A 70,654-nucleotide genomic window follows, 5' to 3' on the forward strand; every position below is an offset into this window, starting at 1 on the left:
TTTTCCTCACCATTTTTAGAGCAACACACTTCTTTCTGCAGTACAATGGACTGCAGCCTAGTTGAACCCAGTTGACTCGGGCGAAGGCAGGGGACACCTGGACAGGTCGCCAGTCTGTCGCAGGGCTACATATACAGACAGACAATCACACTCACATTCACACCTACGGGCAACTTACAGTAACCAATTAACCTCAGCATATTTTTGGACTGTGGGAGGAAGCCGGAGTGCCTGGAGAAAACCCACGCATTCACAGGGAGAGCATGCAAACTCCATGCAGAAAGATCCCAGGCTCAGGCCGGGATTTGAACCGTGTATCTTCTTGCAGCAAGGTGAAAGTACTAATCACTACTCCACTGTGCAGAAAATTTGTATATTTGTATATATTTGTATTTTCACAATAAAATAAATAAAAAAATAAAAATTGTTTTGCTGTAGTTTAAAGTTGTTTTTTGTTTTTGTCTCAGTTTTGTTGCAGTTTTTTGATGCTGTTTTCAGTTTTTCAATTTATTTTTTCACTTGGATAGGCAGTAACTCTACAGATATTCATAGTGAAAGTAAGTCCCATAAGTTATTGTACAATCTGGTGGAGGTCAGGTGGTTGCAACGTGTTGCAGTAAGATGTAACCAGACGTATTGCACTAAATGTCACCATATCAGAGTGTTACAGTACAATGGGAGGAACCATCAGCTGCTTACCTTCTGTACCCATATTTGGTCCGTCGGAGTGACGCTGTCTGCGGCAGCCAGTCAGCGCTTGTTCGCGTCGCTGAGTCACGGAAGTGAGTCACACTGACGGTAACGTTACGTCTCTGTTGCAGCAGAACAAGGAAGCAACATGTGCTGACCATAATAACTTCAACACAGCAGCCAGGCAGCAACCACGACACCAGCCGAAGACACGCACCAACCGCCGTGATACCGACAACACAGGACACCGATAGAGCCGTGAGTGTATTTCTCTGTTTTCTACCCCAGACTTCCTCGATCAGACACATTTTGTTGTTTAAATGCGCCTTTTCCGCCACACTTTCACACTTGATTTCACACGTCGCTCCGTTTATTTTAGCTTTTTTTTGTTTACTACCATTTAAAATCGAAAATTCTTTAACAAATATCCCACAAATTCTACTTGTTTTGCTCGAAAACGCCGTTTCTTTCACTAAAATCACATCCTGGTTTCTACCAACTTTCTAACTTTCCACCGGGGGGGTTTCCGCGCTGACAGAAAACCCCAGATGCGTACATTTCCCGCATGCAGCATGAGGTTTCCTTTGTCACAATACAAAGAAACGGGCAGGAAAGTTTAGAAACAATACGCTGTCCTGTGCTTTTTCACTTTTCTTGTAGTTGTTTTTCTGGTTGTGATCCGTTGGCAGCTGCGCACCAACACGTGGACCCTCCTTAAGTCACCTTTGTGGCGTCGCCTTTGTTTGGCGCAGACGCAAAAAATCAGATTAGTTTTGACTGCAGCTGCAACAATCGCTCGAATAATCGATTAGTTTTTAACTACTAAATCAATAACCAGCTCTTTGGGTAATTATTAATCTGTTTAAGTCAATTTTAGAGGCGAAAAAGGCAGAAACTCTTAATTTCTAATGTCTAAAAATGATTTTATTGTTTCTTTGCTCCACCATGTCAGTAAAATGAATATTTTTGGGTTGTGGACACTTTGGAACAGCTTTATCGTAGTTTTCTGATGTTTTATAGGCTTATCAACTAACTGATTAATCGAGAAAATATTTTGAAAAAATAGCTAGTGGGGATCAGAAGTGACTATCAACGCAACCAAACAACAGATGGTTCAGAAATCTTCACCTGAATCTGGCTGCCTATCACAATTTCAGACCTCAGTTCAATCTGTTTGGAGCTGCAACGATTAATCGATTAGGTGTCAACTATTACATTATCACGCAACAATCTGGAGTTTTTCAGAGGATAAAAAGTCAAAATTCTCTGATTCCAGCATCCTAAAGGTGAATATTATCTGGTTTCTTTCCTCATTTGACGGTACACTGAGTATCTTTGGGTTATGGACAAAACAAGACATTTCAAAGCATCATCTTGGGTTTTTGGAAACACTGATTGACATTTTTCACCATTATTTTGACCAAACAAGTGGACCGATCACAAAATAATCAAATGATCAACAATGACAATAATCACTGCAGACAAATCCAAAACATTTGCAAACTCTCGATCAAGCTGTTTTGCCAATTTGAAAGCTTTGTCTAATTTTTTTGCAGAAAAAAAATCAATACTGTCGGATTCCAGCTTTTTAAAGATGAACACTTTCTGGTTTCTTTCCTCCTGTATGACAGTAAACTGAAGATCTTTGGGTTGTAAAGAGAACAAAGAGCATTAAAATAATCAATGGTTGCAACTAAGTTAATGTCGACAAAATTAAAGCTTTTGCAAACTCCTGATCAAGCAGTTTTGCCCATTTTAGAGCTACAACGAGTCATTGATTACTTGTAAATTGTTAAAATACTCTATTTAATCACTTAATTTGTACATTTTAAAGAAAAAATAGGTACAGAAACTCCCCAATTCCATCTGTTTAAGGGTGAAAACTTCCTGTTTTCTTTCTTCCTCTTTGACCGTAAAACTGCAAATCTTTTGGTTGTGGACAAAATGAGATTTTTGATGGCATCAGAGTGATCATTAGTTGCAACCTGAAGTGAATATTGACAAAGTTAAACATTTACAAACTCCCGATCAAGTTGTTTTGCCTTATTTTTTAGAGCTGTAATGATCATTTGTCAGCTGGTAAATCAGTAGTTCAGTCCATTGTTCTGTCATTTGTTTAAAAAGGGGAAAAAAAACCCACCAAAATTCATTGATTCCAGCTTCTTAAAGGTGGAAATTTTCTGGTTTCTTTCTTCCTCTATGACAGTAAACTGCAAATCTTTTAGTTGTGGACAAAATGAGACTTTTGAGGGCATCAAAATAATGATTTGTTGCAGTGTATAGCGAATAGTGACACAATTAAAACATTTTCAACCTCCTCATCAAGCAGTTTTAGAGCTACCGTGATTAACCAATTAGTTGTCAACTGTTAAATTTAGCATTAAATCAATTAGTCTGTCATTTTTTTTTAAAAGGGAAAAAAACTTAAAAATTTCCTGATTCCAGCTTCTTAAAGGTGAAACTTTCTGGTTTCTTTCTGTGTAAAAATAAATAGAAAATCTTACAGTTGAGGACAAAACAAGACACTTGAGCACATCAAACTAATCATTAGTTCCAATCTGAAAGTGAATATTGACAAACTAGACCACAAGTCTGCACCTGTAACTGTCTGCGATTTTGCAAAACCCCTCTGCAAGCTGGTTGGGTTAGTTTGAGAAACATGAAGTAATTCATGGTGTCCTAATCTCACAGCGAGAACATCAACAAGCTGGTGAAAAAAAAAAAAACGCACACAAAAGAAGGAATCCAGCCAGCGCAGCGTCGACAGAGAGAGTCCCAGTTAATATGTTTGAGTTTAACACTGACGCTGCGGAACAAACAGTCGGGACAGGTCTGAGTCTGCAAATAGGTCAAGTTGTTTTGTTTGCATATGAAATCACAACAGTATCAGCAGAGCCGGCGATAATGGCAGCAGGTCAGCGTTCGGCAAACGCAGACGCACAACAAACACAGCAGGGGAGCTTTTTGAGGGAGCTAATGATTGGATCAAAGGAGCTACGCGTACAGGTGAAGTAATCAGAACAAACAAACTGCAACAGTGATGTGTTTATCGTTTAGCGCCTCCAGTATCTGGATGTCACTCATCCTGGCAGAAGCCATTCTACCGACTCAGCAGGATTGCGCTTGAAAGTTGCATGTTGTTACCCAACCGCAAGGACAAAAACTGTAACAAGATAAGGAAAACAAATGTTCAGTGGGATGCGATTAATGCCAAAGAACAGCAGCATCTTTGTGGCCGTGTGTTTTTCCCCAATCGTCCAGCAGAGTCTTTAAATCGTTTAGTTAATGCTGTTCACCAGGAAAAGTCCAAAAAGGAACAGTCAAACACAAATGGAAGGGAATTTGTAAGCATGAATAACAAACAAATCAGTGGATTCAGCTTCTTGTTCATGAATATTTGTCATATCTATTAGTCCTTGTAATAGTACGCCAAGTATCTTTGGGGATTTTAGTGGAAATAAATAAATTTATGACCCCTATTTTTCACTATTTTCTAACAATTTCTAGCCTGATAATTCATCGGTAAATGATAAAATAAAAGGAATGGTGCTGCTAGTCAATAATAAAGAGAAATTGAAAATCTGCAACTATCTGTAACCTAACCTATCTGTAATATTTGGAGCTGTTCCTTTACGTTGCGACACATTCAGCTACTTCATTGCATTTTGTTTTCCTCTTGTCACACACTGTTATAAAGGTCAAGAGGTATGAAAGGGTGCTATTCAGTGGCAGCTTTATTGTCTCTAAATCTCAGAAGGTATCTACCTAAAGCCCTGAGTCTGTTTTCAATGCTGCTCAACCTCCTGTGGCCTTGTCAGCACAGCATTGGGAGGCGTTCAAGGTCCTCTCAGCCATTCTTCGCAGAAATCTTCACACTAGAACACCTACCGGAAAAACCCGTGTTCATGCACATGGCTGTTAAAGAGACAGTCTGCGCCGTATAGATTTAAGCGGGGAATAGGTGTAGGCGACAGGTGACGTGAGGAAACAACAAGCTGAGCAATATGTGCAATTTGACCCTGTTTACCTCGCAGACTAATAACTGACTGGAATGTCAAAGCTGCAGTTTGAACATCTAAACATACGGCACGCGGATGCTCTCATGTAATGGCAAAACATTTTCCTTAGGGGATTTAAAGCTGCTCCAACTCTCACTTGTTCATCATTACTCGAACACTGCGGCTACAGCTGCAAGGACAAATACTAATTTTCCCCTGACAACACATTACAGACTGAGGCAGCGTGTGGCGTATTTCAAGCCACAATAACAAAACGAGCGTCTGTGCCTCCGAGTTCAAGGCGCTACTTTCTTGTCAGGATGTCAGCACGCTCAGCGGTTCAGCTGCAGAGTTGGAACTGCCTTGGCCTCTGTGGAACACACTCTTCTCGCAGGGTCAGGTTGACATTGGCGCTCAACCCAAACAGACTTGCTATCAGAAGATAAACAGCACAGCGAGCTCGGCGGATTTGCATGTGAAACTACCCAACATGGAAGCGCTAGTTTGCATCTTGTTTGCCTGTGTATGAACTGTACCCTTTTGTCAACACGGAGCCACGTCAACATCTGAACTTGGCCCGGCTTAACGCCGAAGGTAATAAAAATAGAAGACTCGGGGGCAGCTGCATAGGGAAGTGTTATCGCTCCAGCTGAAGTTCCTACTCCCCCACAACTCTGTGGAGGGAAGTCACAGCTTGTTACTAAGAAAACAAACGCCAAGATAAATGTGCTGGCCACTCCAAGTGATTTCTCAATTTCTGTTTCTGCAGACATCATGAAAAGAGAGGTGAAGGCCGGGGTCAACTTCCTCAAACGGCTGGTTGTGGCCCGTGGAAAACTCGACGAAGCCAAAGCAGAACTGTTTGCAGAGAAGCTGCAGAAGCTTTTGTGTGACAAATATGAAGACCACTGGTACCCTGACAGTCCCAGCAAAGGACAGGCCTACAGGTAATCATCTTCCACAAACACAACAGCGGTTCTATTCATCACGTTGTCGCCAAACAGAACTTCTAACGCTTGATCTTTCGCAGGTGCATTCGGATAAATAACGGAATACTCTGCGATGAAGCTCTCCTGAAGGCATGCGAGGACAGCGAGCTCACGCCCAGCGATCTAGGACTTCCGCCTGAGCTCACGCTGTGGATCGACCCTCTGGAGGTGTGTGCGAGGTGAGTCACTGGCTCCGAGGCAAAGAATGACACAGACAGACACGTTTCAGCAGCAAGCGGGCATTTCTCAGTCTAGCCAAGAATTACGAGTGAGTCGTCATCATGATTCATCCTGTGGAAGCTGTGGGGAGTCAAATAGGGGTTAACCCTCTGAGTTCCAAGCAGTTTGTGGGCGTGTTTTGATCCTATCGCATTTTCACTCACTGTGGGCTCATTTTTCACTGCAATGTAAAGTCTTACACCTCTATGGAAGCAGACAGAACTCCAAAATGTCCTTTATACAGTGTGACACACTCATAATGCCATGAATCATTAAAAAACAAAAGTTGATTTTTAGTTGTTTTTTTTTACAATTGTTGAAGCCTGCAATGAACATGTACAACACTTTTTCCAAGTGCCCACAAGTTTTGCAAACGATGGAGGAAAAAAAAGTGGCTCCACCTACTACAGATAATTTACTGCTTGCATTTGTTTATGTCTCCTATCTGCTCTGCAGTTCCACCCAGTTCAGTCAAAAACGCTCAGAATTTTTGTCATGTTACTGTTGGTCACTGTTAAGTCGCTAAGAAGATGCCATCGCAGGCACTGATGTGGGAGAGGAATGTGTTTCCAAGTCCTCAGTTATGTCACAGAGTGTAGAATTTTTTTGTTTATGGCAGAATCTGGTTTCTGCAAAAGGTTAATTTTAAACAAATATTTAAATGTAGAAAAACTTGGTTTTGATAAATTGTTGAATTCCCCCAACAAAACCAAACGTTGCATCTGATTAGTTCAAGGACAGTCTGAAAAGTTCTTGTCTTTCCGGTTTCTTACTGTGAGAAATAGTGTGTTTTGGGGGATTTTTCAAACAAAATAATCAAACATGACTCATGGAAAAAATAATCTGCTCCTTCTTCACAGATCTGGAGAGAACAGCAGGCCCTTCGTAATAAGCTGTTTCAATGAAAAAGAGGACAAGGAGGATGATGAAGGCGTTAAGGGAGACCAGGACGACACCTCGGAGGATTCGATAAACCTGGACACTTCAGACTACCACTCTGCTACCTCTTCAGATTGTGGTTCCACCGCATCCAGCGACACGGAGGAGGAGGTGAAAGATGGAGAGATGGAGGGAGAGCAGGAAAAAGAGGAGGAGGCTGTGAAGAAGAAAGAAGCTGAAGGCGAACCCTACACAATATTGATGGTGCCCAGGATTCGGAAGCGAGAAGGACCAAATAAAGTCAAATACGTCAGAAATATGGTAATTTTCCCGTCATATTTTTTATTTTTTTTAGCTCCATCTGATGCTACTTCACAGAATCCTACTTGGCAGCATCAGCCAAATCCAAATATAGATAGTTGACTGGCAGAGAGCTTAATTGTGCAATTTCAAGCTGTGCTGCTGCCAGAATGACGTGTTCTTTATCACCATAAATATTAAGTTTGAGTCAGTCCTATGTACACAGCCCAGCAGCCATGAATAGTCACTGGATAATTTATATAAAGGTTTTTCCTTGACTATAAAATACACATCAGGCGACAGCAAAAATAACTCCCTCCTAAAACAACACACTATTCTTAGGAAATTAGAGCTTTTTTATAAAATACTACAATAGTAGTGGCACCTTTTTTACGATTTAGGAGCTTGAAGTAGGACACAGAGGCATTGTTGCTTTTTTTTTTAAACATGTAGAAATCTTTTCTTCACAGCCCTAAAAAGTAGTTTTTCTATTTTACTTATCAGTTATTCTGCTCCCAACTCATTCCCATGTGATAATGTTTCATCAGAAAGGAAAGTACCATTTGTTCCTCCCTTGTGGACAGCGTGTGCTTGAACAGATCTTTACCTTCCCGGCTAATCTCTCATCCCCTCTCCAATCTCTCTCCGTTCAGCACCCGGCCGGCCTGCAGTACTTCTACCACTCTACGCCGGTTTGGCCTCCGTACAAGAAGGCTGCTCCGGTGTTCCTCACCACGGTGTGCGCCCCTCCAGCGCCGCCTCCTCCGCCCCAGCAGGTTTTCGGCTACTACATCTTGCCGCAGCCGTCTCCGCAGTTCATCGTGCCTCAAGCCGCCCTGCAGCCTTGGGGGGCCGTGAAGGGTTAAACCGTCCACGAGCCGCAAAGACGGAGCGTCACGCTCCCTCGACTGAGCCATGTGATGTCAGGTCTCTCAGTTCAGCTGAACTTGGGCCAAGAAAAGAACATTTTTAACCGTTAGTTTCAAAGTTATTCCCTGCACAGCCTGTAATAATTCCTTTCTTTGTCATTTCTTGCTCTTAGCAAAGAGATAGCACTGGACTTGAGTGAAAACTATTTATCTGTCACGTATGCACTGCATTTTTTTTGTTTTTTAAAAAGAAACTTCATAAATGACTTCAGTCACTGGGTGCTTGGACTAACTCAGGAACTCTCAGCAATATATTTAAGCCAAATAATTACCTTTCTATGTTCTTCTCTTTCCAGTTCTCACTGTGCGTACGTCACAGTTAATCACTGTACAATGTGATTCAGGGTTTTAATCTGTTGTAGGTAGACTGACAATATCTGTATATTAAGAAGACTATTTTTTACTAAACTGCTTGTAAATAGAGAATTTAGATACTATAGACTGATGCACACTTTCTAACCTTACTATTTTTGTTGTAATTTATTTGGCCACCAGTGGATGGCGCTCAAGTCACATCAAATACATGAAGTTGTACTTTTTTATCAACTATGGATGCTGTATCTTGCAAATCTCAGAACACAAACCTGTTTTTAGAAAAGCTTGCTCGTCTGTGAAGCGTATAGCCGTGCTTCTTCTTTCAGGGAAAATATGCTGGCTTTAAGCTGTTTGTTTTAAATTACATTCCTTGCTATGAGAATCTGCTACACCCTGGAAACAACCGCATGTTTTACTCTCTGTTATGCAATTATTTGATATTTATTTATGCCACTTTGTAGCTTGTGTGTGTTCACTGTCTTGCTGTCACTTTTTATGCATTCTCCTCATTACAGCCAATTAAACCAGCTCCTACCTGAAATTAGAACTTGTGCTCATTTGTTTGCTCAGAAATTGCGTTCACTGCCGTGTTGGATGGGTTTTCTGAAAGCACCTGTTGGCCAGAGTACTTTACTTGGACTCATCCTGTCAGGGAGCTGGAAGGGACAGTTATTACCGTCAACAGAGATCAGCAGGATGCTGCAGTGGAAGTACCCGTGTTTGCGTCATTTTGCCCAAGGTCATGACGCTGTTCCTCCTTCAACGGGCCCAGTAGAGTAGAGAGGGCGAGGGGGAGATTCTGGTTCTCACTTTTTGTTTGGCTTGTGGAGGTTTTTTTTTTTTTTTTGAAAGGAAGCCTTCATCTTAGCACCTCAGACCGTCAAAATAAGCTGAATGCTGGGTAAAATTGAGAAAATGGCAAATCAGTTAACCACTATGCACCAACAAATAATGACAACCAAAAGGCTAGAAGCATAAAAATCTGTAAGAAATATACAAAGATGGTGACAACTATGCAGCAACAAGTCAGATGAGGTCACTGTAACTAACGTGAAGTTAGCACTATAGCATACCAAAACCAAGATTTGCACGTTAACTTTCCGTATTTTTGGCAACTTTCTGGCTTCTTTCCCGATAAATTAAGCATTTTTTTCGTTTTAGAACTTCCAGTTTACATGTTTCTCAACCAATATTCACCTTATCTGATGACCCTTATCCTGATAAAATGACTACAAAACGGCAAAACGTCATTTCAGCGAACCTGCAGCCTTCCTGTGTGTTTGTACAAGGAGGCGTTTTGATTCCTTGAGTGGGCATCACGCACATGACGAGCACACGGACACTGAAGCGCACAAAGACTTCATTTGTGGCACACTGACGCACACTCTCGCAGTAATAAGCCATGCAAATGAGCGCGCAGGAGCCCGGCGCAGTGTGCAAATGGCATCAGTGCGCGTAACCACGCCGCGCCGGTCGGTTGGAGTGTTTTGGTGAAGCCGCTACTTCGATGAGCAACGGACGAGAGACGGGCTCGGTACACGATTCTCCCGTCGGACTATGCCTTCCCCAGCTCGGGAGGAAAGCAACGGGGAGAGAGGACAGGCGAAGGACGGAGCAGCGGAGAGAGGCGACGACGCAGGCGGACGGCTCGTGTGCGCTCTGGAGATGGAGATGACAAACCGCAGCCCGCACGGCGACTCCAAAGTGGATTATGTCAATAACTGCGATGGCTTGGTCGGTCGGAACTGCGGGGACTCTGCTCAAGTGTCCGTGCCGCTGTCACTTCACGGGAAGCGGACAACTCACATGGAGGGAGACGACCTGTACAGACTGCGGGACAGAAAGTTGTTATTAGAGGACAGAAAGCGTCTGTGCGCATTGGCGCTGGGCACCGCTCTGCTCGGGATACTGCTCATGATAATCCACGCCGAAATGTGTCCCTTTGTTTATAAACCGGTAGGTTGAAGAAATTCACCAACACTGATGTCTTGGCCAGTGGAAAGTTGATCCAATTAGAATGTAGTGTGTACGAATTGGCAACAGAACGAAAAATTTAAACATTTTGAAATGATTTTTTTTTTGTTGACACTTCAGCTGTATCCTTTCATCATAATCCCCACCACACTTTTCATTATATATACTGAGAAGTGTACATTATACATCTCAGTGAATTTTCAGTTCAGTTTCACAAATCCACTCCAAAGTTGAGCTGATGTGACTAATAGTTGTTTTTGTCTTTTTGAGCATATTGCAAAGCTTCTAAATTACAGCATCTTTATTTGTTTCATTTGCTCTGCACTCTGAACAGCAGCCAAATCATCCACAATAACATTAAAGTCACTATTGTGTTCTCAGCTGGTCAAGGTTTTTTAGTGCTAGCCCTTGAACTCATCATCAAATAATCAACAAAGTAATAACCTTGCTGTCAGCATCATGCAGGAACTAAAGGCTGTTAACACTTGATCCGCTGCTCCCTGTGCAGCTGTTCTCAAAATACTTTTCCACTCTAACATAATCCATATTAACCTATGCTGTATTTTATCCATAGCATATTTCAGTAACACAAACGGGCCATAATTGGTACAGAAAAACACCCTTACACAACTGGCTATATCTGTTGTCATAACAACTTTCTTGATTAGCAGGCAACGCAAACCCCATGCAGCACGACGGCAGAAATCTGCACCTGGGCTTTGAACCTCCCTGACCTGCTGATTAGTTAGTCCATTTCCAGACACACGCTTTGGTAGCACAGCCTCATGACATTAACATGCAGATCTCAGTGGATAACAATGCCAGGCCACACAATCAACAAATTATTAACTCCCCCTGACTTCCTACAGCACACGCCATTTCCACATGTGGAAAAACGCTCTCATGCATGCCGCAAAACATCAGACCACCTCCATGCTGTGAAGCCAGTGATTGATTACAGTGTCAAAGAGACCCACATTTCACACACACACACAGAGCTAAACTATACACTCCTTTGACAAACTTATGGAAATATCGCCTGATCCTCGCAAATATGCCTGATGCGTTCAGAAGGGCCGGACCTGGGGAAATGTGCTTGTGAAATGAACGGCATTGGCACAAATAGGACTTTGCGGTTCCAGTTTACAAATAGGAACCAAGAACAGGTGTTGTCAGACCATTCCTAACAACAGGCATCAGCTCTGGTGCTGTGGAAATGCTGATGCACTGGAAAAGTGTTCTATGCGGCAGTTAAAGCATATTATTTTGGAGTGGCTGCACCGCTGATTTAACCATCGCTTATGTAACTATTGCCAGCATTCATCTTTATACTTAATGCAACTCATAAGCTGCCACATGTGAACTGACACTACAGTAAAGTAGTTTTTTTTTATTGGCAGAGGCATCATTAAGTATGCTGCAGCATAGTTTGGAGCTGCCCCATCAAAGTTAACACCAGTCTACAAAGTTATATTTAAGCATACCTTTTCATGGTTATGCACGAAAACAGGGCTATTTATGGAACATTTTTCCACATTTCACCTCTTCCCCTGCAGCGAGATTGTTAACAGTACTTGGGGCTATCTTTCCACATCATTTAGTGTGTAATTATAGTGTTTGCGTGGCCAGTCTCGAAGGTTCTGTGCGTCTTGACTTTGGCTGAGCTAGTGGCAGGAGTGTGCTCTTTGACCTGGATGCAGCCTCATGGCATCTTTTCTGCAGCTTCCCTGGAATCAGTTCAAAACGGCAGCTACACACCGAGACTGAACAGCCAAGCATGATGTATAGTTGGTGGATCATTGTAAGGAGCTCTATTCAGATACGTGATTGCAAGACTCGAACAAAGGAAAGCAAAAAAATAAAACTAGGCAATTTCAGTTGACTCAGATCTATTTTTATGCAACAATGTAGTCATATATTGCTGTAAAAACATTTTTAAAAATCGCCTACAAACAACATTAGGCTTCCTTGATGCTGAAAAAAATGGTAAAATTACACAATAGACACATTTTTTAACTGATAAACACCTCAACCACTTTCAGAATTCCCAGAAATGTTACAGATAAATCGGTCAAATTCTTGCCCCAAGGAGGAAAGATGTTCTGCTCAGATTGCTACTGCAGTTTTAGAGCATCCTTCCATTCTATATATGAAACAGTAACTCTTGCCAGCCATTGCTTTGCATGTAATTTCAAACTTGGTAAAAAGGCATTCCCCCAACCACATTTTCCATCACACCTTCTCACCATTTGCTCGCCTTGACTGTTGTTTTCTATTTGTCAGATTGTTTCCTTTGACCTTAAAAACCTGCTGTCTTGATAGTTTCATCTTTGTCCTCTTTAATTTCAGGATTGAATGGAAATCGACCGCAAGCTTCGTATATTTTGTTTTTTATTCATTATTTTTGCATTCTGACTCTGCAAATTGTTTGCTTTTCGTCTTTACACTTTTCATTCTCCGTCTGATTTGACATGTTTTGCTGTTTTAAAGTGCCATCTGTCCAGGGATGTGGATGGAAATCCTAATGCGTAACGAACAGCAGTTTCCTTGTGTACAAGTTATGATTCATTAACTTTTCTTTCTTGTGAATTGCTGCAGTAAATCTACAGCTACAAAATGGGAAAAATGTTCTGCTTGGACTCCAGGACCTGCAATTAACCAAGAATGGTTCCAAAAACAAAACAGATTAATGCTTTTGCTTATTTCTGTATTTTACAGTTTGAAAACGGTAACATTAAAAAAATAATAATCACAGTAAATCAATATTATCATCCAGCCGTACAAGAATAGTAAAAAGCATTAATAAGAAGCTCTCCCAAGTGCTGCGGCCCACATTTTTTGTGATCTGGGTCATAATTTGACATTTATTTGACAGCATGATGCAATGTAGAAGCAACACGCCCACACACTGAAACCTGCTGCATATGGCTTGCATGCCAAAACACACAATGCTATTTTTGTTGAATCTGTTCCTATCATCACATACGACCCACCTATGACCCCAAAGTTTCACAAAACTAGCGCAAGAGCCGTTGACGTTGCAGGAAGTCGAGCTGCGACTGTACAGTGTGGCTCACATCCAGCTAATATGATATGATTTCTCTGACGCTCATCCCCAAGCAGCTCAGGAATCCTCAAGATGAGCTGGTTTGTGGTTGTGAAAACCAACCAAGAAATCTCTAATGTCACCTGATGTTACTGTAATATTCTTCCAAATTTGCACTGCAGGTGTCAGTAACGCCTAGTAGTGATTGCGTGGTGCCTTGTTGCAGTTTGGGGTTCATTTTAACTCACTCTGCAGATGTTTAACCATCTGTAATGTCTCCATAGATTAGCCTGCGCCTAGTATTTTCTATTCCTTTTCACATAATCTACGTGAAAGCTGATGAAAACACACTGCTTAACAAACCAAATTAGAAAACCAAAGTCAGATGCACGTATTAGTGTTTTGGAAAGTATTTATTTATTACAGAATAAAACAAACCAGACCACCATCTCTCGCATTGGATTCAGCGTTTCATATTTGAATTCGTCCGCTATCCCCTGGGTGGCCTGTTCTGGTGACAGTGGCTCAGTGTCTGTCCAAGACTATGAGAAACAATCCGTGTTACAGTTAACCCAAATTAGGTTCACCAGGCTTGAAATGACTGTTCCCAACAGGAAAATGTTACAAAAACTATTTAAGAAACCCAGCGTAGAATCATGCTGTTGAACTGTGTTTTGGTGTGTGGTGAAATGTTGAGCTTGTTGTGGGGTCTTCTAATTAGTCCTGGATAAAACACAGACGTGATGTGGATGCTACGGGAGAAACTGTGGAAAACAATGTACCTTGCCAACGGACGTCACACCACACCACCTACACGCTCGAGTTTCCTCAAGTTTGAAAGTTTGTAATTATCTTTTTAACTGTAAACCACATTAAACTGCACTTCCCGTTAAACACTTCCATTGACGTTGCATCCCTTGCACTGAGATGCCCGAATAAAGGATATAGGTGCCTCTTTAACCTGCTGAGACCAAGGTGGTGCTGCAGAGGCCTATAATTAGATCCTGGTTCAGTTTGTGAAACCAGTTTCTATGATGGAGATACACCGTCATGGTGCGTACATCTGTGCTTCAAGCTGTCCGTTCCCTAGAGTGGAAAGTATTTAATTACAAGCACGCTTGGTGCTTGGTTCTGTAGCTGAGTGGTTTTTTATGTGCTTTTTCAGAGTTCATTATAGAATCAGTCATTTCTTTTTCATTAAGCCTAATTGTTGTAAAATTTTAATGAAGCTACTCTTGGAAAGGCAAGATTTACAGATTAGCCTGCAGTTATGCTCTCCTATCACACTCAGAAGAACAATCCATTTAAATTTCTCTACTTCGTCTTTAATGGAAAAGAAAAAATAGACAAAAGCTTCATCTAATACAAAAATGGATAGTGAAATTAGAGAAGGACTAATTGGCTATGATTGCAGAAAACACACCCAATGACACAAGTACATTTTCCTTTGATATATTGCATACAATTTATTGATCTTTTTATCAACTGATGAGTGAAAATGTTCAAACTATCATTATCTCTATTAACTAATCAATTTTATTGCATATTTTATAGGCTATATTTAATAACATATGTTTTAATGTAAGTAATTTCATTGTTTCACATACGTAAATATTCCTCGTTAACCATTAAAAGGTGAAAAATACACAAGATCTAATAAACATCTCAGAAAATTTAGGCTACAAAATTTTTTTTTTTAATGGAGCATTACTGTGTTTTAGGGCTGCTGGAATATGAGTGGTCAGTCATATGAAAGTGTGAGAAGAACTTAATCCTTACATTGGGAAGTCAAAAATTATGAAAATTTGTATTATAAGGAATTCTTGATCCAAACTGTTCATTCACAATTTTCTGTTGATTGACTATTTGAATGGTTATCACATTTTTACTTCTCTACAAAGTAAATTTGATGCAAATTTGTCAACTTTAGTCTGAAATAAAGGCTCAAGTCGGCTCAGGTTCCACACTGGCTGCATGGTGCAGATTAAAAAGTTGTTGTCACCGAGTGAACGCAAACCTAATGCTCAGTTTGCCGTTTTTTGGTTGGGAAGCTGGTGAGGGATCAAGTCCTCCTATTTTTGGGTTCGTCCACATGGCAGTCATTCCAGCCAAAAAGAAAAAAGAACAAAAACCATAATGTTGAATTTGTCATTGTGGTAGAACTGTTATCTATGCATTTGGGTCAAATACCAATAAAATATGCAAGTACACAATGTGTTTACAGCAAATGGTACTATTCTAGTCCACCTTGACCTAAATGTCTGCCAGCTGAACTTCAAAGACAATCATATCTCTCCTTTTATACAATAATAACCACTTCCACTGTATTCTGCTACATTTTCCATCCATGTCAGCACCGCAGCAGACACAAGAGACCTTTCAGCTCAGGAACTTTTTCATAAAACCTTGACATTCATGGAAACAAATCACATTTCATCTGCTACAATAACCCTGATTTATCTCTCTTGGTTCTTATTTTCTTCCCAGGGCTCAAATGCCGCCTTAGTCATCAACTCTTCCATCAGCCTGTCCACTGGGTGTCTCCTGATCCTCATTATAGCTTTCCATTATAAAGACGTCAGGGTGAGTTTGCCTTTTCCCCTTTGGTGGATGCTCTGTGTGTCCGAGAGAAAGGGCGCGTGTCTGTACGATTGGACATGGTTGATCCGTATGCTGCAATTTGTGCATCGCCAGTAACATTTGATCCAAATTGGCGTGGTCAGAATCGTATTTTGCTAAAGATACTTGAGGGCACTTGTTTCAAAAGGAGCTCTCGGTCGGCTGACGGTAGCCTCAACACTGATTATCTGTGTTATATTTGCTGTATGCGTAAAAAAAAACCCTGGAGCAGAACCTCAGCCCACACAGGCATGCACACTATTGCAGCTGTGATGTTTTTCCAGTCCACATGGCCCGCTGCCGTTGTGTGTGAATTCAATATGCATGAGGGGATTTGGCTGAAATTGAACAGGGTAAACAGTCTTTGGTTTGCCCTCACACACTGACAGCATGCGTGCTCGATCACGTGCAGTACGAACAAGTGCAGAAAGCATCTGCACATCAGGAATAAATACTGAACAGCTGCTCGGGACTCTTTTAGGTTTGTTTTCTCACTTACTGAGTATTTAGTTTGACTGCAAGTCATGTGCATCTGATAGAAGATAGTTCCACTCCAAGTGTGTGGAAGAGATAAGGAATAGCAGTTTCAGGGTGGAGACTAAAACAGAAGGTCCGGTGCAGCTTTTATGCTTTAGCGCGAAAGACGACAGACCAAATCATCCAAGAACGTCAGGATGTTTTGTTCAGTAGCGCAAGAAAAAAGTGTCAATAAAAGTCTCGTGAACAAACTGTTGCATAACAACACTGTATATCGAGTAGATACCGACTTGTTGCTTCCTTTTAAGTCAACATACAAGTTTATCTCACAGTTTTCTGTTTGATATCTGTGGTTTACATCTTTAGAGGCCTTTACATATGTACACCTTTTTTCAGTCAAACATTTTTTAAGGCAAATGGTTTAATGTGAATCACAAAATGGCATTCCACTACAACTAAATTGCATTCTCAGGTTTGCAGTGACATATTTCCTGGTGGATTTAGTTTGTGATGTATCACAAGTACAACAATGCAATTTATCTTTCGCCTATCATTTCTTTACTGTTGCTCCTGTTCAGTCAAAAAATTAGATCTTACAGCACTCATAATGCTGGTACCTCAGAAAACAGAGAAGCATCAAACATGCCTTTTATTCCAAATCTTTTCTTTCATTGCATAAATCAGCAGCTTTTAAAAAGTACATACAGTTGCTTGCAATGAAATAATATTGCACATTAAGCAGAGACTGTCATGCTCATACACACCCAGTCAGCAGTAAAAAAAATAAATAAAAAATCACCTGTTCAGTTCTCAGGTGATATCGTTCAAAAGTTTGGGGTCACTTAGAAATGTCCTTATTTTAAAAGGAAAGCTTTTTTGCCAATGAAGATAACATTTAATTACTCAGAAATACAGTCTAGACATTGTTAATGTGGTGAATGACTATTCTAGCTGGAAATGGCTGATTTTTAATGGAATATCTACATAGGAGTACAGAGGCCTGTTTCTAGCAACCATCACTCCTGTGTTCTAATGCTACATTGTGTTAGCTAATTGTATTGAAAGGCTAATTGATGATTAGAAAACCCTTATGCAATTATGTTTGCACGTTAATAAAAAGTGTGAGTTTATATGGAAGACATGAAATTGTCTGAGTGACCCTAAACTTTTGAATGGTAGTGTGTGTCACGTAGAAAGGCAAGCTGGCTTGCATGCTGCAAAATGAGACCAGATGTAGTCGGCCATTCTGGTTTTCTTTTGGCATACTGCAAGTATTGGCACACATGTATGACCGTATGGGTATTGGAACGCACTCATGTTGTGAAAGGGTCATATTTTAACCCAACTATGCTATTTTTCTGAACCGAACCAAGTAATTTTGGTGCAGAAACCTCACCAAACTGTGAGTGAAAACAAAAGTCTAAGAATAAATAATTCCACATGGGACACAAACCCCAGTCTCCAGGGTGAAAATCACAGTGCCACCTCTCAGGGAGAAAATACATTTCTTTCAAAACTTAAGAAGAACGCAGTTTAGTTGTGTTGGAACGGAACTTTTGGAAGACATAGTTTGCCTCTGCAATGACCAGATTTTAACTGTACTGAACATTTATTGAAGATTTTGGATGGATGTGTTGGACATCGCTCTACACCACCATCATCAGAGTACCAAATGAAGGAATACCTTTTGGAAGAGTGGTGTTCAGTCCGTAATGTAGTGTTTCAGAGACTTGGAGAATCAGTGCCAGGTGCACTGAGGCTGTTCTGGCAGCATTTGGTGACCCAACACCTTACTGAAGCCCTTTATGTTGTTTCTTTTCTTTAATTTGTCACCAGTCTGTGCATATACAAACTTAAGCATAACATAGAAGGGGATTCTATAGAGGTACTTCAAAAAGTTCTCAGCCTGACAACAAAGTGTATAATTTGCATTTTAGGGCAAAACTCAAATTTTTGAAGTGATCAAAAGGAAAACGAGAGGAAAGGAGCTGGCTGGTATCGCTCCAGAACAGTGCACCAGTTTACACTGGAAAGATGGCAGTAGCAGCCAAATGTGGCTTTGAGCTGTGGCTCCATGAACCCTAATCACCCGCCCTACACCGTCTGTCGTCTATCTGTTTCCCACGCTGAAATGCAACTTTTTTCTAAGAGTGATGATGAAGTTTTTCATGCTGTTCAAGAGTATCTTGAGGTAGATGTGACCCTCTTCCACAAATGTATAGCGAAAAATAATGCAAAAGCAATCTTTCTCCGGTGTTGTTTTCTGGTGAGGGTGAGAACCTCTTGATGTATCCTCGTAAATGCATTTAAACTATGTAGAACACAGGATTTTATATTTGGAACAACAAAACTGAAAGATGTTGAGAGTGTATTGTGTGCAAGTTTCAGTTTTCAGAGTGGAAATGCGAGGATGAAGTTAAGATGTGACTGTATCTTCATTTAATCTTCTCTCACTGTCTTCCTCCATCTTTCAGCTGTTTGTCATTGACAACCACAACCAGGTGGACTGGAGAATTGCCATGACCAGCCACAGGGTCCTTGTGATCACCCTGGAGCTGCTGGTCTGCACCATCCATCCCGTTGGATCGTACTGGGAGGAAGGCCCCCGCAGCAACTCCTCTTCTTCAGCTCAGCTCTGCGTTTCCAGCCACCACGGCGAGGCCCTGCTGGGGATGGAGCTGCTGTTCTCAGTGCTGATGTTCCTGCGGCTGTACTTGGTGCACAGAGCCATCCTGCTGCACAGCAAAATGCTGCTGAGCGCCTCCTACAGGAGCATAGGCTCCCTCAACAATATCAACTTCACCTTTCGCTTCGTTCTCAAGGTACTGATGAACCAGCACCCGGCACGCACACTGCTGGTCTTCATCCTGTTCTTCTGGCTCACTGCGTCCTGGATGCTTACTCTGTGTGAAAGGTAGGGAAGACGACTGCATGCATGTGTGTCATCAAAACAGACTGACTGATCCTAATATTGTATTTCATCATTAGGGACCAACCACTAGAAGAAACAAGTGGTTGCACCAACCTTTAAAATTGATTGTTCATATCTGTTGTAGCCACACATTCTGTTTGGGGGTTATGTCCTCCCCAATATTGAGAAAACAACAATCCATCCTCCGTAATATACGGCCAAAAATAAATTAGAAATGCCTTCCTTTACTGAACCCTGTCAACAAATCTGTCTGTCCTTAATTTCTAATTATTTCTTAATTTATTTCCATTCCACAGTTGATTCCTTGCCTCAAATATTTAGAGCAAAGCCCCTTTCTGGTCCTCACCAGTAATGCAAGAGAGCAGAACTTAATGTGGAGCACCAGAGGGAGGAGAGAATCTGCTGTTAAACATTAGTTTCTGCATAGAAACTGTTCCAGAATGAGAACTGTAGAGAGCACAAGTGCAAAGCAATCAGAGCTCAGCAACATCACAAATCAGCCTTCATGAATATCGAAATTAAGTTGAAGCCACAGAGATGATCGTAAAGATGCCTTAATGTGTCTTATTCTGAGAATCAAAGTCAGAGACTAAACTTGCCGTTGAACACGTGATCAATTTATTTTCCTTTGGCATTCAGCCAGAAAATTCCACTCCCCAATCCCTGCAATTCTTAGAGCGACCAAACAAATTCAAAAAGCGTTTACTTTTCTGGATGGAACACCTAACTAGAACAAAACTGAATTCTACTCCTACAACTGAGCTAATAAGCTCCTGCAATGTGTTTTGCTTCTTTTACTTCATATTATATTACTTGTTTCTATTACGCTTCTCTTCACCCATGGTATGTCATGTGGATGCACCTGAACACATCACCTGATGTTTCCTGGGGTCATTGTGCTTCTGTTTTTCAACAACATCATACATTGTTACCTAAGCGACTCAGTCATCCCCAAGAATCTGTTAAAAGATATACGGATATATATGTCAAATATAGCTACTAATGTGACTCGGACTGAACTAAACGTGATGTTTTTCCGATGTCACTGATTGCAGTTCTGGATTTTTCAGAAGTACTCCTCCCAAAGTTCTGTTTTGTTTTTTTCCCCACAGCTGGCTGTGCATCTGATTCTTTTCTTCCAATTCTAATGTGCAACCAGAAGGCAGTTAGCTTAGCATAAACTCTGGAGTTTGTGGGCGAATCTTTATCTTTAAACAACAGGATTTATACTAAGCTCAGCAAAGTCTGCATCTACTTACTGTTGCTTCATTCTTAGGATAGCTACAGGAGAGAGGTATTGATGTTCTCATCTGCATTTCTGCAAAAGGATAGCTATATGTTGTCTCAAATATTGAACTTTTTTTTTCTTAAACATACAGAATGAGCGTATATTTTTGCAGAACATTAGAACGAATTGAATGCATGTGTAAAATCTCACCAACCCAGAATAAACATAGTAGAGAGCCATCATTACTTGAGGGACCAAGCCCTGTTCAGCAAATAGTAACCGATTACAAAATGTAGAAAAGTAGCTGAAATAAGGCTTGTTATTTACTTTTCACAGTAACTACCAAAGCAATTAGTCTTCCCATTTCAATTCTTCAGTGTTCTTTATGAATGCGATCATTAACTGCTGTTAGTTATCATGGATTGAGCAAATATGTGACCGCCCAATGTCACATTCACCATTTTTCAATAAATCCAAGTCAAAACAATCATATCTCATAATACTAGGATTTGAAAATAAGTAAAATGTTCAAGTGTTCCACCCTATCACCTGTACAAATGTCCACTTACTTCTTACATGTAGACTAGACCAGTGGCAGAGCCAGACAATTTTTATAGAGGTGACTAGTCTGAAGCCATTACTCACACCGGAGAGGCACAATCTGTTAATTTTTTTTCCAGCTGTAGGCCAAATAGTCATTTTACAATTTAAACTGCATAAAATAAGCACTAGTAAGCACATGTAAGACACAGTTCAAAAGTGTTTTTGTTATCTTTCCTGGTTTTGGCTGCAGGTTCTGGTTAGTTGAGCAGTGTGTCTCACTTTTTTCCAGAGCTATTGAAAGCAGTTTTCAAACCTATAGTTTTTATAAATTTATACAAGAGCATACACTAAATCCACAGCTACAAATTCATCACAAATTCTGTGTTTTCATACAAAAAGATACATTTTTATATTGTTTATATACTTTTCAGTGGCACCAATACAAACTCTTTGGATGGCTAAAAAAGTCAGTGCCGACCTTTTTCTGGTTGGTCAGAAAGACTCGTTTGCGTGTCAGTTCAGTTTCTTGTCATTCGGACATATTAAAAACATGAGGGAATGAAATTTGTACCGAGGTCCAGCAGCGTACAGAAAAAAATAACATTTTGCAGTAATTATATAAGATAGTTATGATAGATAAATTTTTAACTAAAAAAACTAAAATTTTAGAATAAATGGAACACAAAGTAAAAACAAGAAAAGCTCTCAGAGAGCGCAGTACTTGGTCAAAGCTGCCCAGTTGTTGTATGGTCTCTGACGGATGAAATCTTTAAAAAAAAGTTGTAGTAGGATCGCAGTCATGTGATCTCCAGCAGGCAGCTGACTTAATGTTCACTAGTTACAGTGACACTGTGCCGCTATCTACAGAAATCTTTAACAAATCTGTGGATCTATACTGTAAGCCGCATCACTGCCAAAATCTAATCATTTGGTCCTTGTGTCTTTTCTGACCTTCCCTGAAAATTTCATCCAAATCAACTGGTCTGTTTTTGAGTAATGTTTCTAACAGACAAACACACAAACCAACACCAATCATCGCATAACTCTGTCACGCTGATAATATATGTTCTTAAGGGAAAAATCAGTACAGTAATCAGATGCAACTCCAGTTTTAAGAGCATGTACGTAGCCATCTAATGTGCCTCACAACTGGTTGCATGTGGGACAGGCAGATGTTAATCTGTGACAGCCACAGCCACCCTCGGCCACCTTTTGGTTCTGCCCCTGACAAAATCACCAATGTGCATCCACTTGCTTTAAAGAGCTTACATTCTACTTTTTGGGCTTCTCCTTTTCCTTCATTGTGTTAATAGCTACATTTTTGTGCATGTAAAAGCTTTGCAAAATTATAAAGCCCAAAATTTACGTAAGTCATTCTCTCCCATAGAAAACAATGCTTCCAATATATCTGAAATACCTTGTTTGAAGTCCAGACTTTTTTCCATAACTTATCTACATCACCGTTTGCATAGCACCTAACTAGCAACTAGTTTGGCCTCAAACACAGAATTGACAGTCTGCTGTTACTTCCTCACTAGACCCTCTTCTGTCAGGGACACATCCCTATACTCAAAGATCTGGGGTTTACAGTATGTAACCAGCTTCATCAGTCCAGCTGACCAATCACAACAGAATAAGTTTTTTCAAAAGGGGGCTGCAGGAGACAGAAGCTAAAACTGACTCTTTTTAAAAAATCAGTGCAGGGAAGACTGGGTTAGGCAGTTCCAGAGTTGGCCTTGACCTCCCTGAGGCGCCAAGCAAAATTCTGCAAAGGGGCCCTCCTACCTGAACTGTGAGGAGTCACAGCTGACACTCCAGTACTCCCACTTCAGTCCTGCCTTCTCTAAAACAGTTTGCTCAAGCTGTCCATATGAGAATGCATCAACCTATAATGTCAATCTGTTGTTTTTCCATTTTGTCCAGAGACGTAAATACATCTCGACCGTAAGAGTAGACAATCATCGTCTTGTTTAAAAGTCACACTCATCTAGACTGGTCCCTGCAGAAGTTGCAGCTGAAAAGTTCAGTTTTGTGCACATGTAAGTGAACTCTCTTTTCAGAGTTGCTGCTTATAAGCCATGTTGTATTTCACTCTTACTTATCAGGCACAAAGTCACGGAATACAGCCATGAAAGTGGTTGCAAACAAGGAAGACACAGCCAGGCCAAGATCTGCACTTTCTAGTTTGATCAGACTAAAGACAGATGCTCTGCAAACTAGTGCATCGACTTAATATCATCAAACTTGGAGAAGAGAGAAAACAAGTTTTCCTGGTTGTTGCTCCTGACGTGTGCTCTCGCCGTGTTATAATAGAATATATTGCCATTTGCACAGGTACACTGGAATTCTTGTATGTGACTCCGAGTCAAAATAATAATAATTTAGCAACAATTAAAAAGAAGCAAGAACCATGAAATAAATCTAACTAAAATTTAAATAAATGACTCCGAGAGCTACGCAACAACGCACACAGGGAAGCACCATCTTGGTTATTTTTTTTCTTCATCACCCTCTGAGTAAAGTTGACACCTGCTTTGACACAATGGGAAAGGCAGACTTTTTGCATAATTTGTAGGGCTAAAGGGCTGCCCAGCCACCTACTTTACTGAAGGGAAATGTAGCAAACCCTTCAAATAGGCCTGGATACTGTCAGCAGGATGTAATATCAATTGATTTTATTTGTAGAAAAGCTTTCTTTAAAAAGGTGATTTATGGGAAAATAATGAAACATTGCACAGCGGGAGAGAAAGGCAAAAGTTTATGGAACATTTTGCTCTTTTTCTTAGAATAGCCGAAAAAGTTTTTAAAACGGTTATTCATAGCACTCAGACACAAACACAAGCTACAACTCTGTCTGCTATCGTGATCCAAATGTCTACTCACTGTTACACTCATGTTCACTGGTAGTTTAAAATTCCTGCTCAAACTTTGATGGTCAATTTCACTTTCCTATTCAAAATGCATTTCCAGTGACTGATTTCATAATTCTCATCTTCTGTTTTGCGACTCGGAGCCAACTAAATGTCAACCTGATCCTCTGCAGTCTGTTTGGCTGTTTGAACAGCGTGAGGTCATTTGTTCATTTGAACCTTAATGGGAGGTTTTTCCCTTCGGTTTTCCGTCTCCGTTCTGTATGTTTTGATTTGTCAAAAGTAATAAAAGAACGTATGACTGATAGCTGATAAGACCACCAAACCTTTTAAGTGTTACAACAGTCACTTTCTATACGAGTTGATTGACACATCCAGACTGACAGATAGAGACAATTGTGCGGTTTCTGCCAAGTGTACATTGGACTTGTGTTTTACAAGTTTACACAAGTATCTACTTCCTGACTTCCTGAGTGCTGTAAAGTAGCAGCAGTGATAAGATAGTTTGATTAGCAGACCACACCTGTATCAGCCTGACTGTAGACATTGTGTCTTTATGTGGTGGAGTTACAGGCAGATTCGCAGACATACTGATAAAGTTACACTTCAGGTTCGCACTTTAGTGTGCAGGCGCCTACAGTTTCTTATAACTGTCAAAGAAAACAATATATACCAGTAAAAAAGTTCCTGGGCAGAAATGTATCTTCCATTATAGAGAATTCAGTATTATTTTTACAGTGGTATACAGCTTTAACTATTTTTTTAATGTTTTAAGTCTTGATGAGTAACAATGCAAGTGAAAAGTTAAACAGGCGTTTTGATCAAAATCCATAAACCAAACACTGACAAAACACATGGATCCCTTAAATTATTTTCAAGAAAACCCTCTGATCTCTGCACTGTTTGGCCGTTTGTTCCTCGTCTCATGTTTTTCACTCACTCTGGATTAGTTTGCCACTGTGATATTGAGTTCTGCACCTCTATGGAAACAACAAAACCATGCAGTATGACACAGTTATGTCACTTAAAAATTCATTTAGCGAATATTTTATTTTTTTGTTAAAATTGAGGGGAAAAAACTGCATCAACTTGTATAAAATTTTTCTAAATGCCCAGAGATGTTACCAAACTGAAAAAAAAACATGGAGGCTGAACATGCTAGAAATATTTTACTGCTGACAATTTTGTGTTTGCTTTCATATGTGCCTCCCATCTGCTCTGAGTAAACACCGCCTGCAGTTCAGCTGTGATGTCCCTGAATATTTGTCACAACTGTTGGTCACAACCAGATCCCTAATGGATTCACACTTGTGCAGAGGAGCGCATCATTTTTAATTTTTCATAAACTTTGGCTAGTACAAGCAGTGTATTTTTCACATTTTTTGGATTACGTGTCAGATAAGGTGATTTTAATCCAATATCATGATTTGAAGCTTTTTCCTTCAATAAATAATAAGTTCAAGGTTAATCAGAAAGTTGAAAATTGCTTTTGTTTCCACAATTTCTGGCTCTGATAAATAACGTAGTTTGGGCAATTTGATGTTAAAATCATCAGTGGCCTTTGGAGTTCAGAGGGAAAGGATGTATTGGATATTCATATTGCAGTTAAGAGTCAACCTGTAGTGGAAGTGTACCCCCAATATTCAAATTAGTCAAACTGAGTTGGGCACCAGATGGAGTAAAGGTTAAACTTCACCTGTCACTTTAAAAGATATTTTCAGGACTAGTTAAAGGAATAGCCTGACTAAATGAACTCTCTCAGTACAAAAAAATAAAAAATACAAAACCACACACAAATAGAAGAGGATCAAAGTCATCAAGTTCATCGGATTAAATACCACTTTAGTCAAAAATCAAACAGAAATCTCACATAGACAAAAGTCCATTCATTCTACAGAACCCCAACTAAAATAATTCTATTTCTGTATCCTGATAAGGACAGTCAAAGACCTTCAATTAATGAAGATAAACTTCCAAAAAATATCAATTCAACAAGGAATCATTTCAGTTCATTTTAGTGCATCTCAGTTCATTCAGCTTGTTTCAGTGTGTTTTAGTTCAGCTTTTGAGGTGGGCGGGACGCACACCAATCATCCACAGCATTGTGACCACTGACAGGTGAAGGGAATAACTTTATCTTGGTACAATGCAACATTGAGGAAACCTTGAGTCCTCACATTCGTGTGGATGTTTAGCATGTACCACCCACCTAAACACTGCAGGCCAAGCAAACAGTACCCCCTCAGAGTGTTGGTGAGGAGCTAGGAAGCTAATGAAGGTAGAGGAGGCTAGTCCAAGGCATAATGTAGCCTGAGCTGAGGCAAGAGGAAAGGGGAGAAGCCTGGAGATTTAGTAAGAAATAAAAGAGACTTATCTCTACTGTGGTCCAGTCAAGACTCAGACATCCATCCAGAAGAGGTGGAATGAGGAGCATCCAGTTTGTTAGGGACCAAATATTGCACATCCAGCTGGTCCTGGCTCAACAGCTGCTCCATTTACTTTAATACATGCAAACTGAAGCAAAGATAATCAGAAGATGGATTTGTCTTTCTGAAATATCCTTTATCCCAGCTCTCACTTCACTCCCCATTGTTCTTCAGGCCTCATTTGTTTGCCACACTCAGCTCACAGGTGCTTTAACACCTCACTTCCTGTCTACACTTCCTGCTGGGAGGAAAAAATGGACTCTTCCGTCTGTTTCAATTTTCTTTTCTGCTACAAATGATTGATTTTGAATATGTAGCATCTTTTGCATTACAAGGATTTGACAAACTGATTTCTGATCAAATAAATTCTTTTTAAAAATGCGTTAACTTACTTTAAAGATGTAATATATGCATCATTTTAAAAACAAAAGCTGGTACTGTGGAAGTCTTCTTTCCATTTAAGTGAAGTTTAGTGTGGGAGTTTCCTTTTTTCCCCAGAATGTTCCACTTTAAAGAAGGATAATATTCCCATAACAAAAAATTCAAAAAATTAATTATTTTTTATAGACAATAACGTTTGAACATTAACGTCCTTAAAACATTTTCCAAATATTATATCTAGATTGTTGCTCATTTGTTGTCATTTAGCTTTGTGCAAATATTAAATAAAAAGAGCATTCTATGATCTGCAGAATGCTACAGGCGAAATGTTTTACATTTGTTAGTGCATTATATTGCAGGAACGTTTTATGCGAAACATTCTGTCATCTCAGGTCTCAGCAACATCGTAAAATTTTTAATTTTTGAATGTTGTATTGCACTGGTTTATTATTATCGTTTTGTGGCCTTGATAACATCCTCAAAACATCCACTGAATGTTGCAACTGAAACTTTTTTGTGAACATTTAAATGTATAGGAGCATTATTTAAAGTATAAACATCTTTAAAATATGAAAATGTGATTCAGACTTATTTTTTTTACAACTTTTAGCAAATATTAGCCAATGTTATGGGAACGTTCCCTGCTAGCTGGGATCCATACGAATGCATTTAAAGTGATTTCTTCCTTTTTTCTCCCCCTGCAGGCAGACCCAGGCTTCCACCGGCCACATGGAAACAGCTCTGTGGCTCATAGCGATCACCTTCCTCACTGTGGGCTACGGCGATGTGGCACCGAAGACCAGCTGTGGCAAGGCAGTGTGTCTCTTCACGGGAGTCATGGTAGCCGATTTCCTTATTGAAAAATGTCATGCAAGCTGTAGATTGTTTAGAATGCAATTGAAGATTAGACAAAATTATTGTTAATAGAGGAATCGAAAAAAAGTTTCTCTCTCACCTTTGTATTGGTTTGGGGTTCATTATGAAACACAAAGGTTTTAGAAGATATGTGCAAATTTATTCATCCACTGGATGTTTTGGCCTCTTACCAGAAACTTATTCAGCCAGCACAGGCGTGGTGATTTCAAGACATGTAATTCTCAGATTGATAAGCACGGGGAGGCGGAGATGTGTCATCTTTGTTTCACTTCTGTATTTGTTCCTGATGAAACCCCCTCATACACAAAAACAAGATGTTCTACTGCTGTTCCTTTCATGTTGTCCTGCTGTGGTCAAAATTTCCTCCTTTCCTTAACTTTTATTCCTGTTCTTCTCTGTTTTGTCCTGTCCTATTCCTTCTCAGCGGGCTATGCTCCACGATTCATGTCCTGGTTTCTTACCTCATTGCTCCATTGTGCCGCATTTCAGCCCATTCTCCATATATTTTCTCCTGATTTCTCTTCCACACTGCTCCATAGCATCCTCTCTGGTTTGCTTCACTCCCTTCTGTTCCATTGCAGCAACTCTTCCCCCATTTTCCCATTCATTTTTCCAATTTCATTTCATTTCAGGTTAGTTCAGTTTGGTTCAATTCTCTCCTTTACTTTCTGTAGCCCCAGCCTGTTCTGCGCTGTTCCACCAGTTGTTTTGGATACACTGAACTCTTCAAAAATGCCTTAATTCTCTGTGATTTAGATCCCAGCTGTAAGTTAATGTAAGGTCTTTATTAAGTGTGTTATTTAGATATTGAGAAATTTGTCATTTCTAGTTAAGCTGATTCTATCAATGAAAAAATCGAAGTGACCCAAAATACACCCTGTCTTACAGTTTTTATGGAATGCAAACATTCTCTTGAGGTTAAGATTGAATAAGGGTGGAGATGAAGGTCGGGGATAGAGTTGAGAGTTAAAGGGATGGGGAAACTACAACTGAGATAAGACACAAGTTACAGCAAACAGTAAGTCACTGACAGCAAGGAAGGACTGTTTGTCTGAAAAGGTGATAAATCTTCCTGCTTTACATTCCAGTACGAGCAGATAAGAGTCCCCACCGTGGCTCTGGATGTGGGCACAAGTCCGGTTTAGACACCTCTGTGACAGAATGGAAAACAGTCTTCCCGATCTTTCCCTCTCCCTTTCTCCATCTCCCTTGTTTTTATAAGTTCCCCCCTTATAAGGGAAAACTTTCCACCATATCCATTTTTAGGTGGTTTATTGCCTTTGGCACCACTCCAAACAGGAGGGTGTGCCAACCTGTGCCCATGGTTTGGAAAAAAAATAAATTTCCCCCACTCCCATCATCAGGGCAGCTCTGGGATCCAGCGACTGGGGTGATGCTCACACCTGTAATATGGCCGAGAGCCTCCACGGTCAGAAACTTTCGGCTTCACTCCAGCTGTAACTCAATTTGCAGCTGCTCTCGGGGGTTGACAACACTGTTTGCGTCCCATCACTGTGTGTGGACGGATCCGAGGAAAGAGTTTGTACCTCCCTGGTTTCGCAGACGATGTAATGATAGATATTTTGTGGCTGCTGGAGGGAGTGAAGGATAAATATATCTTTCAAAACTCTGGCTTATGCTCACGCTTGGTCTTTCTCTCTCCCCTTCTTTCTCCCTCTCTCTAATGCAAGCTGAAGAAAGGAAAGCAGGTAAAAAAAAACCCAAAAAACTTCGTCATTATCTGTGGTGGACGTGAGCTCGGTGCAGTGTTTTGTCTTTTTTGTGTGTGACTTTGTGGATGAGGTTTGCTCTGTGGCCTGTTTGGATATTTACCATCAGTCTGTAGTTCCCTGTCCAGCAATAGCACAAAGCTATTCTCAGAGGAACCCCACACTATTATAGAGCCATAGAGGCCTGTTTAACCACTGAACTTTTTGTGTAAATATAACTTTGATTTATTAGACTAAACCATTTAAGGTATGAAGATCAACACTGAGTTTTCTGAATAAATTCTTTCCTTTGAGGGCAATAACGGAGCAAGAGAAACAAACCCCACTGTTAAGGATTTAAATCCGTTTTTCTTTCACCGTCCTGGATCAGTCTTACATAATCACTGACAATCTGTGGAGAAGACAGGCAAGTGGTGGTGCGTACAGTGCATGAGAAACCATGCTAACAGCTGTGTTGGGTTTCAGGGTGTAGCCTGCACCGCCATGCTGGTCGCAATCGTAACAGAGAAGCTGGCGCTGAACAAAGGAGAGAAACACGTGCACTACTTCATGCTGGACATCCAGATCTCCAAAAGGGTAAGAGCATGCATTATTTTCCCAGCACACATACATAAAAATGTTGATTTAATAAGAAACTAATTGTAAATATGAGAAAAATGTAGTTGTGCATTTTTCTTTGCATCCATTTGACAATTGTCTTTATTGGAAATATATATATATATATATATATATATATATATATATATATATATATATTTTTTTTTTTTATTTTATTTTATTTTTTTTTCACATGCTATTTTGCATTCCTGGTACTTCAAAGATGACACTAAATTCTGCCTCCTTCATATTACTGCTGTTTCACGTGTGGTCATTATTATTTCCTACCGTCCAGCCAGCTGTTCGTTTCTGTTAATTATATTCCCGGTATGAAAACCAGCTTGCAGACATTTGAAGCTTGTTTAAGTTAGATAATTCTTGAAAATGAAGACCGTGCCCGTGTTTATTGTTGTCAAAGTCGCTGGAACATTGCGAGGTAATTCAGATGTAAGTGCAGAGTGATTTGAAAAGTCTGTGCTTCATTGCCACGCAGCAATAATACAACAAACTAACAGCACTTTGGTATGCGCTGGAAAAATGCTTGGTAGTTATGTAAAATATGATGTTTGTACTGAAGGGACCAAAACATGTGAAATTCCCAGTCGGTTAATAAGAAACCAGATTAAAGAAGAATTCAAGAATTTTCTGCAGAGTAGCTGATGAAAATAGTCTTTACTAATAATCAACTAATTTTAATTATTAACACATTTCCAGCTCAATATAGGTCAAATTATTGATTTTTCACTTTAAAAATCATCTTAACTGTAGAATCAGAGGCCTGTAGGAAGCTGGATTTTAGTTAGGGAGGTAACTTTAGGTTCAACTTTGGATTCTTAGGAATACATCGGTGGTTTAGTGCTTACTGGAGTACACAACAACTGTACCTTGTGCTGCACCTAACCTGTTCCAAAACAGACTATTTTCAAAACAACAGATGTACACGTATAAAAGCGCTGCCTACTGACCAGTCAGCTCTCTTGGAAAATGCCGTCACCATTCCAGGAAGATTCCCTGGAGCTCAGTGCGTAGGATCGTGAGAGAGTCTCGTCTTTCCTAATGAGCATAGATATGAAAGATATAGATTATCAGTGGAGGGAGCAGGACTCTTTTAAAGCAATTTTTCTACTTTCTGGGCTTATATATAATGATATAATCCTGACATAGTAACCGATTCAAGCATTTAGGCCTTCTTGACCTTATCTTTGCAAAAACTCTGCTTACCGGTTTGTATTCTGCTTTTATATTTGTTGTTTACTTTCTCCCAGTAGCATTTTAATGTTGCCAGGGCTGCAGCTGAAAGAATCAGGCTACAACTGCCTTATAAGAATACATCTGAAACATATTCATTTCATTGAACACACAATTGTAATTATAGTCACATTTATTCGTGCCAATGAAGAAGCAATTAATAAGTGTAGTAGCTCGCCCAGGCTTTCATTCCTGCTTTAGCTGCAGCAGCTGTGCATCTGTCAGCCTGTTTTGCATTTTGACAATCTTCATATTGGTTCGGGGTTGTAACATGGTTGATGGCTTTGTACAAATTTCTGCAAGAGTCTTTAAAACCAAGTCAAAAGTTCAAACTTTTTTTTAATTCCTAACAATTTCTACCACCGGACATAATCAGTATGCTTTTTTTTGGTCAATTTCTCATCTTCGATGACCTCTATCTATACTGCTTTATGAAAATCTAACAACCCTTCACTTCAAATGACATATTTTGCATAGTGTTTTCTTCTTGTGAGAAATATATAGCTCTAGATCTGAGTTTGGTCATCTGGTGCTGTCACTTTTATATAAATGTATTTTAGAAAATCTGGCTTGACTTTATAAGTTGATAACCAGCTTTGCTTGAATGATTAGCTGTTGTTTGGCTTCATGAAGCCTGATAATGAAAGCTGATCCTGGATTTATTAACTTGCCTAAACATAATGGATTATAATCTACATTTAATTAGATATACAAAGGTACTTCAAAAAGGTCTTGGCCTCATCTGGAAACAAGGGATGTGACTCTCGGTGTGGCGGCATCACCAGTGTACTATGTGCTTTATATCACTGTCCACAAAACTCTAATGTATGAAGCAATCAAAGTAAAAAAGAAGATGAAAGCTTCGAGCTGGCTGCTGTTGCTCCAGGACTCACAGCATCAGGTGGCAGAAGCAGCCAAATTTGGCTTTGAATCATTTCCCCCGAACATTACTCACCCGTCCTGTACCGTCTGACTTGTTTCCCAAACTGAAATCAAACCTGCAGGTCGACGCTTTTAAAGTGATTCTGAAGTCACGCATGCTGTTGAGGAGAATCTGGAAGCTTCTGGTAACAGTAAAGGATCAGACACATCAGAGGATCAGAATCAGACCACTCTGCTAATACAGGTGTCAATCAGGACCCAATCTGCGCAAATGTGTTAGTTGGTAAGAAAGGGTGTGACTGTGGAAGTAGAAAAGGTGAAGCTCTTCATCTGAGTCTGTTTACTCAAAAAATATAGAATGAAGAAGATTCTGGTACAACTAGAGCAAGTGCGTTGAAGTTAAAGGAGACTAAGCTGAAAAAAAACCACAGTCGTTCTCCTGTGACTCTTTCTGGTGAGGCTGAAAACTTTTAAAGTACCTTTGTTACATATGAGAGTAGTGAAGTAAGTGAAAGGAACTACAGAAGCTGAAAGTAGTGGTTCTTCTTAATCACATAAACTTCCCCAAAAATACATTAACAGTCAGGTAGAATTCCTTTCATTACAGGTTACGACGGTATAAGTTAAGACAAAAAAAAACACATGGATAGAGATGTCCACACGGATGCGTCACAACTTTCCATGTTGCATGCGTGTTTTGGCTTTTGATTCCTTTTTAAAAAAAAAGTGATTATTTTGGTCCCTTAATAAGAGACACGAGAGAACAGGATAGTGTGGGAAAAGAGGGGGGAGATGAGATCTGCCAATGTCTTTATAGGCCTTTCAAGGCGTCAAACAGAGGAAATAATCTTATCTCTGTCAGGAAAGAGACTTGTGTCAGGTCAGGACGGCGCGGCAGGAAACCGTTTGAGTGTGCGTGAAAGTGCCTTGCAGAGCTGCTTGTAAGCGTGGAAATGTTTCAAGAGTTCGCTTATTGATGGTAAGAAGAAAGAGGTGGAAGAAGGAGCTTAAAATGAAATTGCAAAGAAGAAGCATAAATGTGTAAGGACAGATTGCTTGTGCTACAGCTCCTTGCCAAATTGTAGAGTAGTGTGTAGCTGCTGTGGCTGCACTGCTTCGGAGGATACAAGCGTTTCCTTTCTCCTGGTGGCTGCATCCTGTCACTAGGTGCATCTTTACGCCTCACTCATGGTTGTTTTGGATTGTGTGTGTACGTGCATCCTCCTGAGCTATCTGCTGCAGTCCAGATTTACACCGATGGGAACAAGGGAAGACATCTGGATGCAAACACTGACAACCTCTATTAATAACCCTCACAACAGGACCAGAGTGACATCATCACAGGGCAGTCACAGTGATTTGGGCAGGAAGGCAAACAGACACAAATAGAATCAAAGAGAAGAGTGCAAAAAGGTGATACTGGAGAAATCTTGCATTGTCAAGGCCCGACTTTAGCCTGTTATGGCCTGTTTTTCAGATTCTTCTGTATTACCGTGAGTCTCTCGGCGAAAATAAGGCCTAATAGTTCTTTATTATCTGAAATCAGCATCATAGAGCAGAAGGGTGGAACAGGAAAAACTATCTGGATTTAATCAGCTTGCTTGGATGACTCATGCTTTTACATCCTGTACTAAAATGTCTGAAAGATTCAAACAGCTCTGTGTGATTTTTGTCAGTCAGGCCTGCTGGTGTGACCGGCTTTATCTCGGTGCTTTCATCTGCTACTTGGAACCCCAGTTCATTTTCTTCCGTCTCTGTTTCCAGATCCGCCACGCAGCTGCTAATGTGCTAAGAGAATGCTGGCTCCTGCACCGCACCAACCTGACGAAGGGCAACCGCGGCGAGCACCGAAGACACCAGAGATGCCTTCTGGAGGCCATCAGAGTGTGAGTTACTGTGCCGCAAAGTGACGCCTTCGGGCAGGATGTCTGTGTGTGTTTGGGCGAGGGGTGTAAGAGGGTGGTGGTTTGTGCATCTTGCATGCGTATTTTATGGGTCATTAACTGAATGTCAACATGTTTAACCACAGAGTCATCGATTTTAATGGATAATTTAGATTACTAGTTAGGTTCGTTTGCGCCTTTTATGTGGGCAGGGCATGTGTGAACAAAGGTCCACCCTTTTATTGAGCAGAATGCATGCCAAAGCTGTTTCTGGCGAGTAACTCATTAAATAAGACAATAATTCACAGTATTTGACGATGATATTGCGCGGTCTTTCCCTTAAGATAAAGAACATCATGATGAGGTGCCAGCTTTATAGATTGCTTTGCACTTTTTTCTCCCGTTTGAGATGCATTCTTTTGGTATCCAAGCCGCTCTTCTAAGAACAAGTGGATTGCACAAACAGGAAACCCAGTGGGATAATGTGGTCTGTTATCCTGACAACATATGTACGGGTATGTTAGCCTGCGTGGAGGGGTTGCCCTTCCTGCTTTAAACCGGCTTGAACAATTATAAATAAACACTCTGTGGAAAGTATGAGAGGGAGGAACCTCCACACCTCGGGATCAAGCACTGTAATGAGGCCATCCCTCCATCACTCTAAAGTCCTCGCAGACCGGCTGCTTTATTGCGATATTGGTTTCCATGTGTCTTTTTTCGGTGCAACTTTTGGTTTCATCCATCCAGGTTACTAAATTTAGCCCTTTTCCACCTCCGTATGTCAGAAACCTTCAAGCAATGTTTTATAGCAGTTTAACAAACCCAGCATGACTCCTCCAGGTTGAGTAGTGGAATACTTGATTGTCAGTATATTCTTCCACAAATCAGGGCTTCTGTTTTGTGCCAGGGCTGCTCCATTTGTCCAAAAATAGGACGCTTCAACTGCAGATGGGTGCTCCCGAACTCTTGAACTCTTTTCCTTTCATTATATTAGTTTTTTTTAATTTGAGAAATGATCTTTTACTGGTAAATGAAACTACTTTGATCCCCTTCTCTTTCTGTGTGTGTAATATTTACAATGAAGCAATTAAAATGAGATTTGACCTTTTTTTCTGCACAGATTTCGCAATTTACGCCTCAAACAAAGAAAACTGAGAGATTACGTCAGCGAAATGGTGGACCTCCCTAAGGTAAATATCAGCCCTCACTGGAATATTTTGCACATGCTTCACTGTTAAGACACCATAAAAAAAATCACTGCATTATTTTAGTCTGCTAGGTGTGCAGACACATTTGCAAAATGTGGATGGTGAGATTTGAATTCCTGACAAATGAATCCTGGGATTCATTCGTCAGGAATTCACGGGCCCCGAAAAGCTTTTCCATGTGGAATAAACCCGAGATAAAAATACACCAACCAGCGAGAGGCACCAATGTGTAATTCATGCTTTGTAATTGATTGATTTATATGAACAAAAAGCCAAGTTTTTCCAGACTGCACGTGTAGCCCCTCGGTCAAAAGTAAACCATGCCACGGTCACTTTACAATCAGTTACAGTCGAACAGGCGTGCAGTAAACGAAACATGCTGCTCTCTCTTACTGACTGAATGCAGCTGAGCCAGTCTCAAAGCAAAAAAAAATTTAAAAGACAGCTGCTGTTGGCTTCTTTTTTTGAAAGTGCCCAAGGGATTGCCAAATGTAGGATATGTTTTCTATGCTGGCAACAAAGGGTGTGGTTTTTAAATCTTGGCTCCAAGTGGTCCCACATCCGCAGCATAACGGCATGTCAATCAGTCAGCGAGACACACCAAAGCTTCACCACAAATTTTCAACATACTTCTAAAATGTCTTCATAAAGTTGAACAATAACCTTGTGGTTCTAGTTCGACCTCAAAGTGTTTCGCTTTATTTAAACACTAAAATCTCTGCGCTTGTGTTGCATGTCGGATTTCAACAGATGCAGATGATCATGTGCGACCTCAGTGCCAATTGGAACAACTCCTATCGGGAGCTGGAGCAGCGCATCCTCTCCATGGAGCAGAAGCTGGACGAGCTGAGTCGCTGCTTCCAACAAAGCTCCGAGCTGCTGTCTCAGGTCCTACGACACCGCGACCCAGAAATCAGGTAACAACACGCTGCAGGATGTGGTGTCTAAGCTGAATTGGAACATCTTAGCTTTGCAGAATTATTTCTTTTTTGTTTTTGCAGGTGACATGGCTGCGCACACACGTGTTGAAGCGACTGCAGCGTTTTCATCTACAGCATGCACGAATCCTCTCCACCCAGAGCTGCTTCAGATCCTGAACATGCTGAACCACTTGGAGGACTGGCATACCTACCAAAGATCTCATCTTCTGGCCCAGCGCTGAGTGCACTGCACAATGACTCACTGCTGTAAAATTATACAGATAAAATAAGACTTCCATTCACTGTGGGAAAATCACTGCAGTTTGAGAAATCTGTTGTGTGTTTCAGCAGATGCGTTGTGTGCGACGGTGCACAAAGAACAGAATTCAACTCAAACGAGGGCCGTGGAAAATCTTGTAATCCACAATAACAAAGGATCTCTAAACTGCTATTTGTAAGATTCTATTGATGAACTCTATTATTGCCTTATTCCTGTGGAATGAGATATATATACTGTATATTTTATGTTAATATTTTAATTTTTCCAGTCTTTACCTTATTGATTATTGTTCACAAATAGGCTGATCATACATAATACAGTATTTAACAATTCCTCAGCATTCTGCTCCCCTTTAACCCTCCAAGTGAAATGTGGATGACATTGTGTGTTTTGACAATCAATGGAGAGAAGAAACTAAACGTCAATTCCAAATATTGTGGTGAGAAAGCTTTATTTAAAACTGTCAGTCCGTTGGATTTCATCGGCTTTCAACCAGAACTCACAGATTAACGTCTACATTTTAGGTTGTAATCATCTGATGTAGGAAAAGCATCCGGCAGTTTACACCTGTTCTGAGAACAATTAAACTTGAGCTCAAGTCGTCTTGCTTGCTCATCTTTTAGCAACCCAACTGCTCCATCTAGTGGACATGAAATAACAAATTATTTTGTACTATTAAAGTTAAGATCGTGACGATTATATAACAACCATTAAAAAAGTTCTATGCTATTTTCAACCTGAATATCAAGACCTCTTCGGTATCTCAAAGGAGCGCAAAGTCTGAATTGGCTAAACTAACAGAAAACAGGAGGGCTCAAACTTCCACACAAACCTCACTGAGAAGAATGCACTTTGTGACAAAACAATTGCAAAACTGGACTTACTTTTTTCTGGAGGATAAACTGGAGTTTTGATGTGTTTTAACTGAATCCAATACTGAAAACGGTTCCCTATAGGTTCATTTGTACTCAAAAGAACATATAAGGAACTTACTCTCACCCTGTTTACTATGTATCATTTGCACATGGTGAAAACAACCAGCCAGGACATGCTCAGATTCCAAAGCCATTAAGAAATGAATGTGTTTTTGCTTTGATTTTGTCTCTTGGTAACATGAATTAAACAAAAATAGTGACAACTTGTGTGAAATCTCCCGTTTGTCTAAACACAAAGAGTTCCTTGGTCATTTCACTGGCTTCTTCAGCCATTTACTTTTTGTCCTGTTTTTAAGTTGATGCCATATGTAAGCCGAAGGTCTGAAAAAAATAAGTCCGCAGTCACATGTAAACGACATCCTGCACTTGGTCTTAACTTTACTTTTCCACTTTTGTCCAGAACAGGCTTTTTTCAACGTGTCGCCCTTTAGGTGCTGAGCTAAGAGTCTAGCTCCGGAGAAAGTGTCCCCACAGCTGACGCAGATGTAGCTCAGGGCCTCCGCATGCTGGACGTGGTGTCGCAGGAGATGCAGCTGGTGCTTGAAAACTCGGCCACACTGGCAACGGTGCAAGCGGCGACCTCGGTGGAGGTAGCGGTGGCTGATGATGAGGGAGGGCTGTCGCAGGATGGCACCACACTGCCGGCAGGGGCGAGAGGCTTTGGAGCGCCAGCCTGTGTTCATGCGCTTCATCAAAGCCACATCCTGGCTGTCGTTCTCAAACATGGCAAGAATTGTGGGCGACGGTGGAGAAACAGAGTCAGAGGTGGCTGCAATGTCTGGAGCTTCGTCAGTGGCAGCAGGAGGGATTAGTAAAGGTGTAGATACGTGACTTGTAGGCTGGTTGGTTGGCTTATTTAGTTCACCACTGTTCTCCAGTTTGTCAGGTGCAGCAGCAGACACGATGTGCATTGAGGAGGTTGAAAGAGAAGGGCTAGATTTCACTACAGTAGACCCTGCATCGGCTTGGCCAACGCAGAGCTTTCCATTAACAGCCTGGTTTGCTATGTTCGGACTACATATGGCTGACTGCGCTTCTGTTCTGATGATACCTCCTGTGACCTTTTTATTCGTCAGCAGTGACGGATCAGTAATAATGTGCACCTTGGTGCTGACCACGGACGTGTGAACTCTGGTGACGTGGTCCAACAAAGCCTTCTCAGAGGAGAAAAAGGATTTGCATATGTTACATGCTTTCGGCAATGACTCGGAACAAAAGAGGACCAAAGATGATATGCTTCCTTCAGGACACTGGTGGCCAAAGTACATGTTCTTGTGAGAGAAAACTTGACTGCAGATGCGACAGGTATACAAAGGCATGAGGTGTTCATTAAGAGCTGCTGCAGTTGCAAAGAGCTTCTTGCACAGCAAACACTGACATTTCACTCTTACGCCACTACAGTGGAGCAAATGGAGCTTAATGGACCTAAATGGCCCCCTGCCGCACACTGCACACATTGAATTTTTACCACTGGGAAGAGGAGCAGGGGTGGTTTTAGAGTTTGGGCTGTCAGAAGAGTCACTGGAATCATCAGTCGAGCTTGAGCTGCTATCTGACTCGGAATCACCTGAACACAAGTCGGTGCGTTTATAGCGTTTGTTGTCCTCATCATCGGATTCAGAGCTTGTTGAATCATCTGCTTCCTCACAATCACTTTCCATGTCAATATCATTATCATCTTCATCCACTATATACTCCACACTGTTGTCTGATGGCCCAGGTCTCTTAGGCTTCCTCTCAGCTCTTTGTTTAGGCCTCCACTTTAACGCTGAGTCACTTCGTACTGACTTGTTATTTCGGTGCACAGTCACTTTATTTGAAACATTGTCATTCTTGTGCTTTTTACATTTGACAATGGGAACCGAACCTTGACGAACTGACGCACAGCCCATGCAAGGTGTCTCCGCATGCTTGTTCAGCTCCCACACAGTACTGAAAGACTGATGGCACTTTTTGCAGATGGGTGACGAGTGCACACTGTTCAGGTGTGTGGAGAGCAACGCCAGGCGGCGGAAAACAACCTTGCAGATGTGGCAGGTGGCTTTGACATTGTGGCTTTGACAGTGCAAGTTCAAGCTTGTTGATTTGTTGTTTGCCACATTCCCAGCACTTTGCCTTCGGGTGGGCATTATACACCTGCCTTTTTCTGGAGACACAGCGTTCTTCCTCATTGTCTTCAGACATCAGGAGGTGGTCAGGCAACCTCTGGGTGGTCTGCAATTTAAAGCAGAATGGACAGAATCACTTACAGTATTTGGGAATAAATCTCTATTACAGTTTTCATACATCATCATTACCATCATATCACAGTGGTTACCAACCTTTTGCATTTGACAGGGCCCCACAGGCCTGTCCACTTTAACTTCCAATGTTTGTCAGTTTTGTCGGAGCTTTTTATTCATTAGAGTATTAAAACATCTATCCGTTATTTTTTAGCTTGCAACTGCTCCAATTGTTCATCCATATATCTTTGCTATTTTCAGCTATTTATACACTTTGAGCTGTTAATCCATGCTTTCAAGTTAACAATTTCAACTGCTAACCATGCTTGTATGTGATTATTTCTGTTTATAGTTTGTTTTAGCTAGTTTTTTTAACAGTTTATCCCTTATGTATAGCTGTAAAATTGTATTTTTTATGGGTTTTTTTTAAAAAACAGTTGCTGTTAGCTGTTAAGCTGTTAATTCCTACTATTTGATGACAATTTCAACAATTTGAGCTATTTACTCAGTTTCACCATTACTTATTTGTTTGAATCATTTAGTCATTATTTGTGGTTGTCTATCTCAACTGCTGATCACAGACACACAAACTGAGGGTTTTGAACTCTGCAGATTTCAGTATTAAACAACTTCCGTGAAGAAATGGGAAAAAAATGCTATGCTGACTGTGAAAAGTAACTGTGCAACCACATATTCTCTCCTCCCTCCAAAGCTCCACATTTAGTTCCTTTCTCTGACATTAGTTCTGAGGAGCACAAAAGAAATACACTGAAATGAATAGTAAATAACAACAGATGTCTGAGTAAATTCTCAGTCATCCAGGCCATGGTAATCCTAAGAGCTTCAGTAAAGCTGGACTTCTCTTTGAGGGATGCTTCATTTCTCATCCAAGAACTGAAGAAGCCTCTTGGATGACAGGTAGGCTACAGCATCTTTGAGAGCCTAAAGGAAAAATCCAGTTGCTTTTTCACTAAAGCTCCTAGAAACAGACTTTCCTTGAGTGCAAATGAGCAGATGTTACCATGCTAGCATACTAACCCCTAATGGTAAACATAGTATTCCTATGTAGCATGTTAGCATTTTAACTGTTAGCATTTTAGCACCTAGCTAGCATTTGACATGCTAGCAGAATGTTAGCCTCCAGCTTTCTTATGTCATTTTTGTCTTCATTCGGCATCTGTATTAGAAAAAGTCACAAATTCACCCTTTTCTTGACAGCTTGTAGACTAAACTGTTCATCACTTAGCTGAAAAAAATGCTAAATAATGAACAATAATGACCACTAAAAATAATTATACCAAGTGTGGTCAAGGTTTGTGTTTTTACAATGTCATCTGTTAATGTGTGCATTCGCCTAAGAAAATGACTGCTGTTGAACTATATGACAGAACACATAATATTACACTGTCTGCACTGTAAACTGTACTTACCCTGACAGCAAGTTTAACCAGGAGCCGACAGTTAGTCCAAGTCACTGACTGGAAAGCAACTAGCGTTCATTTGTATGTGGTGATTTCTGTTTTCAGATAAATAAACATCTTCTGTTACAGATATTTATCTGTAGCACATCTAGGGGTAAAGGAGGAGATATTATACGTATGACTGAGCACATTATAATAACAAAAACCCTTTAATCTTCAAATTTGGGGACACCGTCCTGTCGTTCATGGCGTCCGATAACCGAGCAACTCCATATCCGGTTTAAACAGGAAGAGGAATTCCTACATCTCCCACAATGCAACGTGTTTCACAGTCACTTCAACGGCAGATTTTATTTTAAATTTCTCCAAAATGAGGGGGAAACTTTTTTTTTTTTTTTTTTTTTTTTACAGAACTGTAAATTGTTGCATTTTCAGCCAGCGTAATAGCTTTACTTAAAAGGAAATATATGACGAGTTTAACTCAAAAATAATTCAGATTATAAATACAAATAAATTTAAATGTAATACTCAAGTCAGGTAGGTCGTTGTTTTAAAAAAACAATATGGCACATTTTACATTTACATTTTTTAAAGCAGCCCTTAAGCCAAAGTGCTATTCAATGCAGAATTAGGGCTGGCGTTATGAATTCACCAAACAACTTTAATTATTGAGGTTGAGACTCTGAAATATTATTTTTCACACAAATTTGCCTGACTAAGTGAAATAGAAATATATTTAAACGCTAGAATATTACATAAAATATTAAATAACTGAAAAAAACGATGTTACTACTTCTAAAGAAATAGCAGAACAAATTCAAAGAACAATGTAATCAGAATATATTTTCCTCTGTTCCTTTTTACGATGCACAAGATCGAAACTTTCCCTGAAGTAGGGGGAACTAATCATGCTATTACAATGTTCTTAACGACTTCTTTTACAAAAGGAACGATGTGCGTTTGTCCGTTAGCAAAGAGTGTTTTGAACGGGCGGAGTTTCTTTCAGCGCTCTGATACTCCGGAACCGCTCCGTTGTGGTGTATCGGTTAGCTCTGTGATACAAAACAAGCGAACTATCAGGAAGCTTTCGCTACTGTTGTTTATGTGCACAGACAAGTGATCGAGCCGTAAATGTAGCAGTTCAAGCTAACTATCAGATTTAAACGACAATGACAGGAAAGGCCACAGGTTTGTAGCTGGCAGGAGGTTTTTAGTTTCGAAGACATTTCAGAGGAAGTAGTATTATCTTTAAGTCGTCACAGCCTCGTTGATTCACAGAACGGTTAGTTAGCTTAACTGACTGCAGCCGTTGCGACATGTCAGAGTCCGGCCACAGTCAGCCCGGCATGTACGGCCAGGTACGCAGGAGGAGGCGACGCCGGGGAGACAGAGATCTTGGACCTCCGGGGCAAAACCTGTCCGGTCCCAGTCGAGATCGAGAGTATCAGCCGAGAGAACGAAGGGTAATGCAGACACAAATCTAAGATATCTGGGTTGCTTTGAGTGTTGGTTTTATTTCTGTATGTCAGAACATTGAAGCATTTCTAAAATTTTCTAACCAGGATGGCAGCGAGGATCCACCAGGCCCTCTCATTCAAAAGACCCCCATCATTCTTGCCAAACCTCCAGGAGAAAGGGTACGTTAGCTCCTTTTGCAACTGTATTTGTTGACTACAAACAGCAGCACACTGCATGGTATTGGAACAGTTTGATTTTCCCAGGTGTTTACAGAGCAGTCAGGTTGATAACAAAGTGAGAAAATGTACCTGTGTGACTGACACATGGCATTATTGGATTTAAGAACAAAATGTGGGAACAGTTGCATTTACAGTTGGCCTGAATTGTCAATTAGGATATTATCAGAGGGGTCAATCTTCAAAGTACAGAATCTGCATTTTTTCCAATCGAGGGGAAATGTGTCACAAAATTCCGTTAAAAATGAAGCATTGTAGTGCTGTAGAGATACCTACAAATCATGTTTTTGTTTGGTTCAGGCCACAGCAACAATCACATTATTTTTATGTTGTTTCAGTGGAAAATAAATGCAAAAGTCACATTTCTACTTGAAGTAAGACTTGTATCATTATGCAATATCTGTCAAAATGATCATAGTTAGATTTTTTTGGCCATATTGTTCAGCCTTAATTTATAATAATTCCTTCAGAGGAGGCTTTTGTTCAAAGAGATGTCTTTATTTATGTGATTCATCCAGAATTTACACGCTGCCAGAACCAATGAGTCGCACATAAAAAATGATCATTCTCACAAATGCAGTTTATATCTGTATAAGTGTTCGACCTCTAATCGAACCTTGAATCCTTTGCCAGGCTAAGCCTTCCCAGAATGCACCTGTCAGTGGGGCTCCGGTCCTGGATAAGCCCATCATGTTGATGAAAGCCAGAGATGATGCAGGGAAGCCAGGGACTCCTCCAGAGGCAGCAGCTCAGTCTTCTTCTGGTCCTGGATCCTCCAAGATGGAGAGGGAAGGGCAGCGACCTACTCAGCCCGTATACCAGATTCAGAACAGAGGAATGGGTGCTTCTGCATCCAGTAGTGCTGTGGATCGTGAGTTATTATAGGATCTTTTTTTTTACTGTAAATGGAAAAAATGACCCTCTTTGCATAGTCATGAATGCCAAATTACATATGAAGGGACAAGCAACTTAAATCTTTTCACGTGACTTCCAGCCATGGTCGGCCAGTCCAAACTCCTTCCTCCAGAGAAAATGAAGCACAGCATCAAGCTAGTGGATGATCAGATGAATTGGTGTGACAGTGCCATGGAGGTGAGTTAGCCTTTAATAATGTAAATAGATTGAGGTCAGAATTTTTAATGGTGTTTCCAATATACTTAATGAAGAAAGCGATGTTTTGTTGTGATGTGCTGCAGTATTTGAGGGACCAGACGGACATGTTGGTGGTGGGAGTCATCGGCCTGCAGGGGACCGGGAAATCGACAATCATGTCGCTGTTGTCTGCCAACACCTCTGAGGAAGATCAAAGGTAACACCGAGAATATGATGTGAAGCAGTCATGAAATAATGAGCAGCTACTGAGTAACTACTGTCACTGTGATGTTTCATTTGTAGAGGGTTCACAAAAAGAATCACTAATGTTTAAGTTATGAATAATGAGTTAATAGATATTGTATTGGGTGCTCAGTGTTTAAACAGCTGATGAAGAAAGTGAAGAGTATGAATAATTCGTGGATAGTTAAGATCGAATCATGACTGAGTGATTTGCTGATATTTCCGAGTTGATTCTCTGGTCGTCTTTTCAATGCAGAAAGTCTCATTAGGTGCAAAGTGGCGCCAGTGTTTACATAAAGAGCCACAAAATAATCTTTTTAAGTCTCTTTTTTCCTTTGTGGTGTAAAACCCGTGCTTCTATAGAGCTGAATTGTCTGCTCCTTACTGTAATGAACATTTACAACCTGTGTATACACTTATTAATTGCAGCTGCATTTGTGGTGCATCATGTTCTTTTAAATTGCATTTTAATTAATATCAACATTGTCTTGTAATATCTGGAAAAATTAGATTCTAAGTCTTTGGGTTCTGTTTGATAATTGTGCTTATTTGTTGGAATAGGAGTTATGTATTCAGAGCCCAGACTCAAGAAATCAAGGAAAGAGGAGGAAACCAGAGCACAGGCATTGATTTCTTCATCACACAGGAGAGAGTCATCTTCTTGGACACACAGGTAAAAGTGACCGTTCCCTTTGGTGTGATGTTGTCATTGTGCTGCCAGATTGCAAGGAACTCATAAACTGACATAAATTTCACCTTGAAATTGAAAGAATCTACTTTTAGCCTGAAAAATAGCCTGTGGTATTTAATAAATGCTTTTCTTCTTCCTTCAGCCAATGCTCAGCCCTTCTATCCTGGACCATCTTATCAACAACGATCGGAAGTTGCCTCCAGAGTACAACCTTCCTCATACATACGTTGAGATGCAGGTATGTGGCTGGCCAGCAGAGGGCGTACTTGCACCAGTGTCTGCCATTACTCCTGAGATTTATTGTTTTATGATGCTTTTAGTGATCTTTTCAATTCCTCTGTAGATACAGACTGTACATTCACATGTAAACACATTTGTACTGTGTGTAATCTGTCACCAGTCCCTTCAGATCGCCGCCTTCCTGTTCACAGTGTGCCATGTAGTGATAGTGGTCCAAGACTGGTTCACCGACCTAAACCTTTACAGGTAGGCAGCTCATCCATCTGCGTTGCACCGCTCACTGAGCAGGCTGACATGACAAACAGAGAGGGCAGCTGTCAGGAAGGGTTTGGCTGGAAGGAATGTTGAGCATTTCATGTTGTGTCTTGAAAGGATATTTGCTTTCACTTTTTCATAAGCTCAGTAATGTCATGCTGTCAGTTGGTCTTGTAAACAGCAAATGCGGGGCAAAGCCAGACCGGTTGAATATGACTGACTGCGTGCCCGTCGAACGTGTGCTAACATTCATTCATCTTGAACAGTACACCAGTACCCGTCAGGAATCTTGCTGTGATTCAGACTTAATTATGACAAATAATCTCAGAAAGACTCCTTTCCTGTGTGTCCTGATCTTTGCTAAAGCCGGCAAATTATCATCCAATGTGAGTTTTTACAAACTTTCGCCGAGCTGAAAATTGTAACTGGATAGTTGAAGGCTATAAAATAGCTAGGAAGAAGGTCGGTTGGGCCAAGAAAATACAAAAAAAACCACGAAGATCAACATCTATCAACTTTAATGACTTGGAAAGTTTAGTAAATAAGTGGTAGGTTGACATTGTTTCCAAGCACTGTGGGTTGTGCTAGCAGAAAGGTTCCATCTTGATTTTTTTTTTTTTAATGCAAGTGAATGGGGAACGAATTCAGAATGCTTCATCTGGGCAAAATAAAAAAGTGAACTAATCCTCTGTAAGGCTTCAGCAGTCTAAATCAGACTAAGCAAACGGCCATAAAGTTCAAATTATTGCTTTTTATTACCATCGCGCCACAGCTCATCATCTGGGAAACGCAAAGGGGGAATTTTATACTGAAATGTTCTGACTAATAGACTGTTGACGCCTCATTTTAGCTTCTCTGGCATATAAAAATGCATTTGTGTAGCGATTATGTTCACCACTTAAGCTCACATTACTGTCAAACTGCCTGGGAAGCACTCATTCATACCTTTAGTGATGTAACTCTTGGGTGGTTACTTGGATTGTTACCATCTTGTTATTCCCGATCACAGCGAGTAAACCCCTGCTCACGACTCGGTTAAGACCGAAGAAGCCTCTTGCATGAGAGGTGAAATGTCTCAAGAAAAAAATAAATTCCAATGACCTTCTACTGACGCACGTAGGATTACCTGGATGACTGAGAATTCCCACAGACATTTAGTCTGCACTCAAAAAAAACCATTTTATGGCAAGTAAAGCAAAGTTGTGATTAAAATGTGAGTCCTCGCTGTTGAGTTGAGTTTTGTGGGGGCGGGACACGTCTCTACTGGCCAGTATTGATCAGAATGACAGCTAGGCAACATCCACACTTATCACACAATAGAGGGAATCTAATGTGAAGGCAGAGCTGGGTGATGGTTTAACCTTCTAGCTACGGACTCCACTGTGTGGGGTTTAAAATGACATTGAACATAACACAGAGCTCTATCCTCGTTGACCCCACCGAGATGCTGTCTTTGAGGTTTAATAATGTGGTAAATGCATGTCACTGATCTGAGAACGTCTTCAGAGCAGATTTTTTCAGAATTTCTCCAATACTGTTTTGTCTGTATCCATATTTAATAGCTTAAAGCTGGCTTCTTCACTGTCTTCTGAGCATTGTTATGCTTCTTTTCTTGTTGAGGAGTTCATCTTAATTTACATCTGGGCCATCTTAAGTCATCGTATTTTTCTGCTCGACCATCGTACATCAAATGCTCTCTGAGACGATTCAAAAGAAAATTGCCCGTCAACCCAATTTCAGCACATTGAAATTTTAGGCTGTGTTTGAATGACCACAACTAAGGAGCTATTAAACATAAAAGCCTGGAAGATTCCTTGTTCTTTCTCATGATGTAATTTCCAAATCTAGGACACTGGACAAATAGATCAAGTAGTCTGACTGTTGATGAGCTGAAAAATGAATTGAAGTCGTCTTGAAAAGTCATTTTAAAGTGAAACCTGTCTTTAGGTGCACTTTAACAAAAAGATTGATAAAGCAGAAGACAGCTAGTGATTTTTTTTTTCTGAATTATGTATAGCAGCATGTTACAATAATACAAAGCAAAATATATGCAGTATTTTCTCATATGAAATACTTGGTCGCATAAATGAAAAGGAAGTTATTTTGCTGAACTTTCATAACTGAGCAAGTATGACAAGTTGTACCACAAAAACCAAAATGTTGGTAGATTGTCTCATCCAAGTGGAACAGATTTATGATGAATAAAGATTCAAGCAAAAGGCCCTTGTTGCTTTTAGATGGAATAACTTGTATGTATTTGCCTGTATGTACCTTCCCATTAGGAACAATTCACCACTCTTGCAGTTGTTGCCTCATGATTGCAGATGTCGCTGCCACAAATGAAGTTACGTTCACTTGTACCATGTCATGTTTATTAACAGGTTCCTTCAGACTGCTGAGATGCTGAAACCGTCCACTCCGTCGGCAAGCCACGACAGCACTGGCTCTTCAGGCAGCGACGATGGAGCCGAATATTATCCTCATATAGGTGGCTGCTTCACACAGAAACACACGGTCTCACACACCAGCCAGGTTTATTTCTATCAAAGTTCACGTTTGTCTTCCTTAAATGTCGCTCTCTTCCAGTGTTCCTCCAGAATAAGGCCAGACGAGATGATTTCTGTCCAAGAAATCTGAAGAACATGCACATGGTGGTGGACAAGTTAATGGCTCATTCTCATCTCAAATACAAAGGTATGCAGCGGAATAGCAGCTGTATCAGAAAAAGTGCACTGGATGATTCAAATTTTTGCGCTTGTTTACAATCAGGGCACCGCTCAGATCTTTTTTTTTATTAAATAACATCTGAGAGGCTGCCCAGATAGCTTAGCTGGCTGAGCAGGCGACCCATACACAAGCGATTATCATACAATGATTCTGGAAAGAGGAATTCTTTAATCAGCTCCACGTAGCAGCTTGAAGTTGGCCTTGACCTTGTCTGGTTGGTGGTCAAGGAAGCTCCAAACTGGAGGCTATCCTAATAAGGTAGAGAATATCATAGTTGGTTGCTTGATTCTGTGTGGATGTCATTAACATTTGAGGGACTTGAGTTGAAAGTGTCAATGTTTGTGGCCAGTTTATTAAGGACTTTGTGCCACACCTTTAGCGGATATTAAGAGCTGTAGGCTTTTCCATCATTTGCTCCATTGTTTGAGATGCTTCTCCATGGGTTTGTGTAGACATCTTCTGGGTGTTGGCTTTGTAGCACATTGCACCGGTGAGCTTCTGCTTCCGCACGATGCGTCTGACTTTAGATCGGTGATGCAGTTTGGCTCGGGGGCAGCGACTCTGCCTGACAGTGCAGTCTCAACTCTTGGACTTCATTCTTTGTCAGCTTGTGATTTTGCTTGAGCTTCAGTATTTGGTCTTGGATGAGCATCAGGTCTCGGCTTAGATTTGGTATGCATTTAATCGCATCATGTAGCTGCTTCTGTACAATTTCGGTCCGGCTGTTCTTGCCTTGGGGCTCGTCTTTCATTTAGTTCATGAAGGTTTTAACTTGTTCAAGTCTTTGTGCTTTGTCATCTCTGGCTGTGTTTGTAAACTTTGTCTGCCGGTTGGCGACAGCATGGCTGTTTACAGTTTCTCAGTTTGTACTGTGGAAATGTTTTCTTCTTTTAGGTGCTCATTTATTTGCCTATGTAAATCCATAGGGATTTAAAAATGCAAAAAAGGATAAGTTAAAACAGTATAAAAGAATAAAAGTGCATGGTCAGTGTGATATTGCACATTAGAATAGTCCGTATTGCACAGTAGACGGTTTTGAGGTAGTCTTGGGAGGGGGGGGGTTTGGAATGTCAGTGCATGTTTGAATTCAGAGTGGTGATGACTTTTGGAAAGAAACTGTTTTTGAGTCTGTTTGTTTTGGTTCTGATGCACCTGTAGCGCCTTCCTGAGGGCAACGGGACAAACAGGTCGGAACCAGGGTGGGAGTTGTCCTTGATGATGTTTCCTGCCCTTTTAAGGCAGCGGGAGGTGTAAATGTCCATCAGGGAGGGGAGGGGGCAGCCGATGATTTTCTGTGCTGTCTTAACAATCCTCTGAAGCCCCTTCCTATCTGCCATGGTGCAGCTGCCGTACCACACTGTGATGCAGTAAGTCAGCAGGCTCTCAATGGACGAGCGATAGAAGGTCGTCAGCAGGGTGGGGTCCAAGTTGTGTTTCTTGAGAACCCTCAGGAGGTGTAGCCGCTGCTGCGCCTTCTTAATGATCGCCGTGGTGTTGTCCGTCCAGGAGATGTCGGAGGAGATGAGGACGCCCAGGAACCGGAAGGTGTGGACCCTCTCCACACACTCACCACTGATGTAGAGGGGAGCTAGGTCGGTGCCGAGCTTCCTAAAGTTGACAATGATCTCCTTTGTTTTCTTGGTGTTCAGAGCTAGGTTGTTTTCTGAACACCAAGCTGCCAATAGAACACAGATTAATTTTGCTGTACGAGTAATTGTCATCTGTCCTCCGGTATGGGACACTGTTCCACCTAAATGCACTGAAGCAGCAGGGATTGAGAGTTTTCACAGGAACAGCATTTTTTCCTGCACTGTATTATTATAAGAACCCGTTTTTCTTGACTGAAGTGTACGCCGATGGGAATACTGGAGTGCATGTTATCAGCTTAATCAGGTCTGTCTTTACTCGCGACAGCGATGAGGTCAAGTTGAGATAAGTTCATGCAGAAAACAGGTAATTCCAAATGTAGTTTTCTTGTCGTTGCATGTATTTGGTTGAACTGTTGTATTCACACAGTACTTCCCACAATTTCCCACCCTGTTTGTGTTCAGGTACATTGTCCATGCTAGACTGCAATATCTTCCCAGGCCTGGGGCACGACTATCTGGCACCCGAGGTCAACATGTTCTTGCTCCCAGTGCAGGAGAACGATGGGGAGGATAATCTGACTAAAGCAGGTGGTTGAGGATCTTTTTTTCCTCTTAAGACAACAGTCTTCTCTATTGTGTGTAATGTATACTAATGTTTGTATGATGTTTTTAGGCTCAGGCACATACCCTCTCTTCTCCCTGCTGCCTGGCTACAGAGGACACCCTTCTTTCTCCACCATGGTCTCAAAACTCCGCAGCCAAATACTGGCCATGCCCCGCTGTCAGCTGTCACACACCATTCTCACTGAGAAGAACTGGTAAACACTGCATACTGCTCTGTGTGTTTTCTATTTAGGAGAATGCCACTCGTCAAAAACAGAGTGGTGTCCAAATCAGAGATGAAGCAGAGCAACCAAATATGACATGTAACAGCAAGGATGTCATTTCAAGAGAACAGACATGCACTTTGTCAACCAGGGGCAAAAATTAGTGCTTTTTAATGCATTTTGAGATGCATTAAATGCATTTAGAAGTACAGTAGACAGCCACAGGAAATCTTCAGGATTAAAAGAACACATTTGAGCTCCGTTCAAAGCTGCACCCACTTTAAAGTCTATGATTGAGAGTAATGGAGACAAGAACTGGTACCATTAGACAAAACTGTATGTTTTATTACTCCGCTAAGGAACGCGGCGGAGTTATGTGACGATCGGCGCTGGTTTGTCGCCTGTTAGCAACATTCCTTCAAAAAAGACTAACAGATTTGGATGAAATATTCAGGGAAGGTCAGAAATGACACAAAGACCAAGTGATTAGATTTTGGCAGTGATTCGGCTTATAGTCTGGATCCATGGATTTGTTAAAGATTTCTGAGTCATGGTGAGATAGCGGCACGGTGTCACTGTAACTATGACAACAAGTGAGCACTACATCAGTCGCCTGCTGACGATCACATGATTGTGAATACTAGTAGTAGTACTAATCGACGGCTGCGGACTTATTCGGGACTTATCCATCAGAAATAATACAAGGAACAAGTGATTAAGTCCCATCAATTCCCACCGCCCGCTACATATTGAGGCGATTCTGCCTCCGTACATAAAGTACACATGTAAGACACACGCCTGTGCTCAGCACAAAGTCATTTTGTTTGTAGGTACATCTGTATTAAATGGCCACATTCGATGTTGCCTTGATTTCTGATCATCAATAACTAATAAACAAATGCTGCATTTCTGACAGTGCCATATGGGGGAATGAACAGCCTTGGCGGAGTACTGCTCTCTGAGTGCTTTTCTTTTTTGTTATATGCCATCTTGGGTATTTATCTGTCTCTTGAATCCTGATGATTTTTGTCTGTATGTTTTATCTTGCTGTCTTGGGAAGCACTTTGTAACTTGAATTTTAAGAAGTGCTCTATAAAAAAAGATTCTTAGAATTATAATTATTTATGCTGTTTTTCCATGCATTGCTTTTCTATGTCTGTTAGAAAATGGAGATATTTCATGTCCTAGAACTTGACCAACCACTTATCCCACATGGTAATATGATCCTTAAACATTTACCCATAAAACACTTTTTAAGCTTTTTCTGGTGAGTTATCAGAAAATAGACGGCACATTTGGGTACCTATGTCATAGACATTAAACTGGTGCAGTTTTGCTGTTGAAGCAGAGATATAATCAATGATATTAATGCTCAACGGATGTAAAATTGGTTTGGTTGCAGTCTTCAACAATACTCAAATAATGCTGTGACTTTCTCCGTTACATATGACGTTAGAAGGGCTCAAAAATGCTGGAAAATATCGCTCAAATTAGAACGCTCTAGATTTTGACCCGCCTTTATGTATTTTGAAAGCCTGCAACTCTGAAAATACTCACAATACGAAGGCAAACTTTTGCATGGCTTCATTACATAAAATAAGGTTATTGCTGATAAAATAATCTGCTAATTTTGAGGGATGAAGTGGGAACCTTTTTTCAGCTTTGACTTATTTTATAGGGAATGCCCCTAAAGCCGCTATAATCCCGTTTAGAGAAACTTTGAGATCACAAAAATTCACAAAACTTCTCATCGGTGCTGCACAAAAGCATGACCCACATTTCCTGTCTCCCTTTCTTTGTCGGCTTTACAGGTTTCACTACGCAGCTCGTATCTGGGACGGGGTGAAAAAGTCCTCGGCCCTCTCCGAATACAGCCGCCTGCTCTGCTAACACCTGGGTTCAAAAGCTGTTCTCCACAATATACAGCCTTCTAGAACCGGGCACATGAAGAAAAACGTGTCTGAAAATGGAAGCTGCGTTTGCACCCTACAGGAGGGACGAGTGAAACTGGAGTGAAAGGATAATAACGGCTTATTTGATGCATTAATGTGATGTTGAAATATACCTGACTTATCCAGATCTATAGTGCTCCAGGGCAGAAAGTTGCCTCACTGCCCTCAGGAAACGTGATGTTTACCGACAAGGCTTCAGCAGTGAGGGTGACAAAAAAAAAAAAGGAGCCGCAGAAATCCAGTTCTCTGCACAGGTCTAAGCAAGATGCTCATTTTTATGAGCAAGCCATTATTCATAGCGTGTGACTGCAGTTTTGGTGTACTGATAGTTTTCTGAGATGAAAATGCAACCTTCTGTAAGTTATTTTTTAATATCTTTAAAATGTAAATTAAAAAGAGTAAGGTAATTGTCATTTACTCAGAAATTAAAGGAACCTCTAATGAAAGACTGGATGTGTGGTGTGAGTCTCTGCCAGTAGAGTTTTTAGCGTTTTTCATTCTGTTGCTCAGATGAGAATGACAAGTAATTTAAATATGCTATCTGATCCTTCAGGGATTAATAGCTGCAGAGTGAATGTATTCTCTCTGCTTTATGACTGCCAAGCAGTTGATTGTCAAAGAAACTACCACATCTATTAATAACAATAATGATAACCTAAAAACTTGCTTCATTATAGTACTTATATGATGGAATAAGATAACTTTTATCTGATTGTTAATTATTTGACAACAAAAAGAGCAAGAAAGCAATTTAATGAAGATGAATAATTAGCAAAAATAGAACATTCAGAGTCCAAAACCAAGATTTATAGCAAATGTTTAATTTGCATAAAGCAAACCTGGGGTGTTTGAGACCTTTGATTTGAGGTCCAGTTGACAGTTTAACCTTGCAGCCAACAGGTTGTGGTTGCATTCATTTGTTCACCTAAAAGGAAATATCTACTTGAATTCTGAAACTGTTTAATATGGAAAAAGAATACGGTACGAGGGAATGTCTGCTGCAGCAAGCTGAGTGATATGCATGTTTACAGAGAAAACCAACAAAACTTTAAGTGAAACAGATGGAACACCTTTTTTTAAAAGTCACATTTTGTCTATATTAGAGGAATGAGGGTGTGGTCTGAGAGTGAAGACAACCCCTCCTCAGGAGAGCTTCTTGTAGCCCGAAGAGATCAAACTAAATCTCACTTGTTTCCCACCATCAAAAATGCATCTCCTTACGCTGATCCTTGGGATTGTACTTCTCCCCAAAGGCAAGTTTTTATTTTGTTATCTGTTTTCTGTCTTCTTCTTGTTTTAATTTTCTCTCAAGCACTTTGGCCTTTTCAAACACTGCTAAAAACATGGTTTATATTTAAATCCAGCATAAATGCTGTGTGGTTTTTTGCTTTTCTGTTGCATATCTTCAGCTTTTTCACAGAAATTGCAGCTGCCATATGTTGCATGGTTCATTTTTGTAGCTGTGTTTAAACTGATTAATTTGCTTTGGAGTTAATGTGTCGAAACTATTTTTTTTAATTCATTGTAGACAAGTGAAGCTGATATTGCTTATTTTGTGTTTCATCAGCCTTCACCCTGAAATGTCATCAGTGTTTAATGGAAAACTCTGGAACCTGCGCTGACACTATAGAATGTCCTCAACAGGGTCAACAGTGTGGTGCCATCAGAATTGTTACATATGCAGGTATGTTAGTTGGTAGGTCCCTGGTTTTGTTATTTCTTAGCACTCACTCAGTGTATAATTGCCACTCACTTTTTTGCAGGTGGTTCAAAACTCGCTGATCTTGCCTCGAAAGGCTGTGTTTCGGCTGCAGAATGTGTCGAAGGGTCAATCAACTTTGGACTCGCAAAGAATGTGATTACCAGCAAATGCTGCAACTCTGATCTCTGCAACACTCAAGCTGCCCCGGGTAACTTACCTCATGTCTGTTGATATGTAGATATGTATCGTTGCAGCACTGGGGGACTTATATTTTTTAAAGCTGCTGTCCGGAGTTTCCGTTTGTTTTCAATTTATGTATCATTTTTTAACAAAGCTTAAATGTGTTAGTCTAGTTCGATACTATAATATAAAGTTAGTTAGATGCAATATGAAAATTTATTCATGAGCTCCGCCTTCCTCTCATAGACCCCCATGTTATTCCAAAAAGCACCGGTCGCTGCCGACCAATCAAGTTCGAGCTTCAGCTTTGTCATGCTGTCAATCAACGGTTACGCGCACAGCAAGCAAGCCCATGCAGAGGTGGGCGAGCTACGCACTACGCAACCGCGCGCACATTTGTTTTGCTTGTGGAGGAGAGAGCATCAGGGATCAGCAACTTCCAGCAAAGTTACCAATCCCACGGCTTGTCAGGCCAAGAGACTGCAGGACGTTTTTTGGCTCGGGGTGCTCGCCTCGCTCCCCGACCACGGCCTTCATAGCCCGCCTGACGGCTTCGTTTAGATGCCCGATCTCTGGAGGAAGATGTTGGGGCATCTGGGACATACTCTTCGTCAGAGGAGTCATGCAATTCTGAACTCTAGATAGAAATAAATAAACAATGTAACACATATACACGCATAAATGCACTAAGTTTGATAAACAACGTCATCGAGAGGGATACACGAGTGTAATCACATATTGAAACTTTACTCGTTCGTCCTAGCAGATTCATGTTATTTTGGTATTAGGACAAGTTAGACTCAATACAGCATTCTAACGTAATTCCTTTATTATTTACTAAATGTAGAAGAGTGGAAAACAGCAAAACAGGCAAGATGCTGCAGCACTCCGGGCACTTCTCTCATGTACTGCGCGCATGCACAAATAAAGGGGCGAAATCAGAGGGAGGGTGGGACCACCAGTGTTCTGGGAGACGCTGCGATTCAAACTCCGGACAGCAGCTTTAAGTGACACTTTTCTGCATGGGAAAAAAAAAACTATCCAAACCTTATGACTGCCTGCAAAGTTAGTGCTGTTATTCAGCATGTTGCGTTTGCTGAAACAACCATAATTAAGAGTGTGATTTTCCTGACTGGGTGGAGCAGAAATTGTCAGAGAAACAAGACGAGTCAGGATCATCTTTGACAGAGGTGCTGGAGGGTGTGGTAATCACAGCTCACAGTTCTTATTCTCAGATTATTAATTGCAAGCTCAGTTTCTCACAGTCACACACTGTAAGAACAACAAAAAATTCCCACATTGGGAATTCAGATTTGATTAAATTAAAACCATACTGTAAATAAACCAGTGGCACCAATTTTTGAATTGTTATTTTTTTCACATCAATGCTAATTTTTAAATGGTTAAAAGTATATTGCATGTTCCATTTTACAGATGCCGGCCAATCCTACCCAAATGGCAAAAAGTGCTTCTCCTGTGATGGACGATCATGCACTGCAATTCTGAACTGTGTGGGGAATGAGGACCACTGCATCTCATCAACAGGTAACAGCCCTACGGCATGGAGTGTCTACTATGTGCTCCACATATTTCCTCCTCTCAGAGGAATGTTTAGTGACTCTAGCACATGTATTACGTCTTGAAGCTGGCACACTAACATTAGTATCATTCTGACAGTGGATACAGGAGGGAAGGCCGTGACAGTGAAGGGCTGTGCTTCAAAGGTTATGTGCTCAGGTATAGAAGTTGCTCAGAAGGTGGGAACCATCGGAAAGGACACCAGCTGCTGCCAGGGCAACTTCTGCAACAGTGCCACCAGTACAACTGCTGGCATTCTGCTGTTGGTGGCACCGCTGGTCTCTGTGGTCTTGTTGTATTAGTTTTGATTTTCATTTTGCACAACCTCATAGTGCTTAAATCTGTCACGTTATTGTTTCAGATGTGTGAGAAAGTAGTTTAGAAAGCAAACAACATTCTTTTTCTTTGTGTCTTGCAACATGTGAACATGTGCAACATTAATCAGCTTATTTTATTTCTGTCTCTCTTTCCCTTTTTTTATTACAAGTTGTTGAATAACAGGCATGTCTGTCTTTGTTCTTTTTAGTAAACCAAGGAGAAACTAGAAGATATCCCGATGCACATTTTTGGTTATGAGTGCTGTTAGCAACTGACATTTTTTGTATTTAGAAATACATTTTTTAAAGTTTTGCTATTGATATAAAGCAAAAATACATTTCTTAATATTCTACCGAATGTAATTCTGTGTCTGTTTGTTTTTTTATTGAGTTGTCTAAATCCTTGGGCTGAACAGTGGAGTAGTGGTTAGCACTTTCACCTTGCAGCAAGAAGATCCCTGGTTTGCGTCCCAGCTTTCCTGGGATCTTTCTGCATGGAGTTTGCATGTTCTCCCTGTGCATGCGTGGGTTTTCTCCGGGTACTCCGGCTTCCTCCCACAGTCCAAAAACATGCTGAGGTTAATTGATTACTCTAAGTTGCCCATAGGTGTGAATGTGAGTGTGAGTGTTTGACTGTGTATGTGGCCCTGCAACAGACTGGTGACCTGTCCAGGGTGTCTCCTGCCTTCGCCCGAGTCAGCTGGGATAGGCTCCAGCACCCCCACGCCACAACCTTAATGAGGATAAAGCAGTGTATAGATGATGGATGTCTAAATCCTCTTTCAGTCCCATCAAAAAGCTTAAAATGTCAAATGTTCCCATTAGTCATACAACCATCGTGAATATGCACTTACAAAGATTTCCCATTGAATATTTCACAAGTGTATGAGTGTTTACAAGCCATTATGTACATAATGAAGAGCATTCTCTTTACCATTCATGACAAACCTCCAAATTCTGTTTGCAGAAATGTTTACTTACAGATGTGAACTAAAGTTTTCACACACTTTTAAAGGCCATCTTTAGTTTCCAGTTACTCCAACAAGTTCAGTTTTTTATGATGGAATCACTGAAACACACGAGTCTTTGTCACAAAAAAAAAAAAAAAAATCAAGCACTCTGGTTCTTTCATATATTAATTTATGGTTTTCTGCCAATATGACAATCTGATGGATCAACATGGTGATGTAGAAAATTGTGTTAATTAAATTTCCTAAGTGGCTTCTCATCTTCTTATGAGTGATTATGACTCACTACAGACGGTGACTCATCTGATGCAGTTTAATTAGAGTCCATGTAACGGGGAAAAGGTGGGAGGACCCAAGCGCAGACTCACTGAAACTGGCAGACAAGTGACTGACCAAAAGAGGATTATTAAACTAAATAACTGAACCAATACATAAATAGAAAACTGAATTAGGGGGAAAGAACCAAACCAAAACTGCCAAACGGAGGTCTACAAAACTGAACTGAATTAAACAAAGCTAAGCTAAAGAGGGATATACACAATGTGGGGGAACTGACAACTGAGAGGAAACAGGCTGGGGAAAATCTATAAACTGACAACAGGAGCACAACAGAGTCCAAGAGGGGGGGGATATTCAGGAGAGGTGAAACAGTTCGGACATGGCAGATTTGGTGGCGAACAGAATCTATGATCCCACGGGGACTGAGTGACTGAGCAGGGTTTAAATAGTGAACAGGAGATATTGTTGGCAGGTGAGCTGATTACTGCAATGTGAGTCACCTGCAGCAATCAGCAGAGTGCAGACAGGTGAGCAGGGAGAGCAAGACACAGGGACGAGAGAGACAAGAGGGAGAGAGATGGCACACAGAAATGTAGCTTTTTGGCCATAATGACCAGAAATATATTTGGAAGAAAGAAGGTGAAGCCCTTAACCCCCAAAATGGCATACTAACTGTCATGCATAGTGGTGGCAGAAATGTGTTTTAGGGATGTTTTGGTGTTTGTGGAAGTGATGCTTTAAAGTGTATGAGGTAAATTGAATAATAAAGGAGGATTACCTCCTCATTCTTTGGGAAAACCTAAAATCATCAGCCAGAAGGTTGGGTCTTTAATGCTGCTGGATATTTCAACAAGACAATGACCCCAAACATATCAAAAATGGTAAAGAAATGACTACATCAGACCAGAATTAATTGTTTAGAATGGTCTCCCAAAGTCCTGACTTGAACTCCATCAAGAACCAGTAGACTGTGTTACAGAAACAAGTCTGTCAGAAAGTCAACAAATTTAGCTTAACTGTACCAATGCTGTTAAGAGAAGCATCAAAGATACAACCACAGACTTGCTAGAAGCATATTGATGACTAAGTTAAATGACCAAAGGATGTTTGACCAAATATTAGCAATGATTACATGGACTTTTGACACAGCAGATTTTGTCATATTTTCAGAAAACCTTTAATGAATACAATTTTAGTCATCTGCAAGAAGCAGAGACACTATCATGAGGTCCCCAAACCAGACACCTTTCTCACCTCGGCTGCGCCTTGAGATCCCGTCCATGAACACCACAAACAGTACTGAAGAGAAACCGCAGCTCAGGTGGAGTCCAACAACCATTGGAAACATGTCTGACTTTGTGCCGAGAACACAGCTCTTAATTGGTTGTATAGGGATCAATACCCTTGGGAGACATGATCACAGGCCTTTTCCAAATCTACAAAACACATGGATTAACTGGTTGAACTCCCACTCAGCAGCTCTACAAGGGTATAAAGCTAATCCACCCTTCCACAATCAGGACAGAATCCACATTGCTCTTCCTGAATCTGAGGTTTGAAAATTGATTGGAGCCTCTCCTCCAGCACATAGAGTAAACTTTCCCTGGGATGCTGACTGAGAAGTGTCATACTCTGATAATCAGAGCACACCCACCAGTCCCCCATTTTAAAAATGTGAACCATTACCCTTGCCTGCCACTCCACAGGCACCATGTCCAATGCCGATGCAACACTGAAGAGACGTGTTAGCCAAGACAGTCTAACGATGTCCAGAGCCTTCACAATCTCAGGACGCATCTCATACACACCTGGCACTTTGCCACCGAGAAGTTTCTTGACTACCTCCACAACTTCTACGACGGATAAGGGCAAAGAATCCCCCAAGTGTTCAGGCTCTGCCTCCTCAGCAGAGGACATGTTAACCAGGTTAAGGTGTTCCTCCAAGTTGCCTGACAATTTCTTCAGTCAGGGTCAGCAGAAAACAGCCTGTGGCAAGTCCTGCTTCCCCTTTCTGAGGCATTGAATAGTTTGCTAGAACTTCCTCGGGACCAACCGCAAATCCTCCTCCATTGTCTCTCCAAACTCCTCCCACTCCCAAGTTTTAGCTTCCACAACTTCCGCAGTCACAACCCTTTTGGTCAACCGGTATCTGTCTGCTGCTTCAGGAGACCCAGCCTAATGCATTAATGGGAAGTTGATGTATTCATTAATTATTCAGATCCACTGAGCTACTGTTGGGAAATTGACTCTTGCTACACTTAGGAAATGTAATGTTTACCAACACAACTGCATTCATGTGCAGCAGCGATGAGAGTGAAAAATAGAGAGGTGTAACTCCAGTTCTCTGCATGTGTCTCAACATAAATTAAAAAAAATATTCACGAGCTATTATTGATGGTGTGTGACTGCAGTTTTGGTGGACTGATGGTTAAATGCAACCTTCTATAAGTTATTATTTCTTCTATTTAAAATGTAAATACATTTTTTTTTAAAACTACATAGCAAACAAAATTTGCACAGCCTTTCTCATTCAGTGCTTTTCATTTATTTGTATTATTTTCTTCATTATAGATTAATACTGAAGATCAACTCTTTTTTCTACAGCATAATTCCATAAGTATTCTTTTATAGTTTTGATGTCTTCAGTATTAGTCTACAGTGTAAAAAATAATCAAATAAAAACCACTGAATAAGAAGGTGTGTCCAAACTTTTGACTGGTGGTGTACGTCCACTTGGATATTAAATGTGGAAGAAGAATGTGGTAAAAGGGAGTTTCTGCTGCAGCAAGCTGAGTGAAGAACTACATATTTGAAAAACAAAATTAAAACACTTTACGGTCGTTTACCTTAAAGTAAGACGTTTTTTTTAGATCACATTTTGTCTCCATCAAATGAATGAGGGTGTGGTCTGAGAGTGGAGACAACCCCTCCTCAGGACAGTTTCTCGTAGCCTGGAGAGATGAAAATGAATCTCACTTGTTTCCCACCATCAAAAAATGCATCTCCTTACGCTGATCCTTGGGATTGTGCTTCTCTCTAAAGGCAAGTTTTTATTATCTTGTCTGTTTTCTTTCTTCTTGTTGTTTTCTTTTGTCTCTAGCTGTCACGCCCTTTTGCTGCAGCAAACTGATTAATTACTTTCATGACGAGCGGCTGCGCTGAGGACGCAGCCGGCAGTAATTACTGATCAGCGCTGTATAAAACAGAACTCGAGACGTTGCTCAGCGCTGCAGCATTGGACTACTCTCCCTGCTCATGAAGGCGCTCCTCTGTCAGTCATCCTGCTTGGACTCTGTCTGTTCCGTTCGGACTATTCTCCGCTATGCATCTCCCACTTCCTGGATGTTTGTGTCTGCCTCGCCTGTAATTACCTCTGCTCCGTTTGCACCCAATCCCCCATCTGCTTCTCAGTCTCTGCCCCCCTCCGACTCCCTCTCCCGATGGCTGGACTTTTTGTGAGTTACCTCTTAGATTAGTTTTGATTTATGTTTAGTTTTTCCTCGGCCTTCGGGTCCGCCCTTGGTTCTGTTATCTTATTTAATTCTCACCACGGCCGATTGGTTCGTCGCTTTTAGTTTAGTTTTCATTACCTTTCTGTTTGTTCCTGTGCTTCTGCAGTTTGCGTGTTTATTTCAGTTTAATCAATTAAACCTTGTTTCCTTCAAATCACCTGCCTGTCTGTCTGCCTGCTGCATGGGTTCACACCTGTCCCATTCGTGACACTAGCACACTGGCCTTTTCAAATACTGTTAAAGACATGGTTCATTTAAACCCAGAAAATATGCTGCATGTTTTTTTTTTTTTGTTTGTTTTTTGTTTTTCTGTTGCATATATGCAGCTTTTGCACAGACAGTTCATCTCGTGCACAGGCTCCAGGAAACGCATCAGAATTGCAGCTGGCATATGTTGGATAGCTCATTTTTCCAGCTGTATTTAAAAATCTGAGTGACTTCAGAGTTAACGTGTTAAAACTTTTTTTTTTCTTTGTAGACAAGTTAATTTACCTTATTTTGTGTTTCATCAGCCTTCACCCTGAAATGTCATCAGTGTTTAATGGAAAACTCTGGAAACTGCACTGACACTGTAGCATTTTCCTGTAGAGGGTGATCAGTGTGTCGTGATGAGTCGTGTCATATGCAGGTATGTTAGTAGGTCCCTATTTTTATTTCTTGGCACTGGCTCAGTTTACAGCTGCCGCTCTTTATTGCAGGAGGTTCAAAATGTTCTGATTATGCCACTAAAGACACATATATATATATATATATATTTTTTTTTGTTTGTTTGTTTGCCTGCAGATTGTGTCAAAGGGTCAGTCAACTTTGGAATCACAAAGACTGTATTTGTCAGCAGGTGCTGCACCTCTGATCTCTGCAACACTCAAGCTGCCCGGGGTAACTTACATTTTACATCTGATGCATCTTTGAAGCACTGGGAGGCTTTTTTTTTTTTTTTTTTTTTTTTTTCTTGAAACCAGCATTTTGTTGCATGAGCAAAAATTATGCAAACCATATGACTGCCTTCAAAGTTAGTGCTGGTTAAATTTTTTTTTTTTTTTTTCTGCTGAAACTACCAGAATTGAGACACAAATTGTCAGAGAAACAAGACCAGTCAGGATCATCTTTGACAGAGGAGCTGAAGGGTGTGGCAACCCAAAATGTAAACTCAGCTTCTCATAGTCACACACTGTAAATATAACCAACATTTCCTGCATTGGAAATCTGTTTTATTAACAGTGACTCTACAAACAAATCAATGGCAGAAATCTTTGCATTTATATGCTCATATTTATATGGTTGGTTAGTTGTCAGTGAAACGGTCTGAGGTCACCTCCTGCAGCTCCTTTTCCTCTCGAAATATGTTTTATTTCACAGATGTCGGTCAATCCTACCCAAATGGCAAAAAGTGCTTCTACTGTGATGGACGATCGTGCACTGCAACTCTGAACTGTGTGGGGGACGAGGACTACTGCATCTCATCAACGGGTAACAGCCCTACAGCTTGTAGTGTCTACCACTACATGCCATAATAATGTTTAGTGACTCTAGCACATTTATCACAGCTTGAAGCTGGCACACTAACATTATCATTCTGACAGTGGATACAGGAGGGCAGCTGGTGACTGTGAAGGGCTGTGCTTCAAAGGTTGTGTGCTCAAGTATCCAACATGTTCAGACGATGGGCATGGGAAAGGACACCAGCTGCTGCCAGGGCGACTTCTGCAACGGTGCCACCAGTCCAACTGCTGGTATTCTGCTGTTAGTGGCACCGCTGGTCTCTGTGGTCTTGTTTTTAGTTTTGCTTCTCAAATGTGCACAACTTCATAGTGCTTAAACCTGCCTTGTTACTGTTTCAGACATGTGTGAGAAAGTAGAAATTTAGAAAGCATTCTTTTTTTTTTTTTTTTTTTTCTGTCTAGCAACATGCAGTTTCTAATCTGCTTATTTTTACATTTTATTTGTACATGTTGCCTATACATCTAACAGCAACTGTTTGATAGTTAAAACAAGAGGAAAGTAAAAGATGTACTGATGCAAATTTTTGGTGGTGAGTGCTGTTAGCATCACCTTTTGGATGCAGATCAGAAAGCTGCCTCTTCCTGCCCTCGGGAAATGTAATGTTAACTAAGACGCTACAGCAGTGGTGAGAGTGAGAAGATGCAGCAATCCAGTTCTCTGGACATGTCCAAGCATGATGAGATAACCTTTTTATGATCAAGACATTATTCATTGCATGTGACTGCAGTTGTGGTGTACTGATGCCTTCTGTAAGTTATTTTTTAATATCTTTAAAATGTAAATTAAAAAAGTAAGGTAATTGTCATTTACTCAAAATAAATAATAAGCTCCAGTAAAAAGGCTTCATGTGTGGTACAAGTCTCTACTGGTATAGTGGATGAACTGCTTTCACATGACTGCCTACGTCAAATGTGTGGGTGGGCTGTAACTGTAGTTTCCCCAAAAAAAGAACAGTTTCATTTTTTTCAAAAAACACTTCTTTTTTTAAAATTTATTATTAACCATTCAGAAATGATATTTAACAGTTGCTACTTATGTAAAAACAAACTTCTTGCTGAGAAAACTCAAAGGATGGCTACATTATCATCTTTGTTTTTTCTTTGGGGATCCTACAACTACAGAAAAGTAGATTTAATGTATTTTTTTTTTCTTTTGCTGCCACTAACTTAAATGTGACTGTTTACCAGTTTAGATAAGGGAATTCAATTTTAGTCATGTCAACATTTTGGGGGTTTTCACTCTTCTGTCTGACAATTACAAGACATCTGAATATGTTATCTTATGTTTCACTGACTCATGGCCACATAATGAATACATTCTCTACTACTTTATGACTGATTAGCTGTTGATTATCAAAGAAAAGTAACTGGCAGGTCTATTAATAATTACATTGTTGGTTGCATACTTAAAGTACTCATGATGGAATAATACAGCTTTTCTCTGATAATTATTTGAAAGAAAAAAATTTGAAATCAGTTCAATGATACTTTACAAACAAATGTGTAACTCTGCATGAAGCAAACCTGTGATCTTTGAGACTTTTGATTTGAGGTCCAGCTGACAGTCTGACCTTGCAGCCAACAGATGAAAAACTCCAGAGCAAAGAGAAGTTGCCTTTTTTTGCCAACCAAAAAGATGTCAACTTGCACCCTTTAATTGTTAAATATGGATGGAAAATATAGCAGAAAGCAAAAATATGGATTTTTAAAAAAATTCTCTTTTTATTCAATAAATACATCAGCAGATACACAATTTCTTACAAGCGTACATTACAAACTTTTTTTCAAATTTATAAATGAATAGGTATACAAAACAGGTGTTTAAAAATCATTAAAAAAATAGAACACCTACATGCACACTAGAAAAAGAGATAATCAAAGACAAAAAAACAAATGAACCTGTGCAGCTGAGAACCAGGGAGTGTCATATTTCAGTTTATGTCAATTAAAGTCTGATCTATATGGGCTGATAAACTCAATCCAACCATTCCAACATTTCTCAATGCAAATGCCATTTTCTCCATTACATAAATATCATGCACCACATTAAACCAGTCTTCTATTGATGGCGAGTCCTTACATAGCCATTTTTTGTAATGGCTTTTTTACTGGCAACCAGCAGAGTTGTTCCTCTGTTGTTCCCAAATGGTGGAACAAATTACCAAACTCTGTGCATGCTGCTGAGTCCCTTTCTACCCTTTCTACTTTTAAGAGACAATTGAAGACTCAATTGTTTGAACACCTAGGGACCTAATGTGACTCCACCTTAGGGGTAGAATAAGTCAGGAGGTCCAAAACTCAGCACTTATTTAGCGCTGACAAAGTAAAAAAATAAAAAAAGGCTGTGTGTGTGTGTGTGTGTGTGTGTGTGTGTGTGTGTGTGTGTGTGTGTGTGTGTGTGTGTGTGTGTGTGTGTGTGGGGGGGGGGGGGGGGGCAATTCTTCTGCAACTTGATGGCAACATGTTTGACCAATCACACTTGAAGCACTTACTAAAGGTTTTTCCTTATGTCTGAATTCTTGCTTGTGTTGTACGTCGCTTTGGACAAAAGCGTCTGCTAAATGAAATTGTAGAATTGTAGAGTTCTAGATAAGTATGTCTTACAGTAACCGGTAAGTTGTGGTGGCATTTTACCGAAGAACAAAACACCGGTTTTGGCATGAGCTACCGCGCGATTTCGGAACGAGATTTGCGTTCTAGCGTCCTGAGATTTGGATACAGACCACAACAAAGAGCGATCGCCAGGTAATGTGGAGGTTTTCGTTCACTTCTCATCTCTAGTATGAGATGAGAAGTGAAGCTGGACCTCTCAATGAGTGTGCGAGTGAACGCACACTCATTGAGACTATCTGAGCCGGTCAGTGTGGGGCAAAAAGCACGTTAGGGCGGACTTTGACGCGGGGGGGGGGGCCAGCTGCCCCATACTTTTCGCTAGCCGAACTGCTAGCTGAGCTGCTAAGCTGCCTGCCTGGCTAAATACTGGAGCTACACACGTGGACAAAATTGTTGGTACCCCTCAGTTAAAGAAGGAAAAACCCACAATTCTCACTGAAATCACTTGAAACTCACAAAAGTAACAATAAATAAAAATTTATTGAAAATTAAATAATCAAAAACAGCCGTTACTTTTGAATTGTTGATTAACATAATTATTTAAAAAAACAAACTAATGAAACAGGCCTGGACAAAAATGATGGTACCTCTATAAAAGATTGAAAACTATTTGACCAGAGTGACATGATTAACTCAGGTGTGTCATTTAATTGACATCACAGGTGTTTCCAAACTCATAGTCAGTCAGTCTGCCTATTTAAAGGGAGACAAGTAGTCACCCTGCTGTTTGGTGAAAAGGTGTGTACCACACTGAACATGGACAACAGAAAGCGAAGGAGAGAATTGTCCCAGGACATCCGAAAAAAAATTATAGACAAACATCTTAAAGGTAAAGGCTATAAGACCATCTCTAAACAGCTTGAAGTTCCTGTGACAACAGTGGCTCATATTACTCAGAAGTTCAAGACCCACGGGACAGTAGCCAACCTCCCTGGACATGGCCGCAAGAGGAAAATTGATGACAAATTGAAGAGACGGATCGTTCGAATTGTATCCAAAGAGCCCAGAGCAACCTCCAAAGAAATTAAAGGTGAACTCCAAGGCCAAGGTACATCAGTGTCAGATCGCACCATTCGTCGTCGTTTGAGCCAAAGTGGACTTCATGGGAGACGACCAAGGAGGACACCACTGCTGAAAAAAACCCATAAAAAAGCGAGACTGGAATTTGCAAAAATGCATGTTGACAAGCCACAAAGCTTCTGGGAGAATGTCCTTTGGACAGATGAGACCAAACTGGAGCTTTTTGGTAAGGCACATCAACTCTATGTTCATAGACTCAAAAACCAAGCATACGAAGAAAAGAACACTGTCCCTACGGTGAAACATGGAGGAGGCTCAGTAATGTTTTGGGGCTGCTTTGCTGCATCTGGCACAGGGTGTCTTGAAAGTGTGCAAGGTACGATGAAATCTGAAGACTATCAAGGCATTCTGGAGAGAAATGTGCTGCCTAGTGTCAGAAAGCTTGGTCTCAGTCGCAGGTCATGGGTCTTCCAACAGGACAACGATCCAAAACACACAGCCAAAAACACCCAAGAATGGCTGAGAGAAAAGCGTTGGACTATTCTAAAGTGGCCTTCTATGAGCCCAGATCTGAATCCCATTGAACATATGTGGAAGGAGCTGAAACATGCCATTTGGAGAAGACACCCATCAAACCTGAGACAACTGGAGCTGTTTGCTCATGAGGAGTGGGCCAAAATACCTGTTGACAGCTGCAGAACGCTCATTGACAAATACAGAAATCGTTTAATTGCAGTGATTGCCTCAAAAGGTTGTGCAACAAAATATTAAGTTATGGGTACCATCATTTTTGTCCAGCCCTATTTCATTAGTTTGTTTTTTTTAATAATTATGTTAATCAACAATTCAAAAGTGATGGCTGATTTTGATTATTTAATTTTCAATAAATTTTTATTTATTGTTACTTTTGTGAGTTTCAAGTGATTTCAGTGAGAATTGTGGGTTTTTCCTTCTTTAACTGAGGGGTACCAACAATTTTGTCCACGTGTGTATATGAAAATTCTTTTCTCCATCACTCACATGTATGAAATTACATATGGAAACAGACCCCAGGTTGAAAAAAACCAAAGTTCCCCTTTAAGGCTTCATTTTGAGCATCTGACACTGTTGGGAGATTCAACGCGTTAAGCACACATTCTACATTATGATCGTTCACTAAACTCGGTTGAGTGTACAAACGTTTATAGAATGCTTCAAAACTCTTGCTAATGTCATCCAGAGTCATATTTTATTACCTTGTCGTCGGGGTCTCTTATCATATAAATGTTCCTCTCAGCTTACTGCTTTTTTAGTCTGTATGCCAATAGTTTTGTTGACTTGCTACCCACCTCATAGTATTTCTGTTTAATAAACAGCATATTCTTAAGCATGCTTTGCGTTTGTATATTATTCAGTTGAGATTTTACCTGTCCCATTTCTTTGGCAAGATTTGGATCCAGGGTAGTTTGATGTAGTCTTTGTAGCCTTTGTAGTTCTGCTTCCAGATTGAGTATTTTCTGTTGGTTCAATTTTTTTCAATGCACCTGTTTTAGCAATTATCTTTCCTCGTAACACTGCTTTGAGAGCCTTCTCCATTATCATTTTCTTTCAGGTAGTTCTCCAATTCTCCCTTCAATTCCCCCTTCATTTTCTCATTTAGAATGGAGGAATTTAGCCTCCATGAGGTGATTCTCCTTTTGAAGTGAAACTTCATTTCTATTTGAACTGGACAGTGGTCTGATATGTCCATTATACCAATGCCACATGATTTAATTGCATGTACATCTTTGTGAAACATTAAGAAATAGTCAATTCGCGAGTAGGAGGAATGGGAAGATGAAAAGAAAGTAAAATCTTTAGTTGTGGGGTGAAACTCCCTCCACACATCAATTATCCCCGAGTCTTGCATTATACTGTTAACCCTTTAAGCGTCAGTGTACCGCCGGCGGTACACCTACTAATTTGCATAGGAATTTCAGGAATGTCCGACGGCTGCAAACACGATTATACAAACACTATACACCGATGGAAAGCTTAGATTCTCATGAATCCGCCGGTATAAAGCACTTTCAGATGTGATTACCACAGCGGGTGAGAAAAACACATTTGTCCGACAAAAACAAATATTCATCCATCCGTTCTCTATACACGGCTTCAACGCACACAGCGCGACTCACATTTCCGGGTTTATTATTACACACAAAAAAAAAGATTCCATAAAAAACGGCCATAATCCAACCTTTTACATCCAGATGACACAAGCCAGTAAACTATTTTGTCCAAAACATGTCCTGAAGTCGGTATAAAATCCCCGAATCAGTCATTTTCAAGGAAATGCACCTCGCGATGCCCGTCCAATATTCCCCGTATTTTTCGTAATTTTTTTTATTTAAAAATAGAATATTAGCGATTTTTTGTACTGAAAACGGCTGGAAATGACTGAAGCTTAAAGGGTTAATTTTTCTGCAGAGTGATCTGTTCTGAGGGCCCGGCCCCCGAGAAGAGTCCAATTTTGGGTTCAACCTAATATTTAAATCTCCTCCACAAATCATGACGCTTTAGTTACCATAAGATCAAAAATTTTGCCTGTAAAAAGACCAGTCTGCTCCAGGCGGAGCATATACACTCAAAAATGTGACATCAGTCTCCTCTAATCTTCCCCCCTACCATGATATATCTCCCCTCTTTGTCTTTGGTTTCCAAATGCACTTCAAAATTGAGGTTCCTTGCTATCAGGATTGTCACTCCCCTTCTAGGTCCAGATTTATATGAGGATGAGAAGACCTGGCTGTAACCCATACGCTTAAGTTTAGCATTTTCTGGTTCTGAGGCAGTGGTGTAGTCTAGTTTTTTCTAGTGGGTATACTCCAGCCTCATAAGCCAGGTCAGGTTCTCATATATGTGCGCGTGCACTCACACGTATGCACGCACGCACACACGCACACACGTACACACAGCAGCAGCAGCTCCGTTTCTTTCAAACCACCAATTGGATACTTACAGACATTATAGCGTCAGCAGCTCCTCCTCCTGCCATCAGGTAGACCTGATGTTTCCTCTTCATCAGGTAGAGCTGATGTTTCCTCTTCATCAGGCTCCCTTTCCTAAACGTTAACCTCATCTCCAGCTGTAGTGTTTCCTAAAGCGGCAGTATTCACAGGACAGGCAACAGGCTTATTAAAACATTGAAATAGGATAATTTGGCTTTGCTTTCTTTTTGTTATTTTTTCTCCACTGACTGATGTTGGGTCATTAGAAGTTGTTGACTCATGTCCATCTTCTTCTAAGCCAGGGGTATTCAGCTAAAATTTAGAGAGGTCCAGTCAGAGAAAATGGATTAAAACAAAGGTCCAGAACATCATAATGTCTAACTGAGTTAGTGCGATATATGTTGATGTAACCTGGTAGTTTTATTAGAGTCTGCCTGAAATCAAAAACTGACCATCAAATAAATTCAGTACGGTTGAAAAACATTTTGACATTTATTAATAAATAACTTATATATATATCTGTATATCTAAAAAATAAAGTTTAGACCTTGAAAAAAAACGTGGCTGAACAACCTGAACGAACTTATTAACATCTTTACAAATACCTAAATCTCATAAATGTAAACATTTGAACACTTTTACATTTTTTTCTGTCTCATATCACTCCCCTTATATCTCTGCTGCTTAATGGGAGAACTGAGCTGCTGCTTGTCCTGCCAGTGTTTTGAACCATGGCCTGAATGGTGTCAGAGCTGTTCTCAAACATATTTAGAGGAGCTCATTGGTGAGTCTGGAATATTTAGTTTTGATTATGTTCATAGTTGAGAAAGCTGCCTTACAGCTGTATGTTGAGCAAACATAGTCAGCATGTGACCACAGTCTGTCCACTAGTCATGTGTATAGCACAAAAGATACAACTCTAAGAGTCGATGCTTTGTAGTGAATCTGAGAGTCGACTCCCAACGCATTTAATGGAGTATGGAGTTTAACACTGTCCTAGCAGAAAACATGGTACTGGATCCTAGATTAAAGAAGCTTGCCTTCAGTGACAACAGAGCTGTTGATGAGAAACTTCAGAGAATAAGAGCAGCAGCAGCAGCCTGACACCTCCACCATGAGAGGACAAAGTGGAGGAGGAACCTCAAACTTCTGCTGTGTGGAGCCTCTTTGATGGAAGAGCTACAGGAGATGATTCAGGAGAAATCCTACAGCTGATGTGGTAATGGAGCATCATATCTAGAGGAAGCCCTCATCCAACCAGCAGACGACCCACTGAGCTGGAGCAGGACAAGGCCTCAGTCTGCCCCACCTGGTGAAGGTGATGGAGGAGAGACAACTTCTTCCATCTGAGAGAATCTTCTCAAAAACACGGCAGATATTCACTGAAAGAAGAAATGGTATCAGCCCATCCAAGCTCAGGCTTCTGATTTGTCTGAATCTCACCCTGCACTGAGGACATTTATACTGTTTGAATACTGAGTCTGGTTCTGTTTCTGTTCTGGTTCTGGTTCTGTGGGTTCATGTGCAGAGTTTTGTTCATTTGTTTTTTTTTGTGCAAAAAAGTTTGATTGAAATATTAAACAAAAGTAAGAATGCCTGTTTTTGTAACAAAATAAATGCACAAAATGAGTCAATTATAAGGCTTCTCATAAAAACACTGAATGGAAAAGTGTTTGTAAAAACACAA

At 40.6% G+C, this 70,654-nt stretch overlaps 4 protein-coding genes and 1 long non-coding RNA gene across 10 annotated transcripts; 4 read left to right on the forward strand and 1 right to left on the reverse strand.

Moving 5' to 3' along the window:
* The first annotated feature begins 781 nt into the window (after window positions 1-781).
* On the forward strand, window positions 782-8,860 carry si:dkey-79d12.5 (protein BTG3). The gene is made up of 5 exons (XM_022209991.2): window positions 782-948; window positions 5,458-5,635; window positions 5,719-5,856; window positions 6,757-7,096; window positions 7,729-8,860. The coding sequence occupies exons 2-5, from the start codon at window positions 5,463-5,465 to the stop codon at window positions 7,939-7,941; spliced, it is 864 nt and encodes a 287-aa protein (XP_022065683.2). The 5' UTR covers window positions 782-948; window positions 5,458-5,462; the 3' UTR covers window positions 7,942-8,860.
* Window positions 8,861-9,578: 718 nt separating this feature from the next.
* On the forward strand, window positions 9,579-37,577 carry kcnn4 (potassium intermediate/small conductance calcium-activated channel, subfamily N, member 4). Of its 3 annotated transcripts, XM_022209993.2 has the most exons (10): window positions 9,594-10,275; window positions 15,827-15,922; window positions 18,910-19,349; window positions 27,520-27,655; window positions 29,383-29,400; window positions 29,887-29,997; window positions 33,913-34,034; window positions 35,152-35,221; window positions 35,990-36,156; window positions 36,241-37,577. In XM_022209993.2, the coding sequence occupies exons 1-10, from the start codon at window positions 9,877-9,879 to the stop codon at window positions 36,242-36,244; spliced, it is 1,563 nt and encodes a 520-aa protein (XP_022065685.2). In that variant the 5' UTR covers window positions 9,594-9,876; the 3' UTR covers window positions 36,245-37,577. The 3 variants fall into 3 exon arrangements, with proteins under 3 accessions (XP_051813394.1, XP_022065686.2, XP_022065685.2); XM_022209994.2 differs by lacking the exon at window positions 29,383-29,400 and having other exon boundaries at window positions 9,593-10,275; window positions 35,990-37,577; XM_051957434.1 differs by lacking the exons at window positions 29,383-29,400; window positions 29,887-29,997; window positions 33,913-34,034; ... (1 more) ...; window positions 35,990-36,156; window positions 36,241-37,577 and adding an exon at window positions 28,116-29,376 and having other exon boundaries at window positions 9,579-10,275.
* On the reverse strand, window positions 36,872-41,398 carry si:dkey-79d12.4 (zinc finger protein 91). Its single transcript, XM_022209992.2, has 2 exons — window positions 41,027-41,398; window positions 36,872-39,588 (listed from the first exon to the last, which is right to left on the reverse strand). Exon 2 carries the CDS (start codon window positions 39,543-39,545, stop codon window positions 37,623-37,625), a length of 1,923 nt encoding a protein of 640 aa, XP_022065684.1. The 5' UTR covers window positions 39,546-39,588; window positions 41,027-41,398; the 3' UTR covers window positions 36,872-37,622.
* Window positions 40,322-52,775, forward strand: smg9 (SMG9 nonsense mediated mRNA decay factor). 2 transcript variants are annotated; one of them, XM_051957437.1, is made up of 14 exons: window positions 40,322-40,514; window positions 42,341-42,480; window positions 42,580-42,654; window positions 43,345-43,582; window positions 43,706-43,803; window positions 43,908-44,020; window positions 44,608-44,719; window positions 44,880-44,975; window positions 45,138-45,223; window positions 47,614-47,720; window positions 47,819-47,926; window positions 50,011-50,136; window positions 50,222-50,366; window positions 52,187-52,775. In XM_051957437.1, exons 1-14 carry the CDS (start codon window positions 40,508-40,510, stop codon window positions 52,263-52,265), a joined length of 1,530 nt encoding a protein of 509 aa, XP_051813397.1. In that variant the 5' UTR covers window positions 40,322-40,507; the 3' UTR covers window positions 52,266-52,775. The 2 variants fall into 2 exon arrangements, with proteins under 2 accessions (XP_051813397.1, XP_022065687.2); XM_022209995.2 differs by lacking the exon at window positions 40,322-40,514 and having other exon boundaries at window positions 41,486-42,480.
* A 7,625-nt stretch (window positions 52,776-60,400) lies between these two features.
* Window positions 60,401-62,246, forward strand: LOC127536609 (uncharacterized). 3 transcript variants are annotated; one of them, XR_007945703.1, is made up of 4 exons: window positions 60,401-60,806; window positions 61,376-61,491; window positions 61,647-61,742; window positions 62,223-62,239. It is a non-coding gene; the product is annotated as an uncharacterized LOC127536609 (long non-coding RNA). The 3 variants fall into 3 exon arrangements; XR_007945702.1 differs by lacking the exon at window positions 61,376-61,491 and having other exon boundaries at window positions 62,223-62,246; XR_007945701.1 differs by lacking the exon at window positions 60,401-60,806 and having other exon boundaries at window positions 60,822-61,491.
* Window positions 62,247-70,654: the final 8,408 nt, after the last annotated feature.

The sequence above is a fragment of the Acanthochromis polyacanthus genome, chromosome 12, assembly GCF_021347895.1.
Source record: "Acanthochromis polyacanthus isolate Apoly-LR-REF ecotype Palm Island chromosome 12, KAUST_Apoly_ChrSc, whole genome shotgun sequence".
Taxonomy (NCBI): Eukaryota; Metazoa; Chordata; class Actinopteri; family Pomacentridae; genus Acanthochromis; species Acanthochromis polyacanthus.

What these genes read in the sequence shown, in the direction of transcription:
- kcnn4 (XM_022209993.2), top strand. Translation starts at nt 9,877, where the DNA reads ATGCCTTCCCCAGCTCGGGAGGAAAGCAACGGGGAGAGAGGACAGGCG. An exon ending in GTCCCTTTGTTTATAAACCG is followed by an intron (nt 10,276 to 15,826) that starts GTAGGTTGAAGA and finishes TTTTCTTCCCAG; the next exon opens with GGCTCAAATGCCGCCTTAGT. An exon ending in ACATCCAGATCTCCAAAAGG is followed by an intron (nt 29,998 to 33,912) that starts GTAAGAGCATGC and finishes CTCTGTTTCCAG; the next exon opens with ATCCGCCACGCAGCTGCTAA.
- si:dkey-79d12.5 (XM_022209991.2), top strand. Translation starts at nt 5,463, where the DNA reads ATGAAAAGAGAGGTGAAGGCCGGGGTCAACTTCCTCAAACGGCTGGTT. An exon ending in AGCAAAGGACAGGCCTACAG is followed by an intron (nt 5,636 to 5,718) that starts GTAATCATCTTC and finishes GATCTTTCGCAG; the next exon opens with GTGCATTCGGATAAATAACG. An exon ending in TCAAATACGTCAGAAATATG is followed by an intron (nt 7,097 to 7,728) that starts GTAATTTTCCCG and finishes CTCTCCGTTCAG; the next exon opens with CACCCGGCCGGCCTGCAGTA.
- smg9 (XM_051957437.1), top strand. An exon ending in CCAAACCTCCAGGAGAAAGG is followed by an intron (nt 42,655 to 43,344) that starts GTACGTTAGCTC and finishes ATCCTTTGCCAG; the next exon opens with GCTAAGCCTTCCCAGAATGC. An exon ending in TCATCTTCTTGGACACACAG is followed by an intron (nt 44,720 to 44,879) that starts GTAAAAGTGACC and finishes TTCTTCCTTCAG; the next exon opens with CCAATGCTCAGCCCTTCTAT.
- si:dkey-79d12.4 (XM_022209992.2), bottom strand. Translation starts at nt 39,545, where the DNA reads ATGAGGAAGAACGCTGTGTCTCCAGAAAAAGGCAGGTGTATAATGCCC.